Source organism: Epinephelus lanceolatus, chromosome 21 (genome assembly GCF_041903045.1).
Source record: "Epinephelus lanceolatus isolate andai-2023 chromosome 21, ASM4190304v1, whole genome shotgun sequence".
Classification (NCBI taxonomy): domain Eukaryota; kingdom Metazoa; phylum Chordata; class Actinopteri; order Perciformes; family Serranidae; genus Epinephelus; species Epinephelus lanceolatus.
This window is the reverse complement of record NC_135754.1, coordinates 19,719,279-19,791,367: the sequence shown is the minus strand read 5'-3', so window position 1 is coordinate 19,791,367 and position 72,089 is coordinate 19,719,279. Positions and strand designations below refer to the sequence as shown.

General features: G+C 41.3%; 2 protein-coding genes across 2 annotated transcripts in view; one reads left to right on the top strand and one right to left on the bottom strand.

Annotated features, from left to right (window-relative positions):
- Positions 1-7,394, bottom strand: part of slc4a1b (solute carrier family 4 member 1b (Diego blood group)) — a 16,851-nt gene extending 9,457 nt beyond the window's left edge. The window contains exons 1-7 of the mRNA XM_033610740.2: positions 7,326-7,394; positions 5,658-5,688; positions 2,925-3,105; positions 2,365-2,500; positions 773-845; positions 474-516; positions 151-335 (exon numbers count right to left, since the gene is read on the bottom strand). Coding sequence (XP_033466631.1) covers positions 151-335; positions 474-516; positions 773-845; positions 2,365-2,500; positions 2,925-3,081 — 594 coding nt within the window. The 5' untranslated portion in view covers positions 3,082-3,105; positions 5,658-5,688; positions 7,326-7,394. The remainder of the gene's footprint in view (positions 1-150; positions 336-473; positions 517-772; positions 846-2,364; positions 2,501-2,924; positions 3,106-5,657; positions 5,689-7,325) is intronic.
- An 18,806-nt stretch (positions 7,395-26,200) lies between these two features.
- Positions 26,201-69,305, top strand: ngfrb (nerve growth factor receptor b). The gene is made up of 6 exons (XM_033612040.2): positions 26,201-26,570; positions 31,365-31,506; positions 40,526-40,882; positions 60,658-60,898; positions 61,893-62,053; positions 63,920-69,305. The coding sequence occupies exons 1-6, from the start codon at positions 26,517-26,519 to the stop codon at positions 64,261-64,263; spliced, it is 1,299 nt and encodes a 432-aa protein (XP_033467931.2). The 5' UTR covers positions 26,201-26,516; the 3' UTR covers positions 64,264-69,305.
- Positions 69,306-72,089: the final 2,784 nt, after the last annotated feature.

Genomic DNA, 72,089 nt, shown 5'->3' with positions numbered 1-72,089 from the left:
CATCAATTCGCACATTGATCTCACTTCTATAGTGAATTAAATAGTAAAAGTAAACTACTCCCCATTTTTCCCTCGAGGTTCCCTGAGGTCCCTGCACCCCTGGTTGAGAACCATTGAGTTCGAGGACTTGTTGCCTGGTGGCTAACTCACTTTATCTGCCATTAGTGCTGCCATAGCACGGCCAGTCTCGCAGTAGTTCATGTCAGTCTTGTTGGGGCCAATCAGGGCAAAGACAAAGCGTACGGGCACCGGGGCCTCCAAGGCAGAGTCGAGCACCGCCGCTTCCTTCAGACGCACAAACACGACTGTGGGCCTTTCCAGAAACTCCAACGCTCCTGGTTCAAAGAGACGGAAATATTATATTCATAGATGAACCCACACATGTACGTAAAGGATGCATACAAACACTTGTGTAGCAACACACAGACACATTTTGTACTCCAGATCCTGTATGAAATCAAATGCCGGCTTACCCACTAGCACCATGGTGGCCTCCACACTGTCAGAGTCATCTCTCTGAAGGGAGGCAGAATAAGCAGATCTAGTTAGCAAACATCAGACTTTCCCATCTGCATCATCATCATCATCATCACCATATCTCACAAATTATATTTTCAAAGTGTAGTTTGGCTTGATAATCTGTGCTGCTTGGACTTTCTAAATGTTCTGACACAAGAAGTCACTTTCATCTTTGTCATTGTTTGACATGGGTCGTGATATCAGACGTTATCACCAATGACACATGGATAATCTCATCAGCAGAAGAACTCACCCTGTCTTTGACTGAAAACTTCTGCAGGTCCACCCCGTCAGTTAGGGCTTGTCTCTCTGGGTCGTCTGATTGGCTGAAGAGAAAAAACAACACATCTTTGGCTGTGTCAGACTGAAGACTGAGTGATTGTGAGGGCAATTAAATTATTCTCTGGTAATCTGCTGTACAGGACAAAGTTGATTGTGTCTACATAAATCTGCCCAAACACTCATTCAGCAAAATAGCCGATTATGTGATGATGAGCAGGGATGAAACACAAGCCAGCTGTTAGTGATGTGTCCAATGAGTCAGCTTATTGAGCCAATACATTCTCACTCCGAACTCATCACATATCAACGTTTGGTCATGGACTTTCCATGCCCAGATACAATGTGCAAGGTACCCTGAGTGCATTGATGTTGATGTTCTGGGACACCGTGTGTCAGGTTCTCTTCTTTCAAAATACACTTCTGTTTTCACAGGAAATTTAACATTTACATATAGCCTCTTTCAAAATAAATGCACTACGGCAGTACAACAATGTGAATTGATGTTTGTTTTTTTTCCTCCAATAACTCATGTGGTTGGGTTTAGGAAAAAAGAACAGGGTTTGGCTTTACAATCTTAAGGGACAAAAACACCACTCTCCCAGGTGAAAGTCAGTGTTTGTTGGACCCATCCACCACCCCTCCCACACACCCCATTCGGACATTCTCCACCTTAACTTTTGCTCTTGTCCCGCCGTGTGTCCCCCGCATACAATGCCGATGTCTTTTTTTGGCGGTGTCTGATGCTGCAAGTCACTGCCCAAGCGTTGGATTTGACGACTTCGGAGTAAAACCGGCTTGATTGAGCCAACTGCTTTCAAGGAACTATGGGTTTTTGGTTTGCTATTGTTTTCTTAATTGAATGCAAGACTGAATGATAGGATCATCCTATAACATATTTGTTAAATACGATCCAGTCTCACTTTGGTAATAACACTAAGAGCAAAGCATGGTAAGATATGTGTATATTGCGCTGTTCAATTCTGATAGATTTTTGTGAAAAAAAGAAAAAAGCATACATAATAAATCACTGACTAAACAAGGAAATTGTTGTTGTGAAGCTGCCGTAGTGTGGAGAATATCCATCCCCATCCTGCTGTGTACTCTCAATAAGAGTGATCCAACCACCACACATTAAACCTTCATGTTACACATCCATGGTTTGTAGAAACGCACAATGCCAACATTTATTTTGGCGACTGGGTTGGAACTTCTGTGATCTCTGATCTGAATTCCACATAAGTTTTAATTTAGATTCCTTTTCGTATTGGACAAAAACTTGAAAACACAATGACAGTATATCCCCTTTTAGAGTGCAAAGTTCCAGGTAACAACAGTACATGTCGGTCACCTTTAATAAAGACTTAGAGACACAATGGCTTTGTGGTCAGAGACGCTGTTTCATAATTACAGGTTTGATCTCAACAATAGCTACGTGTTTTGTTCAGCCGTGTCTGAGCAAGATGCTTGAAATCACCTGCGGCTTTAGATAACAGCATCAGCTAAAAGCCTAAATGTAGGTCATTTATGTTTGAGTCACTGTTGGGTGATGTCTTGGAGGGATACCTGCGGTTCTGAAGCAGAGCTTTGAGCACTCCCTCCCGGTCCCCAGGTCTGATCTCCTTCTTGTTAACCATCTCGGTGACCATCTTCTCTGCGATGCTGGCCAGTGTTCGCTCCACGCAGTCGAAAATTGTCACACCTTTGACAAAGGAACATATTCAGAGGTAATCATAAAGAGGAGGGGTGCGGTGTGTTTGTGGTTTAAGGGGAGGTTGAGAGCAGTAAAGACGTGCTGAGAGTCCCAGAACCTGCTGAGTGTGAAGGGTTTGGCACTCTCATAGTAAAACACACTCTCAGAGAAAACATAGCTGGGTAGTTTTATTTATAATAATACATTTTTAATTATATTTTGGACAATATTCTGAATCTACAATGTCACTGAAGCTGTCAGGGACATGTATGTTGGAGTAAAAAAGTTTTTCCCTTTTAAAGTACTTAAGTAGAAGTACAAAGTGGAATTAGTTAATTATATGTACATTATTTGGCACCACTGAAAATAATTATATATAGATGGATTGATTTATATTTTAAAAAACTCCTGTTTTGATTGATTGTCCTCTGACCTGTGTTCATGGTGCGTCGGAGCTGGATGAGGCTCTTGAAGGTGAGGTAGGAGATGCTGGAGGATGCCCACACCCCAGACTGAGGGTCGAAGCTCTCCTCGTAGCCCGCCCATCGGCCTGTTTCCTGCCAGTAGGTCTGCTGCTTCTGGTCCTTCATCACCTCCTTCAGCTCCACACACCTCTGAAGGCCCAGAGAGAAACAGATGTAAACACAGGCTGATACGGACATGAATGTGGGACACAGGCACAAAACATCCTTATGAGACGGAGTGAAGATCTGGACGGGTCAGGTGGATGAATTAAACTCGCACCTCCCACAATTACAGCCTAAACATGTGGTCTCATAACTGTGGCTTCCTACTTGTCTGTGTCACTGTGAGTGAATATTTTGTCTCTGTTTAACCTGAAAATGGAAAGTCTAATGACAAATATCAATAAATGTGGGTTATTTTTAGATGAAAGTGTAAGTGTACATTATTTCAAGTCTGTCTTAAAGGAATACTTCACCCACAAAATGATCTTTTTGATTTGATTTTTTTTTATCTTTATTACACACCCCATGTTATATTGAATTTGTAAAAACAAACAACAACTGTGAATGAAAAATTGAAAAATGGAGAAAACTCTTAAGCCCCATTTCCACGAAGCAGTACAGTTCAGTTCAGTAAGCTTTTTTTCCGTTTCCACTGTGAAAAGTTGTGGATGGTATCAATGGAACCGTTCCATACCGTCCCCATATTTGGTCACCCCTTCTGTTGGGGTACCTAGCACACAGATCTGGTACTAAAAGGTGGAGCTGTGATCACTGCAGTCTGTTGATTGGTCAGTAGAGGACGGTCACTCTGCTCAGGGCTGAGTTGTGTCTGGTTTTGAGGCTCATGTAACCACTGTTCATAATGTGGAGGGTTTTATTAGTAAACTGTGACTATACGATGAAAGGATGTTTTACTAACTTAATTTAGTGGGCCAAATGCTGGCAACTTTTAAGGTGGAACGTTATCTTGTAATGTTACTCAATGCATGAGTTGATGACATGAATCCATCAGCACACCTTAAATTTCACTGTGACAACTTTGACCATTACTTTAGTTTTTATATCACATACACTTTTAGCAATGATCGGATCTTCAAATGTTAATATATATTAATTTCAGCCGGAATAGCGTATATCCCAATCCTCACTCAGAGAAAAAAGAAGTGCTGTGGAGCGTTCCTGTGGGCTCCGTCAACACTAAACCCCTGAGCTTGCCTGAGAAGGACTAAATGCACAAACCAGCTATTTTTAAATATCCCATGGAGAGAGACTCTCAATGCAGCCTGTTACATTTAATTCTGAAAAAGGGGCCGGGCAGCCTTGTTCTGTGGACGATAAACGAGGTGCAGACTGATAAAGGAGGTAATACAGTGAGTGCTGGACGGAGCAGTGAGTGACAACAACCCCGCCCACATTTAAGAGTACTGTTTGCGGTGGAAACACTAGGGTCTAGTCACCATGTCTGAAGGGTTACTTTTGGTTCCAAAGGTACCATACTGAAAGTGTTTGGTGGAAATGGGGCTTTAATGTATCGAAGTAAATGGGGGCATTTAACAACAGCAAAACTATATCAAAACTTCTGTTTACAAACTCTCACACAACTCGTGTGAGATACCATCAAGATTTTTGTTTTTGTTTTTGGATTCTCCGTTCATTGTGGTGGCAGAATCAAAAACAAAACTTTTCTTTATGTATTCAGCGTAGCACAGGGTGAGTAATTGATGGACATATAATCATTTTGTGGGTGAAGTATTCCTTTAAAGCAGCACGCACATGCCCATATGTCTATTGAAAGGGTTGTTGGTTGCTGTAGTTGCTCCTCCTGTCTTACAGTTACAGTATTTTTAGTACCAAATTATTTTGGTCTTTTTCTTAGTGTCCCTCTGAGGCAGCTTAACAAAGTACCACTATCCAGGAAAACACATAGAGGGAGTTTGGTGCTAAAAAGCCTGTATTTTTAGAAGATACTCTCTTGATCTGACTAACTCCTGCTTGCTTCAGTTGAACTCTAGAAGTCATTTATTTACATTTTCAGGATGCATACGTGCGGGTTGTTTTCCGAGTGACTTGAAAAACTGTGAACATATCTTTCACCTATAAATACAGTGATGATTATTTCTACCACTACAAATATTTTGATGTATTGGTAGCTGTAACGCAGATAATGCATTATGAATTATGAAGAGAGCTGCAGAGATATAACTGTGCGTTCCTTATGGCCCCTCACAGAGACACCTTCTCGCCACAGAACAGGATCAGATAAAACCGCGCTCACGCTTCACCACATCATGAAAACACTGATGATATTTTGGGTGTTGTTTTCCACTGAAGTGTCACATGAAACTAATGTAATTCCATCTTGGCAGCATCAGTGTGGGTATGGATCAGGCTCATGTGGAAAAGTGATGTTCAAGTGACACTTCTCTGTGTGTGTGTCTATAAGGTAAACATGTTGGCTGTGTCCCGCCTCATCAGCCAGCAGGCTCCAGGCTTTCTGGGCCACTGCTCGTTTCCGGTGGGGACATGAATGATGGCTCTCCCTGGACGTGTTTGGACTGTCAATATGAGTCGTGTGCCTGGAGTGGGGATACACTTTGTGTGTGTGTGTGTGTGTGTGTGTGTGTGTGTGTGTGTGTGTGTGTGGTTAAATGTGTTTTCTTGGACATGTTTGTACGTGTGTGTGTGTGAGTGTGTGTTACCTGTCACTCTGCACGTTGGTGTTCCAGGCAGCTGGAACAGACACAATGGCCCCAGTTAAAAAATCACTTTGGTTTTCAACACTTAGACTTTTTTCCAACAACATGTAACTGAGAGTGTGTTCCCCATATGACCCCATTTTAATTTCATAAAGTTTGAATAAAATGTGTGTGTTTGGGCAATCCAGAAATGATGTGGTTCATCTTAAATGTTCTTGTCAAAAGCTTTGCTGCAGAGAGTTAAAGAACAAACTAAATGCATGAGCGACTGAATGCTTAAATTTGCAGTAAGGACATAAATTGTGTGGGGAAATATGGATCCAAGGGGTGGATCAGTCTTATGTAAGATATCTCCAGAGTGTCCATTTTATCTCAGATGAGACTGGAGCGCCGAAGTTGTCTGTGACAACAGAAAAATTTATTTCCAAAACACAGCTGAGCAAAGGGGTGGAAGATTCAGATCAGACCGACGAGACTCTGTCTGCACTGCATGCATGCAAGTGTGTGTGGGTGTGTGTGTCTGTGTGAGTGCATGTGTGTGTGCATATGTGAATCATCAAGTACAAATTTGCATGTTTTTATATGTGCAATGAATCGGTATAAATTATTACATTGGTGCAGGTGCAGATGTGTCAAATATAATATATACTTGTGTGTGTCTCAAATGCAGTGCCAGACCTGACACATTTTGTGTCCGAGGCAAGCTGACCCTGGCAACTCCTTCACAACCCCAAATAAATATTAAAGGTGTTATTTTCTGTTATATGTTTTGTATTCATTACTAGAATGAGAGCTAATTAGCTAATCTAATTTTCCTTTTTATTAAAAATCAATTTCTAATTGAGGAGGTGGGGGGTGGGGGCACCCTAGGTAGATCCGCCACTGCTCAAATGACATTGAGATGACAATATATTTCTCACTGTTAATTATTTCTAATAGTTTTTTAGGCACCAAATATGGGTGTCTTTGGTGCAATGTGTTGCTGTTTTTCCAGTGATGACAGTGATATAAAAAGCAATTGCTATTTAACGAGACATTGCTGCATTTCCTGCCAGTATTGTGCCCCAAAAACTGGATATTTTAAGCCAAAACATGGTTTTGCATGCAAATATGCATCTGTGTGTGAGAATATAACTATTCATTTTAACTACTTAGCAAAATTTAAATGCACGTTTAAAATTTCCTCTGCAAATTCAGACATATTCCCCCACAATGCATTTTTGTCTTTTTAAATCTCGCTAAGTTGACACATTAAATTTGAGCATCACACTTACACACTTACGTACTTATGTACTGTAACATATCTAACTGGACCTGCTGTGTGGTCTTGAAGATGTTTCACTCCTCGGGCTCAATGACTCGTGTGTCACCTCATGACTCGGATCACTGAGAGCTTCCATAGTATTGCTATGCATGTTGTAATGACTGTTAAATTATCAATGAATGAAATCTGTCAGCGTCCATCCCTCCTGGCTCTGACTTGCTTAGAAAGTGTATGCAAAGCTCTGCAGTTCATAAATTCAGTAAGACTAAACATAAAGTCCTGAACTTAACTCTTTGCAAATCACCTTCCTGCAGCTCTGACCATAAGACAATCAACAGTTTCCATATTGTTTCATGTATTATTGCACAGACACCATTTATAGCTCTAGCAGAAAAGGTAACACTTACCTCCTGCAGGCACTCAGCAGTGACAAGTGACTGACCCCGGAGTGCCAAAAAAGCGTGACTTTATAAACACCACCTCTTTAAAGCTGCCTGTGTGTGTACGTGTGTGTGCATGCTGCCTGATAATGGGTGGGACTAACACACACACACACACACACACACACACACGTGGACATGCACATTCTCCTTCTCTGTGAACCACACGTCCATCAGAGCAATGTGTCCTGTCTCACCCATAATATTGATAGTAAATACAGTGACTTGGTATGAGCAGGGAACCAGTCGCACTGTGTCTTTATCCAACCAGCATCTTATCGTATTTAATGTCCGTGTTTGTGAGAACAACAAAGGCTTGGATTACAGTGGCGGGCCTGCACATTCACCTTCAACACCATCGGGGAGGAAAGTGAAACTTCTGATGCAGGCGCCTTTCATCTGCTCCTCTTCCTCTCTGTTTAAAAGGGTCAGCATCTTCTGACCAGGCCTAAGGCACGGCAGTTTTTAAACACACTATTTGTAACCTGTACATGAGAGCATGACACTGAACTTGGTGGCAAAAAACTTAAGTGGAGTAACCCTTTGAAAGAGATGCAGGAGAAGCCATCTGCTTCATTTTTACTCTGTTCAAATGAAAAAAAAACCCCACAGAATATACTGAAACTCTGTCTTTTAAATTCTTTAGTGACATTCGGATGTTCTTTTCATTAAAGAGTTATTCCATAGATGAAGTAACCTTCATACTGTGATTGTATCTCTGTTAGAGATTTTACCTGAGATATCATACATACTTACTGTATACATTTACACATGCATGGCTGCACACGTGCATACATACACAGTGTATTTAAACCCATGTGCAGTCCGATAGAAGCATGTTTTTAGGAGAGACTTAACCAAAGCCAGTGACTCAGACAGCCTTATATCCTCGGGCAGGTCATCCCAGAGCCTCAGGGCCCTGATTGCAAAAGCTCTGTCCCCTTTGGTCTCCAGCCTGGACTCTGGGACAAGGAGAAGACCTCTGCCTGAGGATCTCAAACTATGCAGAGGTTCATATGGGACTAACAGGTGTGAAATGTAGTCTGGAGCCAGGCAATGAAGAGCCTTAAAAGTCATCAAGAAAACAGGGAGCAGGGAGCCAGTGTAAAGCGGCTAAAACTGGTGTGATGTGGTCGTGCGTGTTGGTTTTGGAAGAAGCACTGCGGCTGCGTTCTGTACAGTCTGAAGTCGTTGTAAGGTTGTTTTGATTAAGACTGTTGCAATAATCAAGTTCTGAAGAGATTAAAGCATGAAAGTATAACATTTTCTGTAACTCTAAAAGTTAAAATAGATCTTATTTTAGCGATATTTCTGAGGTGATAAAAGCGTGGTTGGACAAGCATGGTGACAAATTACTATGGAACATGACACCAGGATTTCTTGCAACAGGCTTTATGTGTTGTGACAGGTAACTTACACTGTCGGCTGCTGCTTTATAACTGTCCCTGTTTCCGAATGGTTCTGGTCATCCATGGTTTCTGGTGGTGAAAAGATGTAACTCTACACATGTCCTGACCCCACCAAGATGGCGGTATGGTTGCTCCTCCTGAGCAAGAAAATTAATCAATTAATATTAATTTTGGGTGAACTGTCCCTTTAATTTGTGGGGGAGTATTTTTTTTTATTGCAGTATGGTTACATTTACCTAAGTAAAGGATCTGAATCTTTCTTCCAACACTGAGCACAGGCAATTTAGACAAACTCTTTGGACGAAAAGAAACACTTAAAATCATTTTTTATTCAAGTATTAGAAACTTTAGCAGGATATCTTTTACTTCAATACTTTGGTACACAAATGGTAACTCACAAGATCTTCTCATGGACGAGAGGCTCGTGCTCATGACAGTGCCTGTTGTACACATTAATGGCGTCCTCCTCAGCTCAACATTAGCTTGCTCAGTGGTGCTAGGTGAGCTAGCAGTAGATGCACCCTTCCTTCTGCGTGGTGATACACTTAGCAGGTGTAGTTTGGTAAAAAAGAAAATCGTTCCTACATGAAACTGCTCACAACAAGGTCTGTGGATTATCTTGAGTAACCAGGTCATGATTTCTGGAAAGAGACATTGCTGTTGAGTTTTTTTAGGTTTTTCATTTATTTATTTTTCGGCACTTTGAGCACCAAAAGCTAAGTGTCATCTAGTTCCATTATATTAGAGAGAAGGCAGACATCTCTACAACCAATATCTCTAACACTCTGCAACTCACACCAAAACAATCTAGACTGATAAATAGCACTGTAGGTAAGAGGAAAAATATTTTTTGCTATTTTTGATTTGGGGGTGAACTGTCCCTTTAAGTCCCAATTTAAAGTAAGTAAGTAAAAGCACATAAGTATTAGCAAAATGTAATTTTAGTGTCATAAGTAAAGGAAAATGGCAAGTGTTATACTGTTATGTATTATATTGGATGGGTGTTACTGATGCATGGTGGAGCTGGGTTTAACTATTTGTATACTGTTCGATCTGTAGCACGGTGTCACATTTTATGAGATCATTTTATGTTTTGTGTATTACATCTTAATTTGTAAAGTAACTAAAGCTGTCAGATAAATGCATACTATAAAACTTACTCCTTAATTAACTTAATTGTAGTCTTTACTGGCCCATATACAGTGGGCTATGTTTTTCAACAAATGCAGCAGTCTATGGTCTGAGTGCTTTTCCACCGAGGTGTTTAGTATACATGTATTGAAACTGTACAGACAGTAAATAGAGGACACCAGCAGCAGCTTGTGATACAACATTATATATTATTACCATGAGAAGAATCATATAAGAAACGATTGTTTCATTCAGTCTTAAGATTGTAGGTTGCGACGAAGGACATGGGAGGCACTGATTTTAGATAGTCTGGATAGTCTGTACAATCATCCTCATTAATGCGTAGCCTATGTGACCAAATGCTCGGATCACTGTGTGATATGACACATAAAAATTTGACTTATGTGTAGTCTTGAAGATGTTCTGCCTCTCAGGCTCAGTGGCCGGTGTGTCACCTCATGAAAGTTCTAGTTCCATTATATTCAAAAGAAGGCAGACATCTGTACGGCACGTATCTCCAACACTCTATAGCTCACACCAAAACAATCTGGACTGATAAATAGCACTACAGGTAAAAGCGTATTTATACTCCCTTTATGTTTGAAAATAGATGTGTCTGTTTCAAACATCGTTAACACCACTGCCCTCATGCTTCCATGTGTCCTATATGTTGGCATAAACACAGCCAATATATGGCACTAGAGGGGGTCAGAAGTTTTAGAAAACACAAACTAGGCGATGGTAGAGGAAGTCAGAGTAATGTATCTTTGAACGGAAGCAGCGTTGTAGACGGCTGTGGTCTGTGAGGCCAGTGAAAACAGCATGCCATGTGGACAGAGAACTCTTTTCATTTCCGCCATTTTATATGTCCTTTACAGTCGTATCTCGCTTGAACTATGCTTCACTGCCTCCACAATCCCTGGAGGTGCATCTCTGTTTCGTGCATATCCGTAAGCTTCAAGAAAACATGCACAAATACAGATATAATGTATGGACAGAAGACTCCATCTGTGCCCTTATATGTATGGAACGCTGAGCATAAATGAAATCTAAAAGAAGAAATATGTAGTTTTGATTTTGGGGTGGACTGTCCCTTTAAATTTCCTCCTCAGTTGTCCCACAGTATAAAGGAATGAAATCTGCAAGCTTCCATGCCTCCTGGGTCGGACTTTAAAAAGTGTTTGCAAAGCTTTGTACTGTGTAGTGTAAATGCTCAGATCAGTATGTGATATGAGACACAAAAACCTGACTTGAGCAGCAGCTGATTACAGTAACCTATCAATCATATAAATAAATAAATAATAAAAACTCTAATAATTCTGGTGCTGTTTGCATTGAAGGTACACCCAACGGTAAACTTAATATGGCTCACTGATCAGCAGTCAGCATGTTAAGGAGTCATCCATCATTTGCTGTTCAGTATAAACTGACCTCAGAACCCTCAGACCACAGACTCTGTTTTAAAGGGGCCAACACTCAGAGGCTCCAACAACAGCAACCCACCCCTCCCTTACTCGGACAGGAGCAAGATAACAGCTGTCCGGGGGCACAGGGATGCTATCAGCCATCAACATCTGGCTCACACAAGGGGCTATCCTGCTGAAGGAGACCCCTCCCTGACCACCACACCACACCCTGCCAGGGGCCGCAGGTAGACGGTCTCACTCAGCTCTGAAAGTTATTGTTGGCCACCCAAGCATGTACATGTAGAGACAGTCTGGCTTTTATTGTGACTTCATTTGGGGTTACTCATAAATTCCTTTTTAGTAACACAATAGTGGTCAGTTAACCAGAGCTGTCAAAAACTTTTAACCGCCTGCTACAGCAATCACTAAGACTCATTTTCAGTTTGATGTGAAATTAATTGCAGAATGGAAAAAAAGATCCATTTCAATAATGTTGCAAATTAAATCAAATTGAATACTAATTCTACAATTTAAGTCAAGTGGAAGAGATTTGACTCTGAGGTTTGATGAGAAGCAGCTGTAACTGGCTCTGTTGTAGCTGCTGTGTGTGCACGGCACTGATATGACAACTCTCTGGGTTATTTTGAGAAGATAGTGATGACACAACAGAGGAAGAGTCTTCATCTGCTGAGTGTGTGGCAACAAGCCAGAATGAGCAGAACAAACGCAGCTATCATTTTAAATAAACCCTGCAGCAGGCAATCACACTACACCTGAATTATTTACTTCAGTATAATTTTGGGTAATTGTTCTTAAAATATTTCCATTTTATGGCACTTTGTAAGGTAAAAATGTGTGGGTTTTTTGCAGTTGTTACAAGTTCACCACTTAACAAAAAAAACATATCAGTTTATTATTTTTGTCTGTAATTAAAATTTGATTTTTTTTTTTTTTGACACAAACAACCTGTTGCTACAGTCTACAGTTTACAATGAAAAGTAAATAATAGACCAAAAGAAGAAAACAAAACAAAATAAAATAAATCAGGGCAAAATTAGCCGCAAGTATAGGAAAGAAGATACAGACAGTAAACTGTGGAGACAAGTGGAAAATAAAATATAAAGGGGGCATTTTGTATCAATACATGGGATGGCATATTTCCTTAATGAGAATAAATAAATAAATCTGTAGGAATATTAACTTTGGTTCCTTTCTATATACATAAAGATAATAAAAACAAAACATAACAAAACAAACAAAAACTGTTTAGAAAGTATGATTTGCTGTTACAACAGTATATTAACTTAAATATGGCTGTATGAGATGTTCAATTTAAATTGTATTGCTGCTTTCACATTTCATTCCTATGTTTTATTGCATCAAAACAAAAAAAACAGATATAAGATAATAAACAAAAAAATGACACTGAAATAAAATCGGGAAATGTATCAGTTCACATAGAAAATGCTAATTTTCACATATAAACTATGCACAAAGAGTAAGGAAATTTGTGTTTGGTAGATTATTTCTTTGTTGTAACAATGATTCTTGGCAATAAATCTTATACCATTGGAAAGCCCGTTTATTTCCCTTTTAAATGGTGCCACATTTGTAAGGATTTGCATTTGTGGGATGAGCAGCAGAGCTGAGTATGTGGGTTGCGCCCATGAAAAATTTGCCAAATCTTCTCTGCCAGTGCCAAACAGCTTTTTTATGCTGCTGCTATTGACTCTTGTTTTGAGCTTCTGATACCCCCAGAAACCCCAAAACCCCTTATTGGCACCTAATAGTCAGCACCTGTGAGCATGGGCCCTGCTACAGTGGTCAGCTGGTGTCTGCTCCAAGAATCAGCATGCCACTTTTGACTGATCTGGTCAGGGCCTGTGCGATAGGGCAACTTCAAGTTGGTGTTCTGCAAAACCAAGTTGCGGCATTATTTGGAGTGAGCCCTAGTACCATCTGCAAACTGAAAAAATATGATGAACTCAGGTAAAAAAAAATCCAAACACAAGATATCAGGCAGGATACGACGCATGGACGCCATCAAGAACACAGTGACGAGCACAGACAAACTGACAAAGAACAAAAGGAAACACACAGGTATATATACACAGAAAACTAATCACAAGAATGAGACACAGCTGGAGTAGGAAGACATGGGCAATAGGAGGGAAATGGCGATTGGCTAACAAAAAGGGCGTGGTTGGGGAACACTAGGGTGGAGCAAACAAGACTAATACAGAACAAGTGTGAAGGGAAGACTGTTGGAACAGGGAAGGACTAATGAGACAGTTGTGACAGAAAACAGGCGGGAAGTAGAACCAGATACGACACACGAGGAGAAACAGGAAATAGATTAATCATGAATGAACAACATGAAACAAGGAACACTAACAGCAAACTCCACAGTAAAGTCCATAGGATAATCCAGAATCATGACAGGGGCCCCTGGGGTGGAAGAGCCCATAGAGAGAGAGCGAGCCCTTGCAAGTGATTCAGATTGCCACCTTGGAAATAAACCTGTGTTCAAAGACAAAAAAAAAAGAATACTATTAATTTTAAAATGGTGCCATTTGCTATATATGTCCTCAAAAAGGCAAACCCCTCAGTGTCATAGTTTTCTTTTTAATTTTTTAAATAGTCAGTAGCTATCTAAAAGAAAATAAATGCTTTTTCTATATAAAATCTATAAATATACTATAAAAACTATTCAGTTAAATTATTAATTTCTTACTTTCTTTGATATCTAAGTCTTGGTTTGTGTACATGACAGGACATGCATAATAGCATGCACTAGGGCCTGAAATGATAGCGTGCACTGGGGCCCATCAGAACTTCTCTACGTCACTGGCCACAATTGTTGTTTCTACTAAAAATATTCTACTATCACAGTCAATGGAGAGAGGTCAGACAGTATCAGCGGGGTCCACATGTCGCTCCTTGTGCACGTCATTTATCTCTGCCCTGACAGAAAAATACAAGACAGAGAGCTGACCTTTGAATGACTGTGTCCTTCTCATATTTTCATCTGTCATGCAGCAGCTGTCGGCAGCAGGCATCATATAACTGGACACTTGATGTAACACAAAGGCTTACAGGTGGTCACAGGCAGGATCAGGCAGACAACTCCAAAAAGCAGCAGGAAGGTAGAACGTCAGCAACACGTCAGAGGAGGAAACAGGTAGGAGGCAGGAGTATGGCTAAGATCTGTCAAAAAGCTTCTGGAAATCTGCCCTCTAGTGAGGAGCCAAGGAGCAGCAGCTGTGCAGACAGGACGCTGATGACATGTCAGGTGATCGATGGAGGAGAGAAACCTACTGAGAGTGCTTTTTGATATATAATTGATATATAAAGCATGAGTAAATTATTAATCAACCATCAATGACAAACTACTGCATAACCACCTTATTAAAAGCTGATTCCAAAAGATTTGGATCTACATACATCTACTTTAAAAAACATACACATAACATGAGCTTTATTATCTTGAGGGGAAAACATGTGTTGATTTGTTGAACATGTGAACATTTTTCAAACACCAGAATTTGTAGTTATCAGTACAATTTCATGTGTCCCTTTACCTTATGTGTCATCTCTGAGCAGCTGTGATCTCTGAAAGGATGAAGGTCTTTAGCTCAGCAGGGGGCAGCATTGCTTTATTCATGGCGGCAGCAGCATCAGCGAGAGCTGTGGCTGAAATATATAAGCAAGTAATTGATTCTCTGGTAATTTTCCAGGCTGTAAAGTATTGCTGATAAACAAAACTAATATCCTAAAAGGACAGAAATATGACGTCATGTGACAGACATTTTTGAAACTGTACAGTATAGTTGTTGAGGTCCTTGACTAGTGCCCATGATGTCACACCTTCAAAAGAAGTGAGATGTGATTGTCCTTTGGTGTTCGTTCTTATTTCCTTTGGCATCATCCTCAAACACAGAAGTCGCCACATTTTTTAGGAGAGTCTATCCTGGACACAGAAGGAAACTACACCTGACATTTGAAGTCTGAAATATGGTGCTGTATATTTACTGCATCATACTTCAGACTTCTTCACCAAAGATCTGTTCTGAAAGTAAAACATGAGAAAATGATACAAGTAACAACAAAAAGAGAAACCTCAAACTGTTTTACTAAACATCTTCAACCAGTTTGTCGAAGGAAAACAGCCACTTTCAGTAAAAAGAGCCACAACAACAAAATATTAAATTTTGACCAGCGTGGGTTTTCTCCAGGTACCCCGGCTTCCTCCCACAGTCCAAAGACATGCAGGTTAACTGGTGACTCTAAATTTACCATAGGTGTGAATGTGAGTGTGAATGGTTGTCTGTCTCTATGTGTCAGCCCTGTGATAGTCTGGCGACCTGTCCAAGGTGTACCCTGCCTCTTGCCCAATGTCAGCTGGGATAGACTCCTGTCCCCTGCAAGCCCCAACAGGATGAGTGGTTACAGAATGAATGTATGAATGAATGTACTTATAAAGTACAGTTCACTCAGGACCACTTTAGCCAAGAAAACTTTATTTCCATTTGCAGTAATGTATTTGGTGGCATGGCTCTGTTCTGGGGCCTCTGCCTTTCATCGGGCCTATGCAGAAAGCCTCTTCCACGCACCTACATTAAGCCATTAGGCAGAGAGAGTACACCTGTCTGCCCTTCCACGTGCAAACGAGGAAAGCCTGAGGCAAAGAGATACTTATATTTTACCTGAGTATTTCCATTTTATGCTTCTTAATATTTCTACTACACAACATCTCTTAATTTATATAACAGCTTTAGTTACTTTTCAGTTCACAATATTTCATTCCCTTCCTGTCTAGTGAAAACCATGTATCTCCAGATGTTTTGATGTTGAACGATTGTCATAAACTGAAGGATGAAGTGTCCTTTATGTGTTGAGAAAATTCTCCTTCATCTTATTCTAGATAAAGTCTTTAAAAACCTCTTGGATCAGCTGCATCGTCACAAATCTGAAAACAGGGCTGTTTTTCTAACACCATGAAAAGTTTACATTTTAGAGATCTGTGGTTCTCACAGGACAGCCACGCTACAAACATATGATGATCCTACAGAATATGATACAGTGATACAGTCCAACTGAAACCATCCTGTCCCTCTGTGATTTCTGTGTCCAGCAGGTTACTATTGTGTCTGTGAGCACACATGTTTGCTTCATATCAGCCAGATCTGTGTGTCTATGAATGAATAATGGGCTGCATTGACCGTCAACAGCCTGAGGCTCAATTTTACCCCAGTGTGTGTTAAACCCAACTGTGTGTGCCAAAATGTGATCAATACAAAGGCCTGTTCACCCCCCAAAAAAGTCCCTTCAATCTCGGCTCCCGTCAGCAACAGAGAAACTAAAAACTTTGAAATCAATACTTCAATCATTGATCCAGTAGGGACAAGTAAACATGTGAACAGTGAAATTTTGAAATAAAAGCATTAAGAGAAGAAATCTCAGAGCATCTTTATTTGCAATAGAAACACATATTTGTTTTGAGTAATTACATTTGTTTTTGTGTGTTTAATTTTCTGTGTGGCTCATTTTCAGTTGTGGACTTAGGCATATGTCAAAGAAAAGCTTGAAGAGACAATTCACCCTTAAATCAAAAATACATATTTTGTCATTTTACCTGTAGTGCCTTTTATTAGCCTAGATTGTTGTGATGTGAGTTGGCGAATATGGGGAATATTAGTTATAGAGATGTCTGCCTTTTGTTTGGTATAATAGAACTAGATGGCACTCAGCTTGTGGTGCTCAAAGTGCCAAATAATGCATTTGAAAAACTCAACATTAATGGATCTTTCCAGAAATAATGACCTGGTTAGGCAAGGCAAGGCGAGGCAATTTTATTTATATAGCACCATTCATACACAAGGCAATTCAATGTGCTTTACAAGAGAAATACATTAAGATAAAACATTAAAGGAACAATAGATCATTAAAAACAAAAGCTAAAAGCAAGAAAAACAGTGCAGAAAATGCATTTAAAAAGCAAACAAAAAGGAAAAGCAACAGCAGACAAATATAAAAACAATAGCTACAGATTATCATAACAATAAGTTACATATCTAGTTCACTGGTAAGCTGCAGTAAATAGTAATGTTTTAAGCCCTGATTTAAATGAGTCGACAGTTTCAGCCGACCTCAGATATTCTGGAAGTTTGTTCCACAGGCGGGGAGCATAGAAACTAAAGGCTGCTTCACCTTGTTTGGTTTTGATCCTGGGAACACTGAGTAAACCTGTTCCAGATGATCTGAGGGGTCTGGATGCTTTATAACGTACAAGTATATCAGCGATGTATTTAGGCCTGAGACCATTTAGTGCTTTATAGACAAGTAACAAGATTTTAAAGTCTATCCTTTGACACACATGAAGCCAGTGCAGTGATTTAAGCACTGGTGTAATGTGCTCCACTTTCTTGGTGTTGGTGAGGACTCTGGCAGCAGCGTTCTGGATGAGCTGCAGTTGTCTGATTGATTTTTTATTCAGGCCTGTGAAGACACCGTTACAATAGTCCAGCCTGCTGAAAATGAAAGCATGAACAAGTTTTTCTGTATCTTGTTTAGACAGAAATTATTTTATTCTTGCTATGTTTTTAAGGTGGTAGTAGGCTGATTTAGTAATTGTCTTAATGTGACTATTGAAATTTAGGTCTGAGTCCAGAACTACACCAAGATTTCTGGCTTGATTTGTAGGTTTTATTGTCATGGCATCAAGGTGAGCACTGACTATTGATCTTTGTTCTTTGGGGCCAAAAACAACTATCTCAGTTTTTTCTGTATTTAGTTGTAGAAAATTCTGGCACATCCACGTACTGATTTCGTCAATGCACTTATTTAGTAGATATAGGGGACTGTAGTCATCTGGTGGTTACTCAAGATAATCCACTGACCTTCTGCGTTTTCGGACCAAAGGGAACTTTTTCACTGTTCTAGGTACCTCTGTTTTGTTGTGTCTACATGGCAACACCGAATATGACTGTAGATCTGTTTCGAGGGACGTGTTTAGCTCCTATTTCAGAGTAGATACTCTCCTAGCACAAGGAGAACAAGGAGTGACACAAGTATACGCTGATTGGTTGAACACAGCCAATGCAACACTGATAACTGCCATTTTTAAAAACCTGTTAGCTGTGTAAACAACAGACAACACAAAACACAAACAACAGCTTGAGACGAAAAGAATGGAAGAAAACACAGAAAATAGGCCGACAGTGAAGTCCAGGTTCTACTGAACATATATGTGACAATGAGAAATACAACGCCATTTTGACTTGTGAAAGCAAAAGAAAGGTTGTTTTACCAACTGCCAGCTGGCCTACAGTATATCAATTCTGCATTGGTGGCGTGAATGCAAACAGAAAAATAGCCCTTGAAGGTATGAAGTTCTTGGGGGAGCTCCCCAGTTCCTCTCAGGGAGTCACCAAAACTGTTTGGTCTGTAAATGCCTCTTGTTGAGCAGCTGGACTTTCCTTCGACCAAACTACACCTGCCAACTCTGCCAACTGTAACACCGCGCAGAAGGAAGCGTGCATCTACTCCTGAATAAGAAGCTGGTGCTTGTGACAGCGGGAGATGTGAACATCCTCCTCGGCTGAGCTGCAATGTTAGCTAGCTCAGTCGAGGAGGATGAGCTGCAATGTTAGCTAGCTCAGTGGTGTTAGCTCACCTAGCACCACTGAGCTAGCTAACATTGCAGCTCATCCTCCTCGGCTGAGCTGCAATGTTAGTGGTGCTAGGTGAGCTAACACGAGATGCATGCTTCCTTTTGCGTGGTGATACGATTGGCAAGTGTAGTTCAGTCGAAAGAAATAGTTCCTACATGAAACTGCTCACAACAAGGTCTGTGGATTATCTTGAGTAACCAGGTCATGGTTTCTGGAAAGAGACATTGCTGTTGAGTTTGTCAAATGTATTGTTTGGTGCTTTGAGCACCACAAGCTGAGTCCCATCTAGTTCTGTTATATGTGAAAGAAGGCAGACATCTTTATGGCCGATATCTCCAACACTCGGCAACTCACACCAAAACTATCTAGACTGATAAATAGCACTAAAGAGGAAAAATATGTAATTTTGATTTAAAGGTGAACTGTCCCTTTAACGCTTAATCTTACAAGATAAAATAGCAGTGAAACAACCCTGTGATTTAAACATGATGAATAGGTAAAGAAAATGACCAGATTCTATGTTACATCAAACATCTTACAGTGCTTGTTATTTTTTCTATGAGACGTGGCAGCCGGTGAACGAAGGATGGTGGGGAGTGTGTACAGTAAAAAGAGAGAAAAAGGGGATAGACAGATCAGATCAATAAAGCACAGATGAGGGAGTCCCACGGGAAGACGCAGGGTTCGTTGCCATCTGGCCTGTCCGAGGTTCACTCTGGCACAAAATGAGCCGAATCATTTTATTCCCACAGCAGGCACACAACGAAATTAAGGATATCTGCACCGACTCACCAGCCTGAGGCTTTATTGCGTATAATGATGCTGGTTTGTAGAGCTTGAAGTTGTTTACCAAAAACACCACATAACAGGAGAGCACTGCCGACACTGCAGTGCTCTCTGAAACACAACATGATATCACTCTCATGCCAGTTATTGGTGTGAGTGCTCTCAGAGTAATTTAAGGGCTTCCTTGGCTCGTCATATGATGCCTCTCCGTCTATTACAGTGCATTAGAAGGAAAGCTCGCAAGGAGGAGGCTGTGGATCGCATTGCCAGGGCTGTTTGTGCTCTCCTCTGTTGCTGCTGTTGGATGAGTGACAGGTGGTTAGTGCTGGTAAAAAGAAAAACTGTTTTCACATGTTGATGGATGGATGAACCCAATGACCTGAATAAATGTTGGCACTGGTATGTTTCTTTAAAGCATGGATATGTTTCATTTGTATATTTCATATTAGCGATGCACAGTACCTCATCTGTAGCGGCCAATTTGGCTTCCAAATGAACTATTAGAATCAGCCAATATGCTTTTTCTTTATTTGCACAATGAATGAATATTACATACATTTAAAGCATTGTATTTCATGTCTCCATCTGCTGGTGAGCCATCACGATAAGAGTACGCATGCATAATATGATGTTAATTCCACTACAGAAGAGACTTGATGGTCACTAAAATTATGTGGGGACAAGTGGATTTATCAATATCAGTATCAGTTATCGGCCAAATGAGCTGTTATATATCAGCATATTGGATATCAGCAAAAATTCCAATATCGTGCATCCCTGTTTCATATCTTAAATGTGTACATTTCATGTGTAGTGAATATGTTGAAACGTTATGTTTCGTTAAGTTTTCATTCAGTTTTCAGTTCGATTTAGGAACAAAAAATACTTTGCAAGGGTTAGGAAAACATTATGTTTTGTCTTTAAACACCTAGTTTTGTTGCAACAAACTTAGCTAGAAATGTCCTAGTCTGAGTGGGCTGAAGTTCGCTGCATAGATCAGCCTCTCATTGGGCAGAATGAGCCACCCGCTGAAGTCCCGCCCTACCACCTCTGGTTGTGTAGCAGTTTTCAACACGTCCTTTACTAACTTTTGCGGTGTTTGATCTTGCGGGGATGTAGCCATTTTTCTGCCATGGTTCGCGTCCTGTAGGCGATATATTTGTGGGCGTGTTACACCAAAACCTGTTTCCTCCCGGCAATATTTTTGCAAGCGCACCGTTGTTGTGGCACCGCCCAGAACGATTGTGATTGGTTGAAAGAAATACAAGCAGCCGGGTTTTTTTTTTTTCCTCCAATCTTAAAGTGAGAGTCGGCCCAGCCAGACCTTTCTTTTCTTGAGAAAGGTCTGGTGAGCGAGACTAGGAATGTCTTAACATCACATTGAAAATACTTGCTTTTGTCACGACAAACATGACTAGAAATGTCCTGACATCACGTTAAAAATACCCTGTTTGGTTGCAACAAATATGGCTGGAAATGTTCTGGAGTGATGTAAAAAATACCTGGTTTTGTCACTACAGACATGGCTGGAAATGTCCCAACGTCACATTCAAAATACCCGATTTTGTTAAGACAAACATGGCTAGAGATGTCCCAAAGCGACGTTAAAATACCCTGTTTTGTGGCAACAAACATACCTGGAAATGTCCCAACACCTTGTTAAAAATCCCCAGTGTTGTTGCAACAAACATGGCTGGAAATATCCCGGTGTCATGATAAGATACCTGGTTTTGTTGTGACAAACATGGCTGGAAATGTGCTGATGTCATGTTTAAATACCTGTTTTTGTCACAACAAACATAGCTTGAAACGTCCTGACATTACTTTAAGAATACTTGGTTTTGTCGCAACACACATGGCTGGAAATGTCCTGATGTCATGTTTAAATACCTGTTTTTGTCGCACCAAACATAGCTGAAAATGTCCCGACATCACATTAAAAATACCCAGTTCTGTTGCACCAAACATGGCTCAAAATGTCCCAATATCACCTTAAAATACTTGGTTTTCTTGTAACAAATATAGCTAGAGATGTCCCAACATCAAGTTAAAAATATCCAGTTTTGTCGTAACAAACATATAGTGAAATGTCCGGAAGTCATGTTAAAATACCTGGTTTTGTCACAACAAACATACCTAGAAATATCCCAACATCATGGTAAAAATACTCAGTTATGTTGCCACAGACATGGCTTAAAATGTCCCAACAGTTTTCTCGCCACAAATGCAACTAAAATATCCCGACATCCCATCAAGAAATACCTGGTTTTGTCACGACAAACATGGCTGAAAATGTCCCAATGTCTTGTTAAAACTACTTGATTTGGTCACCATAAACGCAGCTAGAAATGCCTTAGTGTCTCATTAAGAATATCTGGTTTTGTCACCACAGACACACACGGCTCATACACATGTAATACTGTAGAAATGTTGCTATGAAACATATGAAATGTACAAATTTAACATATCTGGGGTTTTTGTGTCAGCTGGGATGGGATGGAAACACATCCATGGGAGATACAACTATATATTATAACATGGGACAAACACAAGTATGGACAGCTTCCCAGAACTGAGGCAGATGTACACACACACACACACACACACACACACACACACACACACACACACTTCTTTCCACTGGACCAGCCACCTGGAACACAATCCTTTTCTCGGAACCTGAGATGGGACAGTGAATGTCTCCTGGACCACCCATCCTCTGTCCACTCACTGGTGACAGATGGTCTGTGTGTGTTTGTGTGTGTGTACTGTGTGAGTGCCTGAGTGTGAGTCTAGATCTATGTCTTTGTGTCCATGTGACAAAATTGACAGTTTCCACATACAGATTGTACAATGATGTATAAAAACATATGCACGCTCTCACCTCCATTTTCACTCTTCCAGTAAACACAGACCAGTGTGACTCTGAAACTGATTTTCTTTCTTTCTGTCTGTCTGTTTCTCTCTGCCATGCATTATTTATCCACCCATAGCAACCCAGCTTCCTCTTTCTCCTCATCCTCTGACCCCATGTCCCCCACTGCCCGCAGCCCTTACATGGTCTATATAAATCACTGTCTCATCAAGATGAAGCATGCAAGGCACCAGCATCATTCTTTAATCTTAAAACCACTGAGAGAAAACAACACCTGTCATGTTTGAGTCATCATTACATACTGTCAGCGAGTATAAAGAAAAATAGTTTCCTTAGGGAATCTGACATAAGGCCTTGGCTTAAATGCACATACATGCATAGCTAACAAAGATTTTCCCACTGTATGTCTCCCTATCTATTTTAGCAGTTTCTGAGAGAAAAATCTACTCAGCCAAAGCGCACTGTAATAAACCTGCTAAAAAGTTATGGAGAGGGAAAAACCCAATAACACTACATAATGGGGCTTATTATTGTGCCAGGAATTATTTTTGTATGAGCACCAACTAGTCCAGTGCCCTTTAGCAAATCAACTGTTTGGGCTGCACCACAACTTTAAAAGACAGAGATACGTGATCATTAATTTTGCTGCAGGGACATCTAGTTTGTGAGGACTGTGCACAAACAAGGGAAACTGTAACACAATCATGTGTCAACCTCCCAAACAACTTTATCAATCTTCACATTGAGCAGGGCGGCATGTTTGGTCATGATCTGAGCCAAAGTAGAACATGACGTGCTCCTCCGGTTTATATCAGGCCAACATTTGGCCCCAGGTGTCGGCTGCTCCAGCAGTAGTTGCCTCTTCTTATGCATAAAGGCAGCAGTGTTTGTGATAAGAGCCATCCTGTGATTCCTTTTAGTGTAACGTTTTAAAAAAGCAGTGCAATAATGTTTTTAGGTTTCTAACTTAAGACTGTGACTGGCATTAACAACATCATACTCTGATTTAATTTGCACACATGCTGCTGTAGTTTTCAGTGGATACACACCTCTATGAACCTCATGTTTATGCGCTGAAGGTGCGTTCACAGTCTGTCCTGACTGAGATGGAGGTCTGTTGATGTGGCTGCTGTCTTCAGGCACTGATAGGCAGTAAAACAAGGCCAGCTCAACACTTCAGGGAGACAAAGTGACCAAGCAGGAATAGACAGCAATCTGCTGGCAGTGGCGCTCCCACAGTTTCTTCATGGGGGGGGGGGCCAGATGGGACCACTGAAAATCTGAGGGTGGGACACCAAAACCATAACTGAATGTCAGGAATTATGCTGCAGAAGTATATAGGCTAGATGAAAATATGTTAAAATGGAGAGGTAAGGAATCGCATACTGATATACTTTGGTTTTTTATTTTACAGTTAATGTTACTAATTATCTGATGTGCAGAAATGAATACAGGTACAGTTAGCATTTTGAGTTACACAACAATTCTGTTTTAATTTGTTATGTAGGCTATTTGTACATGTTAAGTGATTCATTGTTGATCCCTCACATTCTCACTGTGACCTTGTCACATACTGATGTTTGGTCATGGACCTTCCATGTCCAGATACAACGTGAAAGGTACCCTGGGTGTGTTTGTTGTTGACATTCTGGGACGCTGTGTCAGGTTCTGCATGTTACATGCATTGTCTTCTTTCAAAATACACTTCCGTTTTCACAGGAAATTTACTGTTTACATACAGTCTCTTTCAAAATAAACGCACTATGTCAGTATAACCACACAAATTGACATTTTTTTCCCTTCAACAATAAAAACACATGGTTAGGTATAGGAGAAAAGAACAGGGTTTGGCTTTATAATCTTATAGGACGCAAACACCACTCTCCTGGGTGAAAGTCAATGTTTGTTGGACCCATCCACTACAACTCCCGACTGCCCATCTTGGACTTTTGCCGCCTTAAATTTCGTTCTTGTCCTACCACGTTTCCCCCCTGACACTGCTGAGCTCCTTTAAACTATAATGGCCACCACCATATCATGCCAACGTTAAGAGATGGCTTTTTTCTTTGGTGTCTGATGCCACAAGTCACTGCCCAAGAGCCAGATTTCAACATCTTTGGAGTGAGACTTGGTTGGTCCTTCAAATAGGCTGTTTGTCCCTTCCCTTAAAAACACATATATGCAGCTTTATTTTAGAGTATATTGATTGTAAAGAACAAAACATGTACTAGGAACAACCCCTCTCAAGTTAAAGAGAGACTTTTGGGGACCCATAGAACCCATTTTTATTCAGATATCTTGAGGTGAGAGTTCAAGAGACCCCTTTGAAATTAGCCATGCCAGCTGTTTTCTCGCCAAAATTTAGCCTAACTTTGGAGCATTATTTAGCCTGCTTCCCAAAAAGCTAGGCCAACATCATTGGTATAAATGGAAACCTTAGCTTGTCTATTCACAAGATAGCACTACCCATATGCTACCTTAAAAAGCACGCCACAGTTTCTTAAGCGGGATTTATACTTGTGTGTCAGCTCTATGCAGAGTCTGCTCCATAGCCATAGTTGTGTGTCTGTGTCACTCTACAGTTACACCTCCAAAACACTAGACGACGGTGGGGTTTCTGTGAAGTGCTGTGAAGTTTAGTTGATTCAAAACACACCCAAAACACACATAAAACATGTCTTAATAGAGACAATATGAAACACAAGTACACAAATTGGCTTCACTATAACTCGCAGCATTCACAGACAAAGTATTTGTCTTTTTCTGGACACATTTTCCCCACAAATACAACAGGCTAATGTTATTAGCACAAGCCTATGGCATTTTACATTGTATAAATTAGCCTAGCTGCTAGCAGACATTTCATCTGCTAATATGAAGCCAGGATAAATCACACACAAGTGGAGGCTTTATTGTCTTCACAATTTATTGTTTCTTATCTGTGAAATTAAAGTAGGCTAAATAAAACCTTCATTTCAACAGAGGGAAGTGGTTTCAGCTTACAAAAATAGACAGGAGGTCTGCATCAATGTGACGTGTAGTTACATTTCTGGGGAGGTGTATGTCAGGTCACGGCGTAAGGTACGGCGTCCATTTGATGTAGTATGAAGTATAAATCCTGCATTACTAACAGTAATGTCAGCCTCTAATTATTTTTGCTGGGGGGCCAGCGAGTGTATTGGGGTGGCCATGGCCCTCTCTGCTCCCCCTTGGGGATGCCACTGTCTGCTGGACCTCTTAAAAAGTTGTTGAAGAGAGTAAAAGTTAGAAAAAAAATGTAATTAAGTCTATTAGTTGGCAGCCAGACTTTAATCCAGCTGGCACAGTGCAGTCTGTAAACCACAGGCTAAATAGACGATTTATGCAGGACTTAATTTGTCGGGTGATAAAGGTGGTTGGTTTGTCCGACTCAGCAGGAATATCCAAGAGCATGATTGAGGCTGTTAAAGAGAGAGAGAGAGAGAGAGAGAGAGTGTGTGTGTGTGTGTGTGTGTGTGTGGGTGTGTGTGTGTGTGTGTAGTGGGCGTGGAGAGGGAGATGGCTCCTTCCCTGAAGCCGCTGAGCTGAACGCGTGTGTCATATGAGCCCAGTAGCAGAGAAACGCACCAGAGCCGAACATCTAATGGGTCAATCTCAGCGAGTTTACTGACTAGATCCTGTGTATGTGTGTGTGTGGCTACAGCTTCTGGACTGAGTGATTGCCCCGCTGCGATACACACTTGGTAACGCAGAGTCACCTGGAGAGTTTTTTTTTTCTTTTTCTAGAAGTGAAGTGAAGACGCGCAGCGATGACAGCCGAGTTTGCTTTTCTTCGAAGTGACTGAGAGCCGCATCTCGCTGCGCCGCATCCGATCTGACTGACTGAGCCTTGTGTGAGGATGCAAAGGAGATCCAGGATGAATCCCGCTGTCATAGCAGTGTTGCTTGTTGTGGTAAGCAGCTTCTTGCCAAGTGTGTTGCGTAAACTTAACTTGGGTAACACCTGCGCAATTGCGCAGCCACACAGCTCTTTACAGGGGTTCTTATTAACATAGGAGTATATGAGAAATTTAACTCTCCTCTGCAGCCTTCAGCACACGTCACATTTTGACAGGACACTTTCCCCTGCATCAATTAACTTATTTTATGACAGTTTGAATTTAAGTTTGATGTCTACTTGTAAAGATGTCTTCAGTGGGTGGAAACTGTAAGAGTCCATGTCCTTGCACCTGTCCTGTCTTCAGTGTAAAGCACACTGGATGTATGCAGCAGCCATTCAGGTTGACACTCTATAGCTCTGGTTGCTGGATCTGTAGTTCCACCCTTCTCAGTTACATGTGGCCCTACAGACAGCAGGACAATAACAATGTCGCAGTGGCCTCTGTGTTCACTGATGAGGTGATTCTTTCCCCCTCCATTAGCAGAAATCAACAACAGAAATCTTGAGAGGATACATTCTGCAATCTCCCTGATTTATCTCTAATTCCCTCGAGGCCGTGCAGGCCCCAGGAAGGAAGTATTTCCCAGAGTCTGCTATCTGACAGGACATGGTCAGCCAGGGCTGCACAGCTTGTTAAGGTCCTGGTTAAAGGAACAGGCTGCATCACTGATACATGACAGCTGCTCCCACTGATGGGTATGCATCCTCTGCTGGCTCAGCGCATGCAATATTGATACAGGCTGCACCCCCCACCCCCATACACACACACTCTTCCTCTCCTCCTTTCACCTCACACTCACATCCCTCTCTTCTTCGCTGTCTATGTGTCTCTTCTTCTTGCTTGATAAGAGATGACAATTCAGTTTGTGAAGGCATTAGCTGTAATGTCATTGCCAGCAGTGTTGCCACAGCAGTTGATGATCAGTGCTTGCATTTAAATTAGGGCCCAGCTCATTGGACGGCTTGTATAGTGGAGCTCTATAATGGCTTAACAAGCGCTGACAGCTGAGGTTCAGAGGTTAAGTGCCTCCAACTGAAAATTGACTGCAGCATTAGTAAGACTGGTTGCTCTCAAGTTTTGCGTCCAGATGCTTCTGCACATGCATTTGCGTGCGCTCGTCGATGTTGAGTGTGTGATCGACCTGCTTCTTGCTACAGCTTCAGGGCGAACGGCTCTCAAAAGTTGAACCCTCAAACTTCTATCCGAAGACCAATTACAGGAAGTCGAGCTGCAACTTGCTAAGTGCATCCCTTTTCTTTCATTCCAGCAGCTATTTCCTCAAATCACATTACTCTCTAATTCCTCTGTATGCACAGTTTAGCCGTCATTAGTGATGCACTTTAATCTGAGTTTTTTGCTCTTTGAGGCGCTTTGGTGTTGCACCCACACCCGAAACTAGAGCAGGGTCACAGAAAAACGAAGCAGAAGCTAAGTGCTGGGACTTGGAGGTGTTTCAAAAGTGTCAGTCAGACATTTTGGAGCAGGTTTGTTCACATGTGAGGCAGTTTGTGTATTGGCGCAAAACGTATGCGTGCAGATGGGTGTGTACAATATATAAGGAGGCAGATCTGGGGAAGTGTGTGTGATGACAGATCTGATTCATGTCTAAATGAATGCTTGTTGCGTAAGGTGTGTGTGTGAGGTGCTGGGGTGAAATGAAGAGGATAAGGTCAGCAGAGCTTTAGAGACGTATAAATGAAATGTTTAATTGCTGAACTTTACGAGTGTCACAACTTTTCAGGAAAAATGAATTCATGAAAACCATTTCTCTGCATATTTAGAGGAAAATCCTAATTTGGAGGATTCGTTAATTCAACTGAAATTAAAACATAAACATCGTCACCAAAATTCTTCCCGTTATAAAAGCAGGAAACCCTCGGGAAAAGTTTAGATATCATCAGACATGTCTTGTGAAACATTTCAACTCAGTTTCCACACAAAGCCAAAGATGCATTCTTGAACATGGACAGCGTGCTTAACTGACTGCCACAGACTTGAAGGTGAATGGGCTGTGACATCATCAAGGGCAGGAGGGAGAGGTGTGTGTGTGTGTGTGTGTGTGCATAGGGACACACACTCATTATCTGCCAGCTGACTCAGAAGCGCCTGAGGGGACACTTGATGTTTTTTTAGAGCTCCTTTCTTTCTTGTCAGCAGCATTCCACACACACACCTGAACCCTGACGCCTGACGATTTATGACGAATGGACGTCCACACACACATGCGTGAACACTAACACTTAAACTATGTTAATAAGTGTGTGCCACAATCTTACTAAGCAGGCAAACATGAGTCTGGAGCAATATTCAAATCTGTGAAGAGTGAAATTACTCACATGAGGAAACTACTTAAAAATCCCATGCTGGCTACTGTTTATTATCAGATATGGGATCAAAACAAGTTTGAGATAAAGCTTTCTTTCACCCTCTGATCTGCAGCTTGTCTGTCAACCAGTGAGTGATACACTGCCCAACAGCAGAACATCATAATCTCAAAAATGATGGTCTAAAAACAATCCCTCCTCATGTATCTGGAGTGAATGAAAGACAGACATCTCCTCTGGCTCGGTGTCAGAGGGCAACCCTTGCTTTGATGGAGGTTTGCTTTGGAGATTAAGGTGTGCAGAAGATAAAAAAAAAGGCCCAGTGTGGGAAAGTAAAGATTTAGTATGATATAATGCAAAAGGTCACATAAACACAGACTCCTGGAAACATCCAGGCTGGGTGTGAGTGTGCAAGTGTGCACTCACTCTCATGCATTTGCAAATGTTGAGGCACGCACAGACTTCTCCACCTGTCAACGGCCGACATAAAGCACTCAACAGGTCACTGTTTGAAGAATGCAGAGGAGACATAATCCAGCGTTACCTGGTCAGAGTGTGTTACTATGTTCACTTTTATTACTGTATCTCAGACTTGTGGTGTGACTTTTAAAATGCACATATTTGATGCAGCATTAGAGTTAAAGGGGACCTATGACGCCCATTTTCAGGTTCATACTTGCGTTTTCGGTTTCTATTAGAACATATTGACATGCTTTAAAGCTCAAACTAGAATTACCGCCTTGTGATTTTATGCCTCCACAAATCAGTGAAGCTGCACTTAAAGTTAACATTCATGTCTGTGCAAACAGGGATGCCTCACAAACATTTTTCCCCTGACAGCACGGAAGATCGACACAATAAACTCAGTTTCAAGGTGGGCACCCAAGATTAGTGTCAGTTGAAGCTGACCTTTGACCTTTTGGATTCAAAATGTCATCATTTTATTGTTATATCCTATTAGACATTTGTGTGAAATTTTGTCATAATTAACATATGCATTCTTGAGTTATGGTCAAAAATATGTTTTTTGGGGTCACAATGACCTTGACCTTTGACCTTTGACCTTTGACCACCAAATTCTAATTCATTCTGGAATCCATGTGGACTTTATGTGCCAAATTTGAGGAAACTCTTTCAGGCCTTCTTGAGATATTGCCTACACAAGAATGAGACGGATGCAAGGTCACAGTGACCTTGACCACTGACTACCAAAATCTAATCTGTTCATTGTTGAGTCCAACAAGTGAACGTTTGTGCCAAATTTGAAGAATTCCCTGAAGGTGTTTTTGAGATATCGCATTCACAAGAATGGGACGAACGGATGAACAGATGAACGGATGTACAACCCATAAACATACTGCTGCTGGCCACGGCTATCGTCAGCACAGAGACATTAAAACACTTTATTTTCCTCATTACTGTCTGTGCTGTAACACCTGAGTTCACCTTCCGTCTGAGAGAGCTCAGTTTTGGCGGCTGTCTCTTTAATCCCCTTTCCCAAAAAAAGTTCAGTCTGCTCTGACTTGTCACCATTTTACCATCTTTGCAGCCCAGGAATGACTGTAACAAAGCATTAGCTGTATTGTCTAACATGAAAATTCTCCAATAAAAACTTCTGAACCAAAATCTTGGACAAATATGATTTAAAATCAGGTAGAAATGAACAACATCACCAACCAAGATTACTTGGCTCCATTTAATATAAACATCTGACACTGTGACATTATATATATGACAGAAAGTAAGTTTAAAGTTTGGCTGCAGGTTAAAGTGGGCCTTACATACGTGGAGGGTTAAATAAGAATTGTGGATAAGATCATTATTTCCCAAACTTTTTCTTCTGTGTGCTTTAAAATGAAGCAATTTTGTTAACCTTACATCACGGTTCAAATGTGTCTGCAAGTTATCAGCAGCTGAACCAAAGAATGATTTCCCACCTTAAATTGCTTCTTTTGACTAATTTAATAGCTCAACGAGGAAAGGCTATCTTGTATTTCACAAGAACACGGACAATAGAGAAAGAACCAAGAACAACAGACAATTTTGTGTTGCTGAAGTCTGCTTTTCCTTCTTTTCTATGCCATTAATCATCTCACACCCCCTTAGATTTAACGTGCAGCCTGTTGCTTAGTCTTGACGCCTACGCAGTGAGAACCGCTGGTTTAGTGGTTCCAAAGTAAATCTAAGGGGATGATTAAAGACAAAGTGTTTCTTTCTGTTGCTTTTTCTTGTGAAATACTGGATGTATTACCTCTTTCAGGACTCTGGAAATGATAAAAAAATATAGGATAAACATTAATATGGTTCTCACATTGCACAATGCTAGACATTGCTTTGATAAGGACAATAAATAAAGTTCAGTTATTTGTAGATGATACATTAAGTCATTTTTTGTGTGTTAATGTACTGTTAATCTTGTGCAATGAATCTCATGGCTGAATGTGCTTGTCCCACTTTGACTGATCTCTGTGATGATTGACAGGCTGGGGCTCTGGCCAATAAGGAGGATTGTTTGTCGGGCCAGTATACAACCAGTGGTGAATGCTGCGAGCAGTGCCAGCCCGGTGAGGGTGTCATCAAACCATGTGGAGCCACACAGACTGTCTGCGCACCCTGCCTTGACAGTGAGTAACACAAAAAACAGCTGTCTCACACACACACATTGATGGAGGTCACATGCCTCAGTGTGCCACACACTTACATACATCATGTCATGTAGTGAACAGTGGCAGTGATTTAGTGTTTCATCTGACACAAAAAAGCCATTAAATGGCTGCCACTGTGACATTCTCTCTGTAAGTTATGTCCCCCTCATAAAAACGCTCTACTGTACTTACTGTCTCTGGAGAAGACACATAATTCAGACAGCAGGTTTAAGTATGCAGGGTCGTAAATTTCAGAAAGGCTTCTGCAAAGTTTGAATTGGGATCTAAAATTGTGCTGCCGGCCCATAAAACAGTAAATAAATCTGGACATGATGATGATAGATTCTGTAGTTTTTGGCAAAACGATCTTGTTTAATCTTGTTTAAAATCAGTAGTTTTATCTTTCTTTTGTGCAGTGGTAGAAGTTATATTGGTTGTAGTTAATATTTTATTGATTCCACTTTTTGACAGGATGTAATATTAAAGATATACTATGCAGGATTTTCCCCATAAAAATATTTATAGACTCATACAAAAGTAATCCCTCTCAATCATCATTTATGATCCACCAGTGCGGCGCCTCATTTATCTGCAGAGACTCTGCCTGCTGCCTGTTATTTTCTTTTTAGGGTGTTTTCACATTTAGATACGATTGATTTGTACTGTAGATTTCACATTAGTAATGTTGTCCCATACCTGAGTGCTTGCATCATTATCTACGTGACATTTTTGTAGTGCTACAGTGTAGAAAAGGGCACCACAGACGGACACGGTTGCCTCCGGCCTCCTTCCAGAGCTCCAACTGCAGGTTGAAGGCGGTAGGGAAGCCAGATCTGGGTCTTACTGTGGTGGGCTGGGTTGTCGTCTGATAGAGGGGCATCAGTATTAAATTGAGACTGTTTCATAGCTGGTTAAAAACTGCTTGTAGTCGCATTAAATAGCAATCTATTTCCATGTGTTGGTGCAGTTGGTGTTCACACCTGATGTGTATTGTACCAGAGTCCACATAAACCGTACTTGAGAACACCTTTTCAAGTGGACTCCAGCATGAATCGGCGTACTGTGCCTGGGTACACTACACAGTGTTCACACTAATCAAACAAACTAAAGTTTGAGGTTAAGGGTGCTTTCAGACCTAGAGTTGTCTTGCTTTGGTCTGAATCAGGGACTAATTTTGCAACAAAGTTGCATAACTGCCTAGAGTTGGTTCGTTTTCTCATGGCAGCATTTACAAACGGACCAGCACGGGAAAGCTGCTCTTGATTGGTCAGAATTTCCATGAGGGAAAAATCCAGGAAGTAAACAAAATGTTGAAGGAGAGTACACTTGCAAGGTAAATGTGACACTTTCTAATCTCACAGTGGAAGGACAACTACGCAGGTTGATTTTAGCGCTGGTCATCGTGGACTATATTGCTGTCATTGTTCATTTTAGTCAAACCATACAGTTTGAAAACGAGACACCGCTCCAACTAGAAAACAATGTTTTGATGCACTGGATGTGCTGAATGTGCATATTAAGGCAGTACAGGAGGAGGTGCACATTAATAATCCTCCAGGACTGTAACATGCTCATGTTTGACCCAAACAATGTGTCATGTGACTGCAGTTGGTTTAGATCGAGGTCGGAACACATTCTCACCACAAACGAACCGCATCAGAGTTCATTTGTAACTGGATCAAGACCACCTCTTCAAGAAGGTCTAAGTCTGGTTGTTATGGTGCTCACCCCGAGTGTGATTGCTGTGATCGCTCCTGCCCAAATGAATCGCACTTAGGGGGCAACGAACTTGAGTTCAATTGAACCAAACCAAACAAGGCAGGTGTGAAAGCATCCCAAGTGTACTAGGATCTGGGCCTGGGTCCCTCATGTCTTATGTCAGAGTGCTCGGGATAGGGTGACCATATTTTGATTTCCAAAAAAGAGGACATTCGGCCGGCCACGACATAGCCTACTTAAATGATACTTGCAGTTTACTCAAAGATGCCTTATAATTTTAATATATTTAAAATTTATGTGTATGGATAGAAAATTCAGTTATATTACAAAATAATATCTCTCAAAGACAGAAATTCAGATAGGCCCCATTAGGGGACACATACACACACTAGAGTGTGGCGATCCGAGCCCGACAGTACCCGACAGGTCGGGCCGGGTTTGGTCAAAAATGTAGCTATAAATTGTATTCGGGCTCGGGTCAGATTCGGTCAGCTTTCAGTGAAAATGTAGTGTAAAAATAAATAAAATCCTATTGTCTGTCCTGTTTATTGCTTGGGCACTGTTATTTACGTGACAACACCTGAACATAGCACACACAGACACACATTAGCTGTTTGTTTCTACCTCTCTCCTCGCTGGAAGTCTCGGACCTCCAGCCGCCCGCCTCCGCCTTGATTAAATGCTGAAAATAAAATAAAAGAGGGAGACAGGTTTTTTCTATTTTATCTTATTTTGTTTTATTTCTCCCTCTCCTCTCGCTGGAACCGTCGGACCTCGCACCTCCCGCTCCCGTCTCAGACACGGAGGTCTCCCTCTCTGCTGAGCGCGCCCGGCCTGTTAAATAGCCTGTAACCGTAACAACTGTGTGACACAAACTCAGTGCTTTGGTCATTAAATAATGTCCGGCTCGGTTCGGGTTCGGACAGAAATATGCGGCCCGCGCCACACTCTAACACACACAAACACACGGAAAACCGGACATTATCATCAGTTTATGAAAACCCCCTGGACGCCCCGGACAGGACGTGAAAAGTGGACATGTCCGGGCAAAAGAGGATGTTTGGTCAGCCTAGCTCGGGACATTCCTGGAGACAGTGCAAAAATGCAAATATAGCAAGTCGAAATGCCAAACAGACAAAGCTGGGGTTGCTTTCACTTTCACCGGCACTACTGTTTTCAAACAGTAGCCGACAACTCCTGCATAGTATACCTTTAAATGAAGTAACTCAGACAAATTCAGGACCATAAACAACACTAGGCTACAGCCAGGCTAGCATTTCAGTGAGGCTGTACTTAGACACAGTGGTGCGATGCGCTAAATGCTAACATCAGCATGCTAACATGGTCACAGTGACAGCGCTAATATACAGACGTTTAGCAGAGTTCACATTGAGCATGGTCCCGGTTTTATTTTAGACATGTTAGCATGTTAGCATTAGAGCAAAACAATGTTTGATCGCAAACCAAATTATTGAACACGTTGAAAGTTTGACTTGATGATGGTCCTAAATGAAAATGAGGTCAGGTTTACTTAGTGCAGGAGAAGAGTCCATGTTGTCCATGTCCAAGTTTGCTGACGTTTTCAAAAATGGCTCAGGCCATGGACGTTAATTTTTAGGTGGATAGTACTGTAAGTCAATATAGTTTAGTTTTATAGAGTTGTTCTTCATGATTTTATCATATTTCTGAAGAAAATGTTGAAATTTCTAACAGCCTCATCTTTTTCCTCTGTCATCATGACTTTGCATTTTGTGCACTCTGTGACCTGCCCTCTAGCTTGCTAAATCGTTAGCCTTAGTGGCTTCCAGACGCCGACAGTTGCCTAGCAGTGATGCTCTTACAACTTGAACACTAGAACTCCAAGCATATTGTGTTGTAACTACGAGCTCACAGGGTTCATTTGAAGGCAGCATCATTTTTGAATGATACAGTATGTCGGTAGCACAATTTACACTAATCCATCCAGAAGATGTTGAGCTCCTTCATAGGATTTAGTGAAAGGTTGTGTGTGTTGCCGGCGCTTGATGGAAAATCAGAGGATCATTGAAGCTATTACGATTCATCCTCCGGGGGCCATGGATATCTGTGCCAAATTTCATTGCAATCCATCTCAGCTTTGAGTAGATATTTCAGTTTGGACCGACTAACTGACTTACATTGCCTCTGGCGTGGCTAAAAACAGACCACAATTTTTTAGATTACCCAACATTATTGACCTCAGCATCAGTTGGATGAAGCAGATTGTAGTCTGTAAATCCTTAGACTTATTGAGCTGTATGTTAGGGAGTAAACTAGACGCCAGACCCAACTGTGTTTCAGCATTACTGCCCTCCTCATGGCCCCTACCATGTAGGGAGAGGAGCCGTGCTGGACTGTAAGACTTTATGAGGACAGTGAAATTGAGAGGATACAAGAATGGGACCATTTCCAAAATGTTGTTGCAGTGGAAGATATTTAGAGCATCAGACGAGTTGTTATGTCACAGCGATTAAGACGGTAAGCAGTGTAGATTTTGATTTTGTAAACATGCCTGGTGACTGAGGAGCTCAAAGGGATATCTAAGGATCTTGTGGAAGAGGTTCAATTCTGCTCGAGTGAAAGGATAACAAATCAACATTAAGGCCTCAGAGTTTTTTTTTGGAACTCTATCATGTGAGGTTAAAGGTCAGCTTGAGCCTGCAGAGGCCAGGGTTGGTCCACGGCCAATTCCTACACTGTTCCCAGAGTTTTCCCTTTTATGAATTCCCCGACTATCCTGTGCTCAGGCTAGGAAGTAGTTGTAAACCTCCCTGGGTCAGTGAAGGATGGCAGACCCTGAGCCAAGGAGCCCCACAGTCAGAAAATGATTCTGATTCTAGGTCATGAGAGAAGTCACAGAGAATGTGGACACAGAGAAAATGATTTATTTTCATTGTCGTGGGGCTTCTCTGGAATGATTTAGGCTTTTATAAGTGTGTCTCAGATCAAGAGCTACATCTTGATAACATATTGTCTTTTTATCAAAGAAACAAGCACTGGTCTGCTTATCATAAATGATCTCATGTCCCATTTGTATAAAAAAGCTATATATTTTAGGGTTAAACTGATTATTGCCATTAGCTGTGTCTTTAAGGTTGCATGCTTTCTGTTGCACAACAGGAAAGCTCTCAGGGTGATAACTTTTACTCTCACAGTCCTTGTTTAGCTCAGACGTAAACAGACACAGACAGTGACAGGCTCTCAGAAGTGTCATGAGGCCAAACAGGCTCTGCACTGACTCATGGAAAAAGACAGATGCAAAGCGGATGGCTCTCCATCAGATAACATCACAGTGATATTTTAAGAACACATCAAACATATTGATTAGATCAGTAATGCAGCCCGATAGAGCCGAAGTGTGCGTGTTCAAGAAGCGAAACAACAACAACTTGTTTTGAAGTCTCAGCCATCAGTGGATTGTTTTGTTTCCTGATGACTGACCATTCAGTAAACCCCGCCCCGAAACAGCGATTGCTAACAACCATAGCTAAGCAGTCGTGACTGGGCATGGCAGGTCTGTTGAGCTTTGTGATACTCCATAAATTAAGAGTTTGGATAGTGCTTTCTTGTTTGACAATCCACCAAAAATCAGTAGCAAAAGTAACACGTTTGACTAACTAGGTTACTACCTACAGTAGTAAAACAGTTATGGAACCTGGATGATTAGCCTCCAGTGGCTAATATTGCGGCAGATCCGGTGTAGCCATGGATGTTTACAGAGAACTGGATACAGAGTTGGCCCTGTTCATTCCTATAAAAGTTGCTCAATAGCACATGAAGCCAAAAAAAAGCTCTTTTTGGGCCCAGTGGCATCATGTGACGGACCAGGACGCTCTAATCCCAAGTCTGGCTACTATGTAAAATGAGGCCTCAGAGCTTGGTGATGCTCCTGGGGGCTTGAGTGCAGCAAGTGGATATCTGGGCCAACACTTTTCCTTCTGTGCACTAAACATTTCAGCTAATCCCAGATATGTTTATATGAATGCAGATAAATGCATTTTACATTTTAATACTCAATTCAATTCAATTCAATTTTATTTATAAAATCCAATATCACAAATCACAATTTGCCAATGCATTCTACCTCTTGACATGGACTGTTAACCTATCGCTCAAACACAATTGGGCATTGTGACTCAGACTACAAACAGACAACAAAGGCAATGCAAATGATATGCAGATATCTGTTTATAGAGATCAGCAGTAACATAACCCAGTGTTACTGCCAAGGGCATTTACTATATTATTTCTGGAGTTAATAGAAAAAGCCGGAATACATGGACAATCCAATATAGGGTCCATTTTTCAGCCTATTTACTACCCACAAGGGCCCCATGTACAAATGTTGACTGGGAAACATTATCTCACTACAGGTTTCAGTACAGTTGATGCACAGAGCAGCCTTTGATTTTGAGGTCGGTTTTGGTGAGGTTCCTCCAACTTTCTAAAAATCCAACTTTTCACTTGAAATTTCCAACTGGGAACCGGGCAAATGGAACTCACCAACAGCGAGAGACGGTTCTCTTGTCAGCTATTAGTTACAAATGAGAAGCCTGTGTATGTTTATTTTGTATGTAAACTGCATGCTGTTTGCTTGACAGGCATAGCAGTAGCTAAGGAGCTTAGGCCTCAGTGAACAGTCAGTTAGATAAGATAAAATAAACTTATAATAGTTGTTGGTTTAGCATCTATTTCCTGAATTATGAACACAGAAACATTTTTTTTGCATCTTTGGCCTATGTAGTAATCATTGTTGAGGTGAGAGCAGGAACTCATGTAACATAACTTTTCACATCATAAATCCAGCAATCTTTCTTCCTTATTTTCTCTAGACGTTTACTCCCACCCACCATATGTCTTTTCATGCCCTATTTAGTCACTCACTGCTGATAGCATCTAATATGCACAAGCATCCATTTATAAGAGGCAGGCTGTGGTTTCCAGACAGCGTTCCGGCTTCATTTAGTACAAATAGTTAACAGGGGCCTGGCTGATGTGCGAAAAAGGACAGCCAGCTGAAACACACGGAGGAGTTTGGATGAATGAACACATGGGCGGAGATGAAACAGAGCAAGTACAGCTGTACAGCTGGAATGGAGACAGTCTCTCAGCCAGCAGCTAATGGCTCACACACACACACACACACACACACACACACACACACACACACACGTACAAACATGTCCAAGAAAACACACATTTAACCACACACAAACACAAAACTCCCACTCATTCACCCAACACACACACACACCTCACACTGTGCAGTAGCCAGAGCACATAAAGCCAGGAGTCCTTTTAAGGGAGCTGAAAACAAAGGATTGAATGTTGGACCAGAGGGGAAAGTACTGTTATGATATGATATGCTGAGCCAGGAAAAGACCGTCTGTACCCCCCACCTCCTTCAACACCCCCCCCCCCCCTCCATGCTGCAGGCTAGCGTTATTAATGTATTGACTTGCATTATTGATGCATGGCATTATGATAATGGCTCTGAGAGCACTCATGGGGAGGGGGGTGAGGGTATTCTGAGTGTGTATGTCTGTTTGAAGAGAGGACGGGTGATGCAGGAGATAATTGGGTGTGGGGGTGGGGGAGGTAACAGTGTATGACTGGACTGGTGACTGGACGATATGTCCACTTCCTGAACGACATAATTAAACAGAAATGTAAAGGACCCACATCGGACACCGCCATGATTCAGACGGATCCATCTCAAATTCCTTGTCGTCTCTCCATCTCTCTGTCTCAGTGTCTGTCTTTCCTCATCTTTCTTTGAATCTCTGCATCATTGGAGCGTTGGCCATGGTTGGTGGGCCAGTGACACAGACCGAAAACTTGATATGCTATGAGACATACACAACCCCCGTCTCCTGCCACACACAGTTTAGTCTGAGCTGAAATGAAAACTTCAAAATCCTCCAAATTCTCTGGTACCAATTATAAAATATAAATATTGTACTGTCCTCTGTGTTAATACATTGAAAATGTTTAGATTTTAGGCTGTTGGTTGGACAAAATAAGCAATTTGAAGACATTACTTTGGGACTGCTTCAGCATTTTTCACAACTTTACGAAAATATATAATCAAAACTGTTTGTTTAGAAAATAACCATCGGATTAATCAATAATGAAAATTGTTGCAGCACTGTTTTAGTTTGCAAACAGACAAGAAAACTGAGGAAGGACCTGGAAATATAGTAACTTATAGTAAGAGCTTTTCACAAGGTACAGCAAGTAATGTTTCTAGTTAAAGCAGCTTTTCCTTTAACAGAAACTGAAGTGTTTCCTTGCGTGGATGTATTCTGCCATTGAGCACACAACATTTAACATCTCTCTCTCTCTCTCTCTCTCTTGCTGAAAGATTTCAAGTTCATCATCACAAAACAAAGAAAAGCAGAAAATCTTCATGTGAGAAGCTAAAACTTAAAAAATATTTGGCATTTTTGCTGAAAAAATGTTCCAGATGTTGCAGATGATATTCCTGTTGATCAACTAATTGATTAATCGACCAGTTGTTTCAGCTCTACTTCACATCAACTCAACTCAAAATTTAAAAAAGAAGACTGCACAGAATATGGTTGTCAATGGCTCAGACGTGGTGTATGTAGAGATTTTGAATTAATATTTTCAGTCTATCACCCCACCTCTCTTTCTTTGTCTCTCTTTACATGCACACACACACTCGAGCTGCTCTTACAAATAGGTCTGTTGCATAATTTAGTGTGTTGCCCAGTTCCCTATCCCGCCGAAATACAATTCCATAAAACATGCAATATTGATTGTGTCCTCTGCAGATATATCTGTCAGGTATACAGAGCATTTATGAAACATAAGTGATGCATGTATGTTCATCATTTAAAAGTCCTTTAAAAAAAGATGTTGCTGCTCGCACATGTCCAACGTGATCTCTGTGCAGTTACATATTCCCCAGGCGAGATGACCCTAAAACTGAGTTCCCATGTTAGTGTGACTCTGGAAAGCTGAATCCAACTTTGTTCACAGAAACAAGCTCTTTCCAAGAAATATCATGTAATTACAGTATTCCTCAAGGGAACAATGCAAAGGACACAATCAGTCTTTGATTCTGACTGGAAGTGCGTAACTTCTGCTTCAAGTATTTGGACAGATGACATGAGCAGCCTGCAGGTGGAATAAGATTGTACATATGCTGTAAATGCTTTTAAAGAGACAGCTGAAGAAACAGGGTTTATCTGTGAGATAAAAAATTCATCGGCTGTTTTCTTTCCTCTCCTTTCAGGTGAAACCTTCTCAGAAAACTTCAGTCACACAGAGAAATGTCAGCCCTGCACAGTCTGCACAGGTCTACTTCGCATGAAGGCGCCCTGCACAGACTCCAACGACGCCACCTGTGTGTGCAACTATAACTACTACATGGATGAACTCTCTCAGCGGTGTGAACCCTGCACCAAATGTCCTTTGGGCCAGGGCATGCTGCTGAGCTGCGAGTTTGACCATGACACGGTGTGTGAGGAGTGCACCGTGGACACGTACTCGGACCAGGAAAGTTCTCGGGAGCCCTGCATCCCCTGCACCACCTGTGATGATGGGGAAATGTTAACGCCCTGCACACCTATCTCTGATACAGTTTGTCAAGGTAAGGCTGTTAGCTCTCAGTGGTTCATAGTGAAATGTGTATCAAGTCACAGTGTACCCAAATTAAGGCCCTGGTGTACTCCAAAATGCACATCTACATGGTCCTGGTTATACTAACTTGGGTGTCTGCTCTGCGGACATGTTCGCACTTATGTAGTTGGCATTTATGCATGGACACTATGCATGTGTTAAAATGTATATCATGCGAACCCTTGGAGCAAAATGGATATGTAAAGTTAAACCTGAAGATGCTCTTTACAATATTGAGGGGTGAGAACCAGAGGGACAGAGGTGACATTTGGGGCAAAAATTAGATAAATATATGAGATAAAAACTCCTGTGGGGCTCCTTTTACTGCAAAAGGATGCTCGTAAATTCAAAACCAATCCAGAGTTATTCATCAAAAACCAAAAACCTAACACTGAACTATTTGGGTACGAAAAGGGCATAAGTGCACGAGCAAACTTTTTTAAATAAGTTTCAAAATATTTCCCCAAATCTTTGGGGCCATCTTGAAAAAAATTGAGGAAGAGGCCCTGATGGCCACTATTGGAACATTTTGCAATGACTTTATCATGCACATGACTGCACATATTTCTTGTGTTTATTTTTATTGTATTCTTGTTTAGTCTATTGATGTATATATTGTAGTTAAATTTCACACTTACAGCCACAGCACAGTAACAATATATATTTTTTATATTTTTGTATATTTTTATTTTTTATTTAAATGTACCTTTCATTTTATTTTATTTCATTTTATTTTGTTTTGTTTTGTTTTACTTTATTTTATTTCATTGCTTTATATTTACCTACCTCTTTATCATACTCTTATTCTTACTTCTTATAATTCTCTATTCTTTACATCAGAGCCACTGTAACGAATCACAGTTTCCCCTCGGGGATCAAAAAAGTATTTCTGATCATGATTCTGACTGACAACTACGAAGCCCCTTAAATTGCCCATAAAGGCACTCGTTGCACTAGGCAGTGCACCGACGCTGCCCCAAAACTCCATAAGTAGGGCCCCATTTAGGTACCGTAATACAGCTGTATACTGTTATTTAGGATAGCTATCTGTTACTGTCCATACGACAGTTAGGGCCTCGATGGGCTTCATTTCCTGGGGCCCCCCAGAATCTAGGATCCCCACTCTCCTAAATACTTCCATGTCTTTTGCAAATTAGGCAAACCGGCCCTTTAATAACAGGCCATTAAGTTCAACATGTTCGACACTTACAACACTAAACTTCCTGCAGAGCGATGAATGAGGCATTCATGACACTGTTTTACTCTGAGTGAGGAGGAAAAGTGAAATTCCCCAAAAATGATTTATTCTCTTAACAAGACACTTAATTCACTTGTTCAGATTTGTTATTTATTTTTCTGTTATTTAATAAATGGCTGTGGGATGACCCTATCAAAACACTGGGCAAGTTTACCATGAACTTTTGCGCAGAGCCAGTAAAGCTGAATGGTGGAGTGCATCGCCCGGGGTCCTGATGGCCTGAATAGAATCTGCGCACATTTGCTGTCCAGCACTGTACGGACAGTACGCCACACTGGGCATCCACATTGTCAGCCCCATAATCAGATCGTCTCAGTACGACACTATAGACATTGTTGGCCCACCAACCTAAATGCCACGCCAAAGCTTGTCTCATTGTCTTCATGGACTCATCCCGTCCAAAGATACAAAGGCCACTCTCTTCTTATGTGGAGGGTTTAGAAGGAGGTCATATCTCTGAACGGAGCTCTGAATTTCTTTTATATCATTGCACCCTGTGGGTATCACACTCCAAATCACGAATTCCTTATGACTAAAGTCACCGCTCATTCCAATGACCTGATGCCTCACAGATTAAATCAACGCTTTTGTGAAATGACAATAAAAGGAGCCTGTTGATCAGCCTTGCAGTCCGCTGGAGCAGCGGTTTGAAGGATGTTGTTATCACAGTGGTGAAGACAGAGCGAGTCTCAGGCTAAAGGGAGTCCTTTGTGCCTCTCCCATGATCCCGTTTGGCCTGAGAGGGCTTTCAGTTCAGCCCATGGGGCTTCTTGAAGGAGCTAGTAATGAGTAAAACAGACTGTGAAACTAATGTAGATTTGTCCTCCATATATTTTCGTGACTATATCTTCCTGTTTGGGGGATTTGTATGCTTTGATTTGAGCTTTACTGTACTCACACTAGAGGATTTGTTTTATCTAAAGGCTCATAAGTTCATAATCTTGTGTGAATCAATGAAAGTTGGCTCCTTGAGCGGGGCAGACACAGTACAGCTTAAACGTGATTTTGGAATAAGGCTTAATTCATTTTTAGGATGAGCATGACGCCAAATTAATTGCTTAAATCATCAACAATACGGCTTTTGGAGTGGATCCATGTCAGAAGTTTGGTCAGCTGTTTTGCAGTTTAAGGAGTTCCCCGACCTGATTTCTCTCGTGGCTTCTGTGAAAATTTCTCATTTCTCTTAATTTCTCTATTTTCAGAAAACAGGCCAACTCTGTGTCACTCCCCATCCTGTCTTTTGGTTTTTGCCAGCAAAAGTGAGAGTGAAAGTGAAAGCCATCTTATGATTCACTAGCGTTTTCGAACGAGCTTTGCTTTACTTGTCACCACACTATATTTGTGTTTTTTTCTGCACTGTTGCTGCAATTTTTGTAGCTTCCTCATGACCTGGGGTCTCATTTATAAACACTGCGTACGCACAAAACGTGTCCTGAAAGAGACGTACACCACTTCCCACACAAAGGTTGTTATCTCATGCTTATGAAAATTTTTGAGATGGGAAACTGGCGACGCAGATGGTGAGGTGGAAGCCTGACTGTTGAAATTGTTGAATATTTTTCACGCCATTTTTGGCTTTTGTTCATATGTACATTTTTAGTATGGATCCTTTTTATAAATGAGACCCTTGGACCACACCTTATATAGTCCCACTGTTATTGGCAGTGCTGGCAGTGCCCACATGTTGCAGCCCAGAAATGTCCCGACCACGGCCAAGTAAGACAGAAATAAGGCAGAGGACTGCCGCACACTTCTAGTGGGTCATAAGTGATGCGTGAAAGAGATTACTTTTGTATGAGTAGACGCACTGATTTTTATCAAGTGATTCTGTGTAACATATCTTTAACATTCAGTGTGAGCACCAGTGTTTGGCAGTAATGCATCATTACATAGCACTGTAAGTGATCACAATTTGACATTGCGTAACTGACATTGTAGCTTTGCTACAGTTAATTCCAGTAACACTACATTATGCTGACAATTTGGATATTGTCTTGTGCAGTGTCTTACAGGGAGTTTGATGGAGGTTTGTAAGGATAAATACAAATTCTGGGAACTCCACAGATGTCTTGTTTACAGCATGTCTTAGCTGGCTTGCTTATATAAGCTACTGTTAAGACTACATTCAAAGTTGAGCTGAGTTTAATAGCTTCATTGTGAAGGCTTCTGAAGTTGTGCTGCATGCAGTCACGGGGCTAAGCTAGCTGGTGGTGGTCAATAAATGCATCCAAACAGTAGACTGTTTGACTGTATGATAAACCACAGTGTTTCATTTCATATATCTACACATGTTCAGAACAGAAAATTTGACATGTGAGTGGGAAGTTTGGGAAGCTGTATAATGATGGAGCCAGGCGTAGAGTAATGAAAATAATGTTAATGAGAATCAGTGTTATGCCCCACCCTTGGGCGGCCCTATGGGGCGAACAAAACTCCATCACTGACCCAGAATAACCACATATGACATCTTTAAAACACTTAAATCACAAATAAATAAGCAAACAAGACAACAAAAATCCCACGCTGAGAGGCAGCAGGAGCAGCAGTCCCCACACCAGAAGCCTGTCTCCTTTGCTGCTCTTCAGCCCCCCCTCCATGCCAGGTGCACTGCACCTCGTTAAGTAATGCAGCACACCTGGGCAGATCTACAATGGAGGGAAAAGGGATGGCAGCACAGAACACACACAGCCATAACAATCAGAATTAATTACTTGGGCTTTGAAGAATGTTTAAGTAGGAGCACTTCCTAGACTCAAAAAGAGTTTGATAGAAGTGCTCTTTGAAAAAGCATATGTAGAAACTCTGAGGCACTCTCTTTAAAACAATAAAGAAGCCTCTAATGTAGTGTGTCTGAATCATTTAAGTCTATAATGACCATGCCATTACTTTAAGGGCATTTTAACTGTTTAAAAGAGAGTGACTTGGAGTTTTCTTGTAATTTCTCAGGCTGTTCAGTGGCCTAATTGGTAAAGTGTTCATTTTGTAATGAGTAATAGATTAAATGTTTAATTTAAAATCATGCCTGGTCCATCGAAACTGCAGTGTGAACATGTAAGGGCCCTTACCCACCAATCTGATTACTGCTCATTGATTGATGTTGGGCCATCGGTGAGCGTCTGTCACCCTAGTTTCTGCGGTGTGTCCCACACGGTTGGCACTAGTTGGCCCTTGTTGCCTGTCTTTTGGCCGATTAAGCATGTTGAATCGCCGTTGAAGCCAGCAGAGCCCATCATTGTGTGAAATCACGTTGATTGGCAGTTCAGCTCAGTGCATGATTGATGAAACGAAAGTGAGGAAAGTAAACAACAACTTAATTCAAGAGGGTGTGAGATCAAAGGAAACTTGTTATATTAGATTATAAGTGAAGTTATAAGTTTTAGCTATTGAACGCTTTAGCAGAAATGGTTAATGATTGTGTTATTGTTTGCTAATGCACAGTAAATATCATTTGTTCTCTCAACATGGGGTTGTGTTGTTAATGTGCTAGCTGGCGAAGTGGCGTCTTGAATCGTCCTGTTGTCTTCTGGTTACCCTTTTTAATGATGGATACAGACCACCACCTGCTAGTATGGACAGTTATTTCCTCTCACGCAGGTGCAGAACATACTGTACGTGCTAGTTGGCAGTTGGCTGTAGTCTTTGTTCAAGTACAACTTTTTGGCTGAGACAAAGGTGACATGAGGCGACGCAACAGTCAGCCTTCATCGCCACAAGCTCTTTTTATGTTATTTGGTGTGTCTGGGCTTTAACGCTCTGATTACAACATACTGTGTGAGTTAATGTTACATAAAAGATTAATAAATTGCATGTGTCTGCTCAGATTTATGAGAACCCAGGAAAATACCACAAACAGATAAGGTTATTTGATAAGCAGAAGTGGACACAACATGTATTGATGTTTTTTACCAAGTGCCCCTCTGCTGTAAAACCCATCTTCCATTGAGGATGATGCTTTAATGCAGCTTGATTCAACTTGTGGTTTGAAAGAGAAGAGTGGTGGATGAAGAGATGATTCATCCAGGATCAAGATATAAGAAGCCAGAGCTCCAACACTAAAACATCCTTTAGATAACTAACGCAGTATACGTCATGATGAATGTGAATTAGCTGTAATTCCAGGCACACAGCTCACGGTGTATGGCCTTCATCGTCATATGTTACTCCTCGCTCTAACCCAATCATGTGCTCTTTATTTCTAATGTAATCTTTTTACTGAAGCACAAGCTTTATCAGCACTTACAAATCTGTAATGCTGCCAGACGTCCATATCCATTAGCGTTTTGGAGTCAGGCGACACAGGCCTGAAGGCTAAACGCAGTCAGGAGGGTGGAGGGAGCCAGAGGAGAAGGCCATTGCCCCTGAAAAGACAAGTCGTAACTTGAGACATTGGAGACATAGTTTAACTGAAGGTGGGGGGACCGGAACATCACCTTGATGATACTGTAGGTTATTCTTAGAGAGAAAGATGGATTTACTTCTGTTATTGTTGGGATTATATTTGAGTTTAGGCCATGTGTATACAAGCTCAGCTGTTATGTGGGGTGAAAATCCAATTTCCTCCCACACTTCCAAAGGGATTAATGGTTTGTTTTGAGTCTTACGGGGAAAAAAACTTTACTCTCCTCATCTCTCTGATGGTAAAAAATTCTTTTACCGACCAGACTTTGTCACGCTAGACCCCCAGAGTTGAGGGTTTGAAGGCAAGATGCTTATCTAAAGAAGTGTTATATGACTTCCACTCCTCTGCAGGCCGGGGTCAGAGGTTGAAGGTCACAGGAGGGGTCTTTGTGGGAAGATCAGGCAGTGTGAGTTTCCCTTGGGGATGTGCGCTGAACAACATGGCATAATCCCAACAATCCTGACAGGGGTCACAACAACAATGAGACAAGTGAAGTTAATCAGTGCTGTTATTATCCACCCTTAGAAGTGAAATAAATCAGCTAAGACAAACCAACACTGTGGATCACCTTCGTCTGCTCGAAATTATTGATCTTTTGTTTTTGTTTCAAATAAAGAAAAGTTTGTTGCGGCTGCTGTCACAAAGACAACTTTCCGTTTTCCTAGGAGCCTAGTTACTCGGGACAGCTGTGGCTCAAAGGTAGAGCAGGTCGTCCACTAATCGGGGGATCAACGATTTGATCCCCAAGTATTCTTGAGCAAGATACTGACCCCCACATTGCTCCTGATGGCTGTTTCATTGGTGTGTGAGAGCATGTGAATGGTTACCGAGAAGCAGGTGACACCATGTATAATCGCCTCAGCCACCAGTGTGTTAATGTGTGTGTGAATGGGTGAATGTGACGTAGTGTAAGAGCGCTCTGAGTGGTCGGAAGACTAGAAAGGCACTATACAAGTACAGACCATTTACCACGGCTTCCACAGTTACTTTGCTTGTTCCACTGTCTGCCATTTCTGCTACTGGGGATAGTAAGAACTTACAATGATACTGTTTGATAAATGGGCAACACTACTGATAGCTATCGGGGAAAATAAATGTGCTATCCTGTTCCTGTCTTGGCTGTGCAATAGTTGACGTACTTCCTTTGTTCTGTAAATCAGTCCATCATTTCCCCAGGAGATCATGCCTGCTGGCACACAGAATTGGAAAGTGAATGCGAGACTTATAGGGAACCAATCTAAACGCTGATGGTGTCATTATTATTGTGCAGTCAACATTTACTTTATAATGATACGTTAAAGCAAAGACTTTAAAGAATCTTGCAAGTTGCAAAATGTATCAGTAAAATGTTCTCTGAGAACATACTTTGTTCCTACAAATTATCCGTTCTGTCAGCACAATATCTTCGCATAGCACAATATCTTCGCATAGCGAGGTGAGGTCACGGCTTTATTAAAAGCTAGTGACCAGTGCAAGACCGTAAGCAACAGGCACAAAGCCGAAATAATGCATATATAGGAGTCGAAACTTCAAATGAAAGTGAATCTGGTGTTGGCTTTTAGTTCCACTTTGCTAGTGAGTATCTAACTGACAATCCTAGGTAGTATAACTTTAACATTTTTCCAAAACTGCAATCTTTTACGAACCTTAACCAAAGTACTTTTGTTTGCCAAAACATATGCAGGACTCAGAACTTTTATCACAGTCCTGAACATTACACTCTTTGCAGTTCAAAAAAGCACTGTAGCATTTCATTAACTCTGGAAACAACATAACATAATTGAGGCAGTAATTATGTTTGTTACGTAGGTGGGAAAACAATTGAGTAGTTTATAGATGCAATCCCTAGGCAACAGGAATAAAGAGAGGGAGCGGCTTTGCAGAGGGCTGACTATGAAACTTGCATGCTACATGGCTAATGATACAGTGGGATTGGTTACAGGGTAATGACTGTCAATCCCACTGAGAGATTATTTGGAAATGCACTATCAGTAGGAATGGTCAGCCAATGCTAACACACTGTGACATGGCCCTTTCAGATCCTGGTTAAAGTGAGTGAGCGGTGCTTGAGTTTGACAGAGTAGAGGCAGCCTGTTCTTATCAGCCTGAGGTTTTGGCTACAAGCCCTCAAGGCTAGTGGGAAACAGAGGTTTTCACTCCTTGACCCTGTTCTTGTTTGAGATTGTACCCAGCATCGGCTGCGCATATGTGGGCTGACCTATCACCCAGAGTCTTGGTTTTTGGTCCTGTGGCACCAAGGGCAACAGGTTGAGGTTTGCAGCACACATGCAGTCATTTTATTCAAGCACATGCATGCACAGAAAGGATGTTTACAGGATTACTCAAATGTGAGTCACAAAACACACATAGAGTCGTATACAGACGGGCACCGATACTCCTGCTCCTAAGCTCGGATTGAAATCAATAAGATGACTTATTGAACATTACAGATGTGAGACAGCATATGGAAGGATGAAGGTTGAGTGGGTGTGGTTTAAGAGGAAGCAAGAGGGTGCAGGGGTGGGTGCCTGGACCAAGTGCATTTGGTTATTGAATTGAATTGATAGATGAGTAGGAGGAATGAGTTGTTTCCTTCCTGAGTTTGGTTAACCTTAACGATCGACAGGCTGCCCTCCAGAAATCAGAAAGCGGAATCTGCTAACTAGCCCCATGCAAAGCACTCAGGGCCAGAGCGGTTCAACTAAATCAAGACAGAAAGACAGAGGAAGGGAGAACGTGGAGGGATTGAAGGAGAAAAGGAGGGAAACAGGAGCTGGGAATGAATGAAGGGGAGATTTCTCATGTTGATTTATGTCAACAGACGGGTGCATGTGCAGCTGACCCGGCCCTGTTGCTACGCCTGTTAAGCTTTTTATTCTATCAAAGAACATTTGCAGCTCACAAGGATAGAAGTAGCACACTGACTAGTTAAAATTCATGGCAAATTTCGAAACACTTGGATTCAGACAGAGGTCGACAAAAGCCTGCTGAAATGACAACTGTCTGTGGCAGATTCAATCAGCTGTAGCTAGTTAGCTAATTAGTTCATGTCATCAGTTTCACCTGTGCGTTTCACACCATGACAATTCAAAGTGTCTGCTGTGAAAAATGTCTGTTGGTTTGGGATAGGGTAAGAATACCAGGTTAGCCAATCAGAGGCAGAGTAAAGCAGAGGAGGGTGGGTCATACCTTGCCTTGCATCCAGAACTGACCATCACGCAGTGGTGAAATCATGGATGTATAAAGAGAACTGGATACAGCATTGGAGGTGAGGCCCTGTTCATTCTTATGAAGACTGCTTAGTGGGGCATGAAGCCAAAAAAGCTTAATTTCTGCCGTATGAAATCACTACATAGTGTAGCCCATAGAGCAAGTGTACTAGGGACTTGTGGCGGCTAGGTTGCTGTCTTTCACTGGCCAATTCGTTTAGCTCTCAGCTAACTTTATTGAGAATAAAGTGATTTCATTGTGGGGCTCTCCTAGACTTTTGAAATGTTATTGGACCATATGGGTCAAATCCTGATAATGAAACAAGTAATTTTGTGGAGGTTGTGACACTCAAAAAATTGTGTCCACTGATTTACAGGCATCTCTTTCACAATGTAAGTCTATGGGAAAAAGTCTTGTTGGGCCCCATAGCATCTGGTGACGGACCTGGATGATGTAATTCCACGTTTGACCACTATGTAAAAATGGCTTCAAAACCTGGTGCCGTTCTCAGAGGCTTGGGTAAAACCTTTAACTTCACGTTGTCTACTGTTGCCTTACTGCTGTAGGTAGCAAGCTAGTTTTCCAAACATGCTAACATTTGCAGCCTATGCGGAGGCAAACACAAACACACATAAAACCATCTCTTAAACTTTTGCTCTTGTATTTTTGGTTTTGCAAAGGTTAAGAAAAGACAGCACCCTCTTAACTCTCTAAATATTGTGCTGCTTTGTCTTGAGCCCTGTGCACCACTTCAGCTTGTGCATATTTCCAATGGTTGCTAATCTATGATTGGGCAATCAGTGTGCGTAGGAGGTGATGAATGATTGGTCAGTTCCAGCACATGACAGACGGATAAAGAGAGAAGGACAAATGGGAGAAAATGATAAAGGGAAAAATGCCATCGACATTTCTGATTTCCTGCGTCCAAAGCATTACCACATCAATAGCTGTGAAGAATCGACCAACCCCAGTCTGACTAGACAATTCCCAGTCTTTGTATTGCACAGTCACTCATTGTGTGGCTATAGCTTCGTCTCCACACATCTACTGACTTATATCTCCGCTGACTTGGGCTCGATGGCCACAGCTGACCTTCTCTCTTTAACCCTTTTGCTCCCTGCACCACACAGTACAAGCATTGTAACAATGAAGGAAGTTTTAAAGTCGACCATGTCTCCTTCTCCGCTGCGAAACAAGAATCGACCCCTTGTGGCAATGACTCAATCTCCTGGAGTCGCCCGCCGTCCCCCAGGAATTTGCCCCTTTCACATTCCAGGAGACATTTTTGGAAGTGATTTGGCATGAGTGGAGCGCTCTGGTCCAAGGGTGAACACAACACTTGCGCTTTCGCTCGTGCCGTTCATTCTTCGCCAAAAGTTCTGCTTCGGGAGTCAAGGTCCCGTCCTCTTGAGGATTTACAGTATGTGTTGGGGGATTGTGCCTCTGCTAAGCCAAGAATTTCTCTCAGTGATATTTATCTTTCTATCTGGCATAGTGCTCTAGAGCTGATTTAATTCGATGTGGCATTCATGAAATGTTGTTGGCTCATTTGATGCATCATTTCTTTGACAGTGAAAGATGGTTTTGCAGTTTTCTGCAACATGCGTGTCAAAATTCTGTACTGAAATTCCAGTGATTAGGTTATGGCTGGCATTATTTATGGGCTACTGAAGGGGTCTATCGGACACAGGCCCAGGGCTCAAAATATCAGGGGCTCTCCCGGCCTTCCCCTGCAAAATGTCACTTAAATAAAATGACAAAAAAAACAAAGAAATGCAAAGAGACCGAACCAAGAGACACAAAATAACAACAAAAAGGGACAAAAAAATCACAAAGAGACACAAAACAACCCCAGTGTCTGTGTGTTATGTAGGAGCAATAGTGGGGCACTTTAAATGTCTGTGCCCAGGGGTCCATTGTCTCATAATCCACCCATGGCTGGCAAACAGTTTGCAATACATCACAAAGAGCTGCCTTTTTCTATATTTTATGCTTATTCATGATGATAATATTAGACTGTTTGGTTTAAACTAGCTATCTGGCTGAAGTATTTCTATTCATCTGCTGTAGTTTGTACGTTTATCTGCAATTCTATGGGCTCTAGTTTCGCAGACCGGGCGAGGCGGGGGCACCAGACGGCCAAACTTCTCCCAGGAGGAAACTGATGTTTTGGTCCGGGAGGTCCAAGCTCGCAGTGTCTGAATATACGGAACTGCAAGCAGACCTCCACGGGCTGATGATGCAAAGGTAGCCTGGGAGGAGGTCACCACAATTGTAAATCAATGTTGCGTTTCTCTCGTGTGCGCGCTCTCTCTTTCTCTCTCGCAGTCTCACTCTGTTTCTTTTCTTTTGACTTTTCTAAGATGACAGTTGCTGAATATATACTCCCTATCTGATGCTGTGGCTGTTTGTGGTTTGCTCAGAGGGATGTGAACTCATTAGTTTGCAGCTATGTTAATCAAATCAGGTTGGGTTTCCATTACGCGTGCCAAATGTGCCAAACGGTGCCAAACAGTGCCAATCCCCTTTGATCTGACATCAGATGTGACGGGGCAGTCGATATAGAGATACATTTATGTGCTGATTGCAGATAGTTGCATTGCATAGTGTTTTTGTGGTTATTTATTGCATTGTTAATGTGCCTGATATTCTGGAAACCTGCCTGTGAGGTTTTGGTGACGTGTGCGCACTGTCTGCCGGTCAGCCAAACTTCCACTCACACCGACTGCGCTCCGCCTGCGCTGACAGTAGACCTGGTTTCAGCTGGCGAGCTTTTAGCGCACCTTCGGCGAAGTCTTTTGGCACGAAACTGTCACTGCGCCAAGCTGGATCTGTCGACACCTCCCCCTGCTGCGCCGCCACACCCATCTCAACACACCTTGGTCTGCCAAACTACCAAACTGAGCGCGCCTCGGGTTGCGCTGCTTGAAACTAGCTCTGTGTGGGGTTTGCCACCCTGCGCCACCCTGTGCTGCACCGGGAAACTAGAGCCCTAGGTCTTAAAATAAAGACACAAGAAGAAAAAATACAACCATTTGCACACAGCAGCAGCACAATTCAGATTAATGTTAATGTTAATGTGTGGTACCACTTTCTAATCAGGCATTCATTATTAAGGGTTCATTTATTGGTAATAAATAATTTATCAGTGCTTTGTAGATCAGTTTTAAGTCATCAATAAGACTTTGAGGTTGCCATATTGTAAAAAAAAATCTCTTAGAATGATTGGACATGACCACATATATTTATAAAAAAGGCTCCAGAGGATCTTAATTATGACTTATTACTCATTTATCAATGATTACTAATTACTCATAATAGTCAGAAAACATGTGGTTAACTGCATTATTATCTTAACAGAAAGTATAAACACCAGTCAAACTAATTCTTCACAACCTGGCAATCCAAAATATGATCTTTATAGTTGATCTATAAAGCATAATTAAGCCTTTCAAAAAGTATGTCTTGTTAAAGGCGTCCTTTATTGTATCGTGGTGCCCAAAATTTACACAAAAAGATGACAAACCCATAGCTAAACTGAATAACTGTAGAACATAAATGACATATGTGAGCAGCACACAGGACGGAGAGTAGAGAGTAGAGAAAGAAAGAGATGGAGAAAGCTTGAGAGAGCAGAGAGAGCGAACAGATGCTGAGAATGGGGCCCGGTCGATAAAAGCGATGGAGTTACTCCTCTGCACTCTCGGGTTTCTCTGGTTGACCTCTACGAGTGCTGATCACATTCTGCCGCAGAACAGGCACACACACGCACACGCACACGCACACACACACACACACACACACACACACACACACACACACAAAGGCACAGGCGTGTGCAGACATGCGCCCTGTACAAATTCACAAACATGCATACACATTCAGGGGTTTGTTCAATCTGGAGCAGGAGGGCAGAAAAATGAGATGGGTCATGTAAGGTAGGAACCAACTGGAGGCCTCAAGGAGAAAAGAGAAAGGTGTGAAAAAAGAGGGAAGGCAACAGCATTCTTCAATAATCTTTATTTAACCCTTCACTTGTGCTTGTGTAGCTGTGTGCTGTGATACTTTAAAGGGACAGATCCCCCCCAATATATATAATATTTTCCCTCTTATCTGTAGTGCTGTTTGTCAGTCTAGATTATTTTGGTGTGAGTTACAGAGTGTTGGAGATATCAGCCATAGAAATGTCTGCCTTCTCTTAAATATAATGGAACTAAACAGCACTCAGCTTGTGGTGTTCAAAGTGCCAAAAAATAAATAAAAAACTCAACAGCAATGTCTCTTTCCAGAAATCATGACCCGGTTACTCAAGGTAATCCACAGACCTTGTTGTGAGCAGTTTCATGTAGGAACTATTTTCTCTCTACCGTACTACGCCCACTATACAACTCATCATGCTGGAGGAAGTGTGCATCTACTGCTAGCTCACCTAGCATCACTGAGCTAACTAAGGTTACAGCGTTTATATCTTGTGCTATCACAAGCACGAGCCTCTCGTCCATGAGTAGATGCACACTTCCTGAGTGTTCCTGAGTGTTGATATCTCCATCACTTAGCAACTCACACCAAAACAATCTAGACTCATACGTAGCACTACAGGTCAGAGGAAAAATATGTAATTTTAATTATGGGGGGAGCCATCACTTAAAAAATGTCCATCACTGGTGAGACCTTTCAGGTTTTGTTGGGCAGGTCGTGGCAGCAGACGCGGCTGTGCTCAGACTTAATGATATATAATAAAAAAATCAAGTGACTCGTGTTGGAAGCCCCTCCTTTTCCTCTCTGCTTAACTCCAAAGTCGGCTTGTAAAGTATATGGTGTGGAAACAGCAGCAACACCTGTTTGTAAGAGGTGGAAATGAGGAGCTTAACTCAGGCGTGGCTACTGCTGTAGAATACCCCACACATACTGTACACATAAACCCTCACTTTGAAGACAAATTACACACTCACTCTCACTGCATGCATATGTGAGATCAGCAGGTTCTCTCTATATAATTACTCATTCAATGCTGGCAAGCACGCCTGTGCCCGGATTTCCAGTCACATGTTAGTCATTAACAGACAAAGCCGGGAGGAAAATTCCAGTAATTTCACTAACATCCGAATAATGCTTAACGATAACAACAAAAAGCAGTTTGTTTACAAGAGTTACAGCTGGCTGAACCTGTTAGTGTAACAGCTCCACATCTTTTAGTTTTTATGATGGTAATGACAGGCTGCTGGTACATTTTGCTTTACAGTATATGGAAGCACTGTGAGGTGTAAGTTCAATTTCAATTCAATTTTATTTATAAAGCCCAATATCACAAATCACAATTTGCCTCACAGGGCTTTACAGCATACGACATCCCTCTGTCCTTAAGACCCTCACAGCGGATAAGGAAAAACTCCCCCAAAAAAAACCCCTTTAACGGGGAAAAAAAAAACGGTAGAAACCTCAGGAAGAGCAACTGAGGAGGGATCCCTCTTCCAGGACGGACAGACGTGCAATAGATGTCGTACAAGTGTGGGTCCTCTTTGGGTGTAAGGATCAGGGAAAGAGTATCATAGAGGACTTTATCCAGACTTGAACATACTGTAGGCCTAATATTGTCATCTTGATCAAATATATACTGTATGACATATAGTGTTAAGATTAATGTCATAAAGTACAGTAATATAAATTAACAGTGGAGGAGAAAATAAAACAAACCCTGACTATGTTTACGTGCACACTAATATTTCGTTTTATATATTAGTTTATACGGGTCATGTAAACAGCATATTCCATTTGGATATCCTGAATTAGGCCTTAGGGGGTGATCACACAGAAATGAGATGCTAGAGACTTATTCAATGCACACTAGCTACTGGCATCTGACACTCAAACAGTTGAAAATATTTTAACTTTCGTCTACAAAAATGAGCGTCTAAAAAGACGCCGGAAAAACGGCTGTCTAAAAAGACTCCTGAATGCCAGTCAGACGCGCCGTATCATAGGAAAACAATGGTTTTACTGGCGTCGCGTTTCTAGTGTTTCATCTCGGTGTGATTGTTCCCTTATTCCGAATGAGGCATTTTCCAATTAAGACATCTGAGATTTGCCAGGGTTATTCAGGTTTTAGGAGCATTACGAATATGTGTTTAATTGGTGTTTTTATGGCAGTTTGCAACACACAACCTCTTGCCTGTGTACAGCAGCTCTGTTGGTTGCACACATCCATGGTTGTGCACAAATTAACTTGCCAACAGTTTGCAGAGGGATATGTGTGGGAGGGAGATGTATGCCTCGATGCATGCATTCGGATCTAAAGGAGAAACACACCTACTTTTAAACATTAAGAAAGACTTTGGTATCAACAGGATTTTAGATATGTGCAAATATCGCAATCAGAGTTGGAGACTCTCTGACAATTTTTTTCTGCAAATGAGGAAATAGGATACACACAACGTCAACGCACTGACTAGTAACATGCAAGAAAATAATCCACTTTAAAAGTTGCCGGTAGCTGCTGGTGGTTGCCTTTGACTTTGGTGGTTGCACAGTGAATTAATTATTCTTTCGTAGCTTATTTATTCACAAGTAAAGATGAAAAAGCAGCAAAACATACTTTGTAGGTTGTCATACTTGACTGATCTAAGTAAACTTTACACTGTAGGAACAGTGGTTACATACATAGTACATAGGTGCACTCTAGTCCTTAAACAAATAGCCCTACACCCTGATCACAACGCCGACCTTTTCAAGAAGTTTGTCGAAGGAATAAAAGAGGGAAGCTGTATTTGCACCGTCGAACAAGTCCACCATGCACAGATGGAAAACTTCTATTTTGAAAACCAAAAGTTTTGACACATTTTGATACTTTCTTTATTTGATTTGTCAGATGTTGATTACACGCACACGTTGATACAACTATTAGGCTACTTCAGTGTATATCAAAATAAATCATATCGCAAGTTAGACATTATGATGTTCTGGACCTTTGCATTAGGAAATTTTCTCTAACTGGACCTCTTTGAATTTTAGTTGACTAACCCTGTGATAGAGCTCTGACCCCTGCCAAACACAGCCATCACACAGCAAAACACGGCTGTATGTAAACAGGAATATTAGTGGAATAGTCATTTTTGTTAGCCATGTAAACAGCTCAGTAGGATTTTGTTTGTTTGTTTTTTGAATGAGAGCAAAAAACGGAACATTTTATGCATGTAAACATAGTCAGTGATGCCACAGAGCAATATCTCGTCCTTGGGCAGGGAATATCCATATTGTTGCTGTCCAGTGAAAATCACATATCTAAAAAAATGTCAAGTCCTTACATTAAGTTTAGTGATGGTGATTTTTCTAAACTCATTCAATTAGTTCTTTTAGCCTAAGACAGAGAGAAATGTCTGAACCCAAAGAAGAACCTTTAATCTGGAATTTCTTTTAAAAAATCACCAAATATGGATTTACATGGTTTTCACAGGACAGAGATGCATTCTAACCCACATTTCTATTATTTCATGCAATATATTGTCTCCTCTCATTTTAAATGTACGCTCCATGGTTTGAATTTATTTGAGTTTGCTAAATCAGTATGATGAAACAGTGCGTCTGTACCCTCCATGCACATAATGCAAGCAGCAATTTTATGTGATGAGCTCTCTAGTTTTTTCTCGACATTGATTTCTCAGCACTGTTTCCTGAAAATGAACACATATATTTATTTCTAACAGTCATTTAATTTCTGATACGTGGATGGAGATGACTAAATACAAGTAGCTGGTGACTTAAGGGTACAGTATACAGGAGTTGCTGTTGTACCGATCATTAAAACATGTCTCAACCCTGACTCAGAGCAGCGGTCCAGTAACCACTGGGATCTCTGCAAAGTGGAAACAAGCTGAGCTCAGCAGGAGAAGGTCACGCCCCTCTGAGACCAGACAATCCAATGTGAGAGGTTCTGTAAAGGCACTTAGGGCCCTGTTTTAACTGTTGATAGAGGGAGGGAGAGCCCAGTAATGTAGAGAGTAAAGGATGGATGATGGATGAGATGAATGGTTAATGAACAAAAGGAATAAAAGATATAACCAGGAGGGTTGGACAACAATGATGTTGTGTTTTACCATCAGCGGAGGAGCTCAGGGGGAGGTGAAAAAGATGCAATGAAAAAAGGTGGCGCCGAAATGACCATATGGTTGATTGACAGGAGAGGAAATGTCTGACTGGAGTGAGCAGAAGTATAGCCTTTGGTAAAACAGAGAGATGATTGAAGGATGAAGAGAAGAGGAGGCGGCATTTGTGCTGGACAAAGAAGATTTCTGTCAATGAATGGTGTCTGGTTTCGTGTGTGTGTGTGTGTGTGTGTGTGTGTTCATAGGGGTCAAAAACAGTTGGGTAGAGAAAGACAAGCCATGGTGGCGATGGTATGTAGGTGGTGGTGTGTGGTGTGTAGGTATGTATCTGTGCTTCTCTGTTGGGGGATATTGAAGAAGACGGGAAGAAAATTGATTTGCTGCAGTGCATCATCAGAAGCCTGTTTGTATGTATTTCGTGTTTCTGAGACACTGTATTCAAGTGCAGCCCAATATATTGGTAATTTAAGGAAGAGTACTCGACCCATTTAGTATTGCGCTTCTATAACATTGTCAGATTTGTAACAGACAGTTTAGGAAAACTGATCAAAAGTGATGTGGCAGAACATGGCACCTACATTTCCTACAGTGCAAATCAACTGGCAACAATCCAATTGGAGACTGTGGTGTGTTATGCTGGTAGCAGCTAATGTAGCCTCAAGCTGCTAGCCTCAAGAAGAGATGAGGAGTGGGCTGCTGAGGTCTGTTAAGCCAGTCGCCAGAATAAATGTTGGCTTGTACATTTCTACAAACCATGGACATGTTGAAACTTTTCTTTACATTTCAATTTTCAATTTTAGGTTGTGATAACACTGTAGTTAATGTGTGGTTATGTTTAGGCACAAAAAACACTTGGTTAAGGTTAGGAAAACATCATGTTTCGGCTTCAAATACCTGATTTGGCATCTCAGAATAGAAGAAGAAAAAGATATACATCCCCAAGGGAAAATTACAATTTTTTCCACTCTGTTGTCATACACACACAGGCCCGAAATACACACACATGCACAAACAGGATCTATACATGTATTAAATTGAGAGATGTCAGAGTGAGGGGGCTGCCTTGGACAGGCACCTTGAGCAGTTAGGGGTTTAAACTTGTAGTCATCAAGCACAAACCATACTGGCTTATGTGACATCACTGGCCTTAGCTAGCCCATTATAAGTAACGTGCTGAGTGAGCTGAAAGCACCTGATAGTCACAGCTCATTGAGCCCAGCAGGAGGAGGCTTCACTGATTGGTCTAAGTATAAAGATGGATCAAGACTGATGCAAACAAGCAAGACAAACAGGCAGTTCAATCAGGAGAGACAGAAAAATTAAGTAAAGATAATATTTAATACAGAATATGAGTGTCCAGATTAACAGATGATTTGTGCTGATTAACACCAGAGGGAGATATTTTGTGATTGAGGGACATCTGGGCGGCAGCGGGATAAATCTCCCATGGAGTCCAGATACTAGTGGTGGTGGCAGCTGATGACTCTGAGGCTGATGGCTGCTGAGGCTGATGAATTTGTAAAGACTGGGTGGTGATGGGGAGGTGGAGGGCTTGTCGGCTGCAGCAAGAAAGATCTGCTACTACTACTAAAATGAGGAGTAGTAAGATGATAGGCTGACAGAGAAGGTGTCTCGCCGTGCTATTGGTTAATTGTGAATTGGCTGATGACTCCATTGACAGACCCAGACAATGACACCTAGAGATAGTGAGTGAGCATATGTGCTAGTAGTGAATGGCAGGGTGAGAAAGAAATCTTATAGCATGAGCATGAAAAGTATTGTCTTCCTGACTGAACTTTATGACCATTTGAATACTTGACACTCAAAAACACAGCACGCAAATGTCCTCGCCAAGTATCACATGTCAAATGAAACTTGCACAGTGAAGTGGATATTCCTGCAGGGTTACATCTTTTCCTGGTAAGCCTCAGAGTAAAATGACACCAACATCATCATAAGACTTTATTTTTAGTGAAATAAAAATCAATGGCTTAAAAAGGTTAAGGATTAAGAATGATGGACCTCCAGCATAATAAGTTAATGGGATGTTCAGTGTATTGGTGTTGCCATTAAGTACTTATCACATCCTTAAAATTCCTTTGGCTAAAAGCCCCACAGTCGCTCGTACATCCATCTAAATTAGCTCTCATTAACAATGTTATCACCTCATTAGTGAAAAAAATGGCCGCCTTGCATCCAGCAGCTCTCCTGAGGTTTTTAGAGCCCTTAGAAGGCAACGGGATGATTTCCTGTTGATGATGTGAGTAACTGTAAGTAAGTGACAGGCGAGGATAGGTTTCAACATCCGCAGTGTGGAGTGAACATGTCTGCTTAGTGTTAATGGTCGGAGGAAAGTGGGCAGGACTGGATGGACATACTTGCTCTTCCCTATGTTAATGGCTCCCTGGGGAGGTGGGGAAATGACCCAAGTGATGTGGGATGTAATGTGTGGGTGTGCTGGTTGTACGTGTTGTATGTGAGAGACGTTTATGGTTAGAACGGTTATGGAGGATAGAGATATATAAAAGTGACACTAGCTTGAAGATAAACTTCTAACCATACTTAAATCTTGGATACAACTTTTCAATTTGATCCCCAAGCTAAAAATTTCCTGATCAGCCGGTATCAAAGAGTCTACAGCCTGTTTTCTCCACCTGCTGCTACTGATGGTGTAATTTTCTCTGTGCTGCCATTTTAAAGTCTCTAAAGAAATAAGTGCTTTGATTTGATTAAAGATGTTTTAACACCTATTAACTACTTCGTTTGGTTCATTCTCACAGCTCCCACAGTTTACGATGATTCAGTGTCTCCCACAAACTATACAAGCAACTTCACGCCCATGTATGGAGAATATGATGAAACAGACGACCTCCCACCAAGTACTCCAGACACCACCACCACCGTCACTAATGGTGATTCCAAAGAGCCGATCCACCATCTGAATGACAAACTCATCCCCATTTACTGCTCCATCCTGGCTGCTGTTGTGGTCGGCCTGGTGGCCTTCATCATCTTCAAGAGGTGAGGACAGAGTAGAGGTGAACAACAAAAATAAATTTAAAGCACAGAGCACGGAGTTTCCAGAAGAACAAGCATGACAGATCTTAGATTGTTAAATATGAAGGATTTTTGATTAAAGTATCCTAACAAATTTCAGTAAATGGAATATAAATTATTTTCCTAATCATCTTGTGACCCTTCAGATTTATTGTTCAACCACAGAGGTAGGTAGAGGTTTGGTAGATTATTTCTTTGTTTTTCTTCTTGGCAATAAATCTTATACAGTTGGAAAGCCTGTTTATTTACCTTTAAAATGGTGCCACATTTGGAAGGAACATGCATTTGTGGGATGAGCAGCAGAGCTGAGTATGTGGGTTGCGCCCAAAACTTGCCAAATCTTCTCTGCCAGTGCCACCAACAACAGCTTTTTTTGCTGTTGCTATTGCCTCTTGTTTTGAGCTTCTGGTACCCCCAGGTGCTGTCAATCAGGTACCTGATTAGCACCTCATTGACAGCACCTGTGAGCATGGGCCCTGCTATAGTGGTCAGTTGGTGTCTGCTCCAAGAATGTTACAACAAAGATATAATCTACCGAACACAAATTTCCTTACTTTTTGTGCTTAGTTTATCTCATCCATGAATTTTGAAACATTAAAATGTTGTAAAAAAGGCTGGTTGCTAACAAGTTGCTAAACGAGACTACAGAGGTTGTTGGGGACGTCACAGATAAGAGCCAGATATTTCCCCCAGGAATTGGTGGAGCCCAAAAACAGAGCTATAAAGGGAGTGAATATTGGAGTTACATTCGTCAGGTTGCCAGAAACATGACTTAAAATAAATACTAATGTTGCTCCGTGTCTGCTGGATGTAGTCAACTGTTTGCTAACGGATTTGCCACACCAACTAGATGACAGAATGTCAATGTCGTGTTCACAGCTTGTTTCAGCAGTATTGTTTATTTATTGTGTTTTAGTTGAGTTGAGATTATCCTCTCTTTTGACTCCCTTTCGCTCAGGTGGAACAGCTGCAAGCAGAACAAGCAAGGCGCCAACAACTGCACAGCCAACCAGAACCAGACGCCATCACCTGAGGGCGAGAAGCTGCACAGTGACAGCGGCATTTCTGTGGACAGCCAAAGTCTGCAGGAGCAGCAGGGCCAGACTCAGGCACAGACAGGTAACACGCTACCTGCACCTAAACAAAAGCCACTCCCTTCTTAACAAGAAATACAATAGCCCTCATTTATCAAACTATCGCACTTAAATTGGGCGTAAGCACATTTACACACAAAAGCCAGTGTTTATTTGGGGCCAAATTCCCCTGATAATGAGTTTCTTCGAATCCATAAATAAGTCTGTTGTCTTAATGTGAGTGTACACATACTGCACCCTGTGAACTGTCCCACCATGTCAGTCAAAAGAAAAGAATTTCCCCTCAGGAATGAAGCGTTTGGTGGCTTCATCAGCTCCACCTGGAATACAACCTTTCAAACTTACTGTAGCAAATCAGCAAACAGGGATTACAGCACTGACAGAGCTACAGTGTTTGTTCTTTTGGCAGCATGTGCTCCTGGCAGTTTCCAGTCCTGTCCTGACAAACCAGTTTGAGAGAAGTCAGGACTTTAAAAGCACATGCTTGTCCAGGTTATGGTAGTAGGAGGAAAACAAAGTGTTGCAAGCAGGAGAAATTAACATTCAGCAACAGTGTGTCTAGGTTTGCATAGTGGTAATAAACAGGTAATAGGTGGGATGTGTAGCGGCGTTTTGGGTGCTAAACAAGCACTCCTGTTGACAATCAGACAGTGTGGCTGAACAAGCATCTTTTACATGGATTTTCTGTAATGATGTTTTCACGGACAGAGAGGCTATCCCTGTTCATGCAGTGCAGCTACCCATAGTGCTTTTTTCAACACAACCTCAATGACAGAAAAAGTCGTTGACTGTTGGAGAGTACCAGCAAAAGGAATGGTTTAAGGTCTAAACACATGCTTAACATTGTAAACATAGACTGTATAAAATAACGGACGTAGCTATCCTAATGTTTCCTATTGGTTTGTGGACTCCCATTTTGAAGCCTTGCGTTTAGCATGTCGGCTGTCACCATCTTTTGGTGTCACCCAGAACATGAACAGTAGTCTCGTGGGTGAAAGTCCTGTGTTTGTTTGACCCAGCCACCATCCTGACCCCCACATCCCTACACAGATTTGTTGCTCTTTATTTTTACGTCACCAGACTTCCTCCTTTGCTACCATCATAAATAACACAGCCACTAGAGGTCACAGCCCAACAATAAATGTAAATATCAAAGTTATTTAATTGTGCATCTTTTTCTAGACTTTCCAGTGTTATTGGACAAAATGGATTAAACCCTGATAGAGAAACGAGTCATTTTACAGGGGTTGTGACACTTTAAAAAAAAGATTTGCCTTGATTTTAAGTCATCTCTTTCCAAACACAAGTGAAAGGGCCCAATGGCATCATGGGAGGGACCCGGAGGTTGCAGTTTTTTCTCCTTTAAAGGTTTCTTTTGGTGTTCTCTCATCCACTGTGAGGGTCCAAGGACAGAGGGATGTTGTATGCTGTAAAGTCCTTTGAGGCAAATTGTGATTTGTGATACTGGGCCAAATAAATAAAATAGTATTGAAGTGAATTGAATTACAGTGGCATCACATGACGGACCCAGAGGTTGTAGTTACACGGTCACTATGTTAAAACTGGCATCAAAGGTCAGCACATTTCTGGTACATCTGGCCTGGTAAATATTGGTCGCTATAAGCTGCTTGTATAGACCACTGCTGCTGCTGCTGCTGCAGGAAATGAACCCTCCATCCTTTTTAGGGAGTATTTAGAGACACTTTAAACTTTTAGGTACTATCAGAATATTCCTTTACTTGAATGATTCATTTTTAAAATATATCAACAGCATAGCATTCTTAGCTGTTGCTCTTAAAAAATTAGCATTCTTTTAAAATCACATGGACCTGAATATACTTAAGTAATGAATATTCAAATAACCAAATGAACTTGTTCTTTCCCTCCACAGTCGTCACCATGGATGAAGAGCCTTGTTTGCTCCTTCCTCTCCACACCAGAGAGAAAGTAGAGAAGCTGCTGTACATGGGCAGCGAAGGAGACGACTGCAACCACATGGAAGACAGTGACTGGTGCAACCTGGCGGGCCTTCTGGGATACGAGGAGGAGCGAATCGCCACCTTCCGGCAGGAAGAGCATCCTGTCCGTGCGCTCCTGTCTGACTGGGCGAGCAAGGACTGCGCCAGCATCGACACGCTGTGCACGGCACTGCGCAAGATCAACCGTGATGACATCGCCCAGAGTCTGGTGCTGAGCCCGAGTGCTGTAAAGCCCACCGCCACTTCTGTAGTGTGATTTAAGCTTAACAGTGAGCAAACCACCTGAACCTTAATCTTAATATTCCTCCATGGCCTCCCTCTCACCATAATTCATGCCACAACTGCTGTAAACTATTCCCTCATGAAGCCAGCAGTCAAATCTCAACAATTGTTTTATGTTCAATGAAAGGATGAGACAGGGAGATTCCAGAAATTAGACAAAAACTGAATTATCACCATACCTAATCAAGCCAAAATCCTTCACATAGCCATCAGGATGTCCTCATAATAGTTCATTCTCACATTTTAAAATCAACACAGTGTAAGGCCTATGTGGAAGGAAATTGTCTATAATCATTCCATATGTGTGCCTGGATATCCACCTGCCTTTCCACACCACCGCGGAGTAGCAGTGCGCTTTTTAGACTTAATTCAGTGTGGATACCTGGCTCTTTCATTCCTACAACTCTGATCCTCTGCGTCTTTACTCATTGTCAGTTTGTCCCTTACTTATAACATTCAAAAGCCAGTGTTGTATCTTTAAATGTTACTTCACAAATCTATGCTACCAAAGAGAAGTAAACGTCTGGAGACCTTACCTGACAAGCAACATTATTTACATGCCATGCTATATTTTTTGAATTTAAGTTGTCAAATGGCTCGTGTCTGTTACTGTTGCCTGATGTGGCCTGCATACCACAGAGGATCCGGACCTTTGCAAAATATGACAACCTGAGGAAGGATGCTTGGATGCTTTTCAAATGAACCTGTTCTCCTTCAGCAAAAACAAAAGTCCAGCTATTTACTCTTATTTTAAATACTTGTATTACTTTCAAGACATTGAGCTGCAGCACACATGGAAGTAATCAGTGGTTCTTGCAGACTCTTCCTTTTTCCGACAAGTGCTATCAGAGCCACTGGCTGGACTTTGTCAACTAGGTGGTCTGCGGGGCAGGTCGTTGACCGAGGCAACATGAGACACTGCTCTATGTGCTCGGGCCTATCTGCATAACACAGGAGCCCCCGCACAGACTCCTTCATACTGACCCAGAAAAGGGAAGGATGTGGAATTCAAACCTTGAGTCACCACGTGTATACTGTATGTACATAGGCAGACACCATGCACATACCATGCATATATACACACACACGCAGTCATACAGTATGTAACCATGCATGCATGTACAATACAAACACACACGCACACAGATCATGTATACATTTACATTCTTATTCATTGTAGAGGACGGAGAACTTCAGATCCTGCCATATACTGTGTGGAACACTCTCATGAGCGGACCATGTACGGATGCGGCCACCTAGAATTTCCTCTCACATCCGATGGACTTTCGGCTGCTAGTCAGTTACCAGTCAACTCCCAGCCATATAATCATCATACATGCTCTGTCTGGGGGGAAAACTCTCTCATATACATCAAATAGAATAAGAACAGCTAATGTCAGGCACAGTAGATCGCTTCAGCTTCCATAATCACTATCATAATCTGTCTGGTAAATATACAACTGGTCTTGCTTAGGGGTGTTACGAGTTGGCCTCATGTTCACTACAACATTGAAGGGAATTTCATTCCAGCCAAGGACCTGGAAAGGTCCCAGCGGGGATCCACGACGGATCTGCCTGGGCCGTATCACTGAGTAATGGGAAATTCTAGGTGGCTGCATCTGTATTGTTTAATCTCATTATTAGTAGCCAATTTAAGGTAACTCTGTGATTTTAGAAACTGTGTCTAAAATCTATATAATTTGCCGTGTGTGCTATAGATGGTGAAATGCTACCTTAACCATAAAAAGCATGCAGGAACTAGCAAATCACTGTCAGCCAGCGCACAAATTCCAACCAAAAAAAACACACAGAACAATCAGGATGCAAAACAAAAACCCAGGGTTTTCTATCTTGTTTGCTTTATTTCTCAGGGTATCTTCAAAGATTGTGTTACTACATCGATATTACACTTTTTGCACCCTCGATAGACACTGTGTTTATCCACGGCAGTGATTCTTGCGACTGACAATCCTTCAAACAGGTGAATAAGTGAGGGGAAACCTGCCAGAGAGGAAAGAAAAAGGGTGTCTTGTTTCCTCATTGTTTGCAACAATGACCCCTGGATAAAAGGCAAGTCAGTGGAGACATAAGTCAAAGGATGTGGGATGATCAGACAGAGGGAAAGCGGAAAAGTTTCGGATTACTGCAATGTAAAGGTGAAACCCAGGATTCAGCGTTTGCATTAATCAGCTTGTTTAAGTATAAGCATGCATTACTCTGCTCATTGAACATCGTGCTGTGCTGCACCGATTTGGTCTGAATTTGTCAAAGCATACTTTATGTACTCGGCTGCCAACTGAGGAACCCTAACACCGATTTGTTTTCTTTCTTTCTGGAGAAAGTATTTGAAGGAGCAAAAAGTTTACTGTGCTAAACGTATGTATATCACCAACTTCATCTGTTACGTTCAGGTACAGATTGTACATTGTTACTAACCACTAGCATACTGAGCTTCATGCTGTAGTATTACTTTAAATGAAGGTATTCTCACTAAAGGTTGTATTTTAATGTCCACATAACAACTGTACATGGTATTATGTTATTGTCCTATATTCTTAAATGTGTCATTATGTCTGATTTGCATCACAAGTGCCTGGGAACTGTTTCAGGTGTCCGCTGATGTTGTACATTTGTTGTTTTTAGCTGTTTTTTGTAAGTATATTTCCATTAGTTGTCCTTTTTTAGCCTGTAAATAATTTGTCTTTTTCTAGGTTTTATTTTAGTTAAAGCCAAGATGGCTCTATGGTACAATATCTATGTGAATGGGGCGTTGTTACGATATCAATGCTATGCTAGTTTAAAAGGGTAAGAAGGGCAAAAGGAAGGTCGATTCCATTGTGAGGTACTTTCGACAAATTACTCACCATCAGGTGTATTCATGCAGCGCGTCATTCAAGGGACACTTACGTACTTTTTTAACCTGGACCCTATTTTCCCATGTTTTTATGCCTAATTGACAAATGGGAGCAACAGTTTTTGAAATTGGTTCAGTATTGAGAGAGATTGTTGCGACCAGTAGCCATAAAACTGGCAGCAATGTAATCTTCGGTGCACCATCAATGTACGTCCATTAAAAGTGCTTGTTTTTGTTACTGACACTCATTACTGACACTCACTCTGACAACATTATAGACCAGACCTTCCAATAGATTAAACATTTTCTCCTACTGATGTCATGCTAGCTCAATTGTTTCAGGAAGACAATACAGACAGAGTGGATCAAGTGGAAGGTAAAGATAAACACTTCATTTTTCTATAGGTTGTACTGTATACATGCAGTTATATGGTTATACATACTACATAATGCTGTTAGACACATATAGAGATACATATAATAATCTGAGCATATCAGTGGCAAAAACAAGCACTTCAGAGCACATAAATTGATGGCATGCTACTGCCCTGAAGATCACATTGCGGCCTTTGTTGAAAACCAGGTTGAAAACACGTTTCCCTCTTAGACTGGATATGGATAGGGAACATACATTTAAAATATGCTAAAGGCTAATCAGAACTGAAAAGGCTCTCACCCTTGGAAAGCACAACCTGCCACCAAACTGTACAACACTGTAATACACTGAGATTTGAGCACCAAGTACAGTAAGTCAGTCATTTTGAACTATGAAGTTTTGGATAATATGCCCATTAACTTTCTTGCTGAGAGTTAGATGAGATGATAGATAACACTCTCATGTACCTTCAATATAAGGCTACAGTCAGCAGCTGGTTGTCTTAGCTTAGTACATAGACTATATAATGACATGACAACCCCCTGAAAGTGAAGCCAAAACATCTCGATCGCCCCCTGGTGGCTGGCTGCAGTATAGGTCATAAACCCCGCCCCCTGTCATGTTTGCAAATGGGACATGGGCCAGACTAAAAAATTATAATAAACATCCAATACATTTTTCCCAAGGATGATGGTTTCTGTAATTTTAGGTAGTTCTTATCATGCTGCTGTATGTTCAAGTGTTTTTATGCTAAGTTTGGTGTTAATAATTTATTTGATGCTTTAAAATGGGGGGTTGATGTCATTCCAATCTATGGAGCTGCTGACAATTAGGTTGGAAGGCGGGAACAGCAGAGATTGCTAATGCGCAGACCGTGGCTCCAAATGATGTCACTAGGGCAAGATGGCAGCGCCGGTATCTGGGATATTTTGGCTTCACTTTTGTACAGTGGGAGGAGGAGGCCTTGTCTATCATTATATAGGCTGCAGTCATTGGCTTAGCATAAAGACTGGAAACAGGAAGGACTGGCTCTGTAGAAAGATAACACAATCTTCATACTAGTATTTCTTAAGTTTGCCAGATAAATAATTAGCATCTTGTTTAATCCAAAAGTGTAAGAACACCAAGTTGTGGTGTTATAAGGAAGTTCTGTGCCAGACTATTAATGCTAGACTTGCTCTGTCCAGTAGCATGAATAGTCCTGTGCTGGTAGGCAGATTTTTGTTTGGCAGAGCCAGGTCAGCTGTCACACAAAATTAAATATGACTCTGGTAAATCAGCAGTTAGCAGGATTCAGGAAACTTGAGAGGCTGTTCAATATTAGCCATCACCACAGAATGACCTTCCCTAAAAGCCCTTTGTTCATTGTACTATACCTTAGTCGACACTGTCTTCAGAGTTGTGAACTGTGACTGAAGATGGAGGCTTTTTTTCTTTGGACAGTATTTGTTTAGATGACCAGACATTGAATTGTGTGTACAGTAAACCTAAGTGAAGGTAAACATGTCATGATATTGCACTTGAGAGTAATAAAGTAGTCATGCAGATGGGGGTTTGAGGGTGGATGGGGGGAACTAATTGAACGTGGGTATGGTATTAAAAAAGCCCTGGTAATGTAGCTCATGGTGACAAGACCGACAGTGCACCAGGACTGAATTGTACAGATCTGAGAAATACTGAATGATCCTTGTATACTAATACATATACTGTACTATACTTAATGTGAATTTGCAAAATTCCTACATCAGACAAGCAGTAAAACCAATAATAAAGCTCTTAAATCCAATCCAAACATCTACTTGGACTTGAATTTGGTGGTCAAAGGTCAAGGTCACTGTGACCTTGCGTCTGTCTGATTGTTGTGGATGCCATATTTCAAGAATACCTTGAGGGACCTTTTTCAAATTTAGCAAAAATGTCCACTTGGACTAAGCAATGAACTGATTAGAATTCTGTGGTTGAAGGTCAAAGGTCAAGGTCACTGTGACCTCACAAAACATGTTTTTTGGCCATAACTCAGGAATTCATACACTAATTATGACTAGATTTCACACAAATATCTAACAGGATATGATGATGATGTGATGACATTCTATATCCAAAGGGTCAAAGGTCAACTTCACTGTGACATCATGATGTTATGCAAAAACACTTTCCTAGCCACTACTCAACATCATGTCTCAGGAACAGAAGAGGAGACATTTGGTCAGATACTGAATTGATGACTCCAATCTTGGGCACTGTGCTGCCGAGGGGAAGATGTGTGTGAAGCATCCATGTTTTTACAGACATGGTTGTAACCTGTAAGTGCAACTTGACTGGTTTGCGGCGCCATACAACCACAAAGTGGTTATTCCAGTTTTATGTATTGTTTTACATGATAGCGATGTCACTAGTCAGCCAATCACATGCTCACTGCCTCTCTTGAACTGGCAGACTCAACAGCTAACAATTTTAGGCTCCTACTCTATCCCCTGCATGTGTGTCTGATGTGCACACATGGACAGACAACTAAATATTATGCCTGAGTGGCTTGAGTAATGAGTCAGGCAAAGTTAGGCCTACATGCCTTGACACACCATGCTTTTCTAAGTACAGACTTTTTTTGACAGTGAATATGTATAAATACTGTTTCCTGGTAGAAATGATTAGTTGAACTCACAAACAATCCTCCTTCAAGGCTTTACAAGAACAGATGAAGACAGATTCTAAAGGCCATGCTTCACAGAGCCTCTACAGGACATATTCAAAATGAAGATGAACTATAACTCAGGTAATGTGTTTGCATTAACCAATGGAACAGCTTTGCCATTATGATGCTCTTATGAAATATAAACATTTTAAGTGGCAATAAAAAAAAGAACTAGCCTACAATAAAACTGTTAATATGAAAATAAGGATAAGATAAAATTTCAGTTTTAATAATTTATTTAATTATTTATAATGTATTGGTTCATGTCACACAGTTTATTCACTGGATTATTTATTAAATGTTGTACACTTTGGGGCTCTATAGATGTCCTGGTTTCTTTTTGTATTTTGCCCTCAGGATGGAGAAGGTCTGTGCATTTTCCTCTAGAGCCACTAAAGTCCCTCTGACATGTAATCCAAGCCAAATGGGACAGACTGATTACTGGGAGCTCCAACAGTTGCAGCCCAAGGAGGGATGGAAGAGGAAGGGGCGACTGAAAAGGGGGGCAAAGTAGGATGGACTAGTTCCTCTCAAGCTTCATCAAACTGACTGCATGAATTATAGCATTGCGTGTGGTCAGTGTCACAACGGCAACACAATACTATAATAATAGAAACTAACAGTCTGTCAACGCAATTGGACGATCTCTGGTGAGTGATACAGCAAGGTAATGGTCCATGAAATGACACATGCTGGCACACTGGTTCCCACTGGTTTCGTATTTTTATGTCACTGCGGGCTTAAGTAAAATATTGTGAAGGGTTAGTATGCTTTATGGTTGAAATGTAAATTTTGTGTGTGTTGGAATTCACGTGTGCTGGGAAAAAAACTAATGGATGTCTACAAATTTGAACATAAAATAAGACAAGAGTTTATTGATCAGCGGAGGGGAAACTGACATGTTACAGCAGGACAATAAACTAAAGAGGTAGAAAACAGATTTTAAAAAATGTTTAAAACAATAAATACAACAAAAATAATAACAGTAATATTAAACATCACATATATGCCATTAAAAAAACATCCAAACCATCCAAAATCACTCTCTAATGGGAAAGACAAACTTCCTGCTTCACAATTTCCCCAATCCAATTAAACTTGATTTGAGTTAGCAGCAATCTTTCCCCTGTGTTCTTGTTCACTTTCCCCTGACCTGTTTCAGCTTACTCAGATCAGAAATGGCATCAACAGGTTCTGACTCAGTCCCAGCACCCAAGATCAGTTTCCAAGTGAACCGTGGTTCAAATGGAAAACACATTCCCCAGCTAACTGCTGCGAACCTCCGGTGAGTCGTTAGTGAGGCATGTTTAATGTGTGAAGGGAACCATGTGTGCAGGAGTGACATGTGGTGGTGAAAGAGGATAGGCCATGTTGAGTTTAGGTGACCGGTTGAGTTTTGGCTTCATGTTGATTGGGTGAGGAAAAGTTGTCTTCACCAAGTGTTATAATCAGAGTTTGATGAAACCCTGCTGAAGTTCCTCTTAAGTGATTACTTCTTAATGTGGCTCACACTGAAAAGATGGATATGAAGGCCATCTAGATTTTGCAAAGAGGTTACATTTACTGTTAAAAGCATTCAGCTGCCATTTAAGGAAAACAGCTTTAATGTTGCCATTTATTCTGTTGAGACTGAGGACAGAGTAATGAGAAAAGCAATGTAAAAAACAGGAAAATAATGGAGAAAAGGAAACTATCATAGAGTACCTTAAAAAACTGGGCTGATCAAAGAACATAAGAACGTTTTATTTTGGATGTAACATCACATAAAAGACATTGACAGCAAGAAAAAATAAAAAATATAAACAAAAATACATGTTTTTTATTGCTCATGCAGACAAAGCTGCGAAAACAGAAAGAGGTCGCAATTATACAATTGAA

What these genes read in the sequence shown, in the direction of transcription:
- ngfrb (XM_033612040.2), top strand. Translation starts at nt 26,517, where the DNA reads ATGCAAAGGAGATCCAGGATGAATCCCGCTGTCATAGCAGTGTTGCTT. An exon ending in CTCTGATACAGTTTGTCAAG is followed by an intron (nt 40,883 to 60,657) that starts GTAAGGCTGTTA and finishes TCATTCTCACAG; the next exon opens with CTCCCACAGTTTACGATGAT. An exon ending in GCCTTCATCATCTTCAAGAG is followed by an intron (nt 60,899 to 61,892) that starts GTGAGGACAGAG and finishes CCTTTCGCTCAG; the next exon opens with GTGGAACAGCTGCAAGCAGA.